Source organism: Saccopteryx leptura, chromosome 11 (assembly GCF_036850995.1).
Source record: "Saccopteryx leptura isolate mSacLep1 chromosome 11, mSacLep1_pri_phased_curated, whole genome shotgun sequence".
NCBI classification, from domain to species: Eukaryota; Metazoa; Chordata; class Mammalia; order Chiroptera; family Emballonuridae; genus Saccopteryx; species Saccopteryx leptura.
Window position 1 is genome coordinate 45,693,351 of NC_089513.1, and position 72,089 is coordinate 45,765,439.

Here is a 72,089-nt window from a genome sequence, read left to right on the forward strand (position 1 = left end):
ATTTGGTCCCTGCTCCCCCCCAAACCCCAACCCCCCCACACACACACACGCCTACTATTTCCTTCTCAGAGTAAAGGGACCCAAAGGCCTCGTGGACAATGCAGAGACAGAGACCGAACCGCGAGGAAGCCACACTGTTCCAACGTGAAAACAGCCCAGACCTGGGCAGCCACCGAGACTGCTGTATTGCCTTTCCAGCAGTTTAACCTATCTATAATCTGAAATTACATCAATTTTCCAAGGACTGAGGAAAACATTTCCCATGAGCAAGAAGTTAATTTATTTGCAGGGGGAAATGAATGGCTCCCTTTGCTTTCCTGACCCTCCCATAGGCACCAGGAAGCAACACAAAGTGACCCTGAAGAGATACCCCAGACAGAGTCTTTGGTTATGTAAGGTGACCTAAAATCCGCCGAGGATGACAGAAGACATGGATCTGCAGCCCGCGGGAATGGGTACCAGGACTGGAAGCTGAGGTGCAGCATCTATGTAAATACACTCCTTTTTGAGAAATGACTTTTTGGTACACCATCCTCTAGGGAAAAGGTGCCGAGATTATGTTTGGAAGAAATGCTGAAACTTCCACTCTAGACAGGCACAGATGGGAGCGAGTTGCCATGGAAACAGCGCAGATCAGTGGAGTTCACTGTGTCGGGACAGAGTCCCTTCCCTCTCTTTCTGCCCTTGGGCATTTATTTCATAAAAGCTGTAATTCTTTCCTCTGTGTTCAAAAGGAAGAGGAGCTTTAAGCAACTTAACGGCACTTTAGGATGGGAAGTAGCAGCAATTGAGACCATCCCCAGAAAAAAAGATCATTTGGAAGCCCCAGTAAATTCTTAAGCATATTAACTCTAACAACTGCCAACACAGCAGAAAGAACTCAAAATAATGAAAACCGTAAGAGAAAGGAGGGAGAAAAAAATAAGGGAATAGCCTGACCAGACGATGGCGCAGTGAATAGAGCGTCAGACTGGGATGCAGAAGGACCCAGGTTCGAGACCCCGAGGTTGCCAGCTTGAGCACAGGCTCATCTGGTTTGAGCCAAAAGCTCACCAGCCTTGGACCCAAAGTCACTGGCTCGAGCAAGGGGTTATTCATTCAGCTGAAGGCCCACGGTCAAGGCACATATGAGAAAGCAATCGAACAACTAAGGTGTCGTAATGCACAACGAAAAACTAATGATTGATGCTTCTCATCTCTCCGTTTCTGTCTATCCCTCTCTCTGACTCTGTCTCTGTTAAAAAAAATATATAATAATAAGGGAATAATAATTTTCCTTTGCTATCAGACCAGCCCTGTTCAAACCATCAGCTGAACTCACACTGGTATCTCTCAAGCATCTTCCCCATCCATCTCAGCCAGCTCCTGGGCTGGGTGAAGGGGAGTCCCTCCTATCACTCTCCCTGGTATTGTTGAAGTGCAGGTGAGCCAAGGGACATCAGACTCTCATAGACCATAAACTTCTGATTCAGCACAGGGACTACAAACACCCATGTAGTAAGAATTCCTGCCACTCTCCTTCAAAGTCAAGTTCACACTCAATGCTTACTATGTGCCAGGCCCTGTCCTAAGCACTTTATATGGACTCTCTCCTACAAGTTACTGGCATTTTACAGATGAGGAAAATGAGTTGGATAACTTGCCCTCAGGGAGCTCATGAATGCAGAACAGGACTTGAAGCCTAGTGGTCTGACTCCAGACCCAGCACTCACAACCATTGTTCTAGCCCACCATATGGTTTCAGGGTGCAAGTGGGCTTCAGTGACTTCCCCAGACACACACATACCCCAGCTAAGTCTGACTTCTAGCATGACCCCGTAAGAGACTTCTCTTCTAAGAATCAAACTGGACCCCATAAAATGGCTGTTAATTAGTATATGAAAAGAAGTCAAAAATGCCTCACACCCCAGAGTCAAAAGGAAATTACACTATTCTGTTTTGTGGAATAGTTTCTTGATTTCCTGATATCCACCCAACAGTGAAGAAAAGGCAGGGTCTGTTCAGATCATTTTATATCTTCTGGTGAGTATAAGGACTTACTTCAACCTCAGATAAGCTATAAGCTTAGCAGCACTTTGCAAAAGGGAGGTTCCAGAAGGAAGACCATTTCTGGATTATAAAATATATTTCTTTCAGAGGGAAAGAAACTCTGGACTTTTTCAATGTTTTTAAGGATTGATCCTAAAGAGAATGCTTATAATCGCAGATAATGTGATATAATACTGAGTCCCTTCCACTTATAAAAATTGTCCCAAATGCAAATTGAAAGTAGTAACTAACTCCATCTGCCAACTTCAGATACACCAAGTTATAAAACAGGCCCCAAAGGACAATTCATTGAAAAGAAGGCCGTAGGGCAATTTGCAAACATCATATGCGCTTGTTTTATATGACTATCTCTAGCCACACACAGTATCAAAATGAAACTGAAAGGGAAGGAATTCACTGTACAGAAGACAAAACAATACCCTTTTTATTTTTAAAACTCTGGTGAAATAGGTTTCCATATGACATCCCATTAAAAAATAATAATAATGTAAACCAACCAGCCTGTGGGTTAGTCACAACTGTCAAGACTTCATCTTAGCGTGTACAGATGCCTCGAGTTATTTACAAATGTTGTCTGTTAGGTAGTAAAGTTTTGTTGCAATTTTTCCAGCACGTATTTCCACAGTAAAATAAGGGGGGGGGATACCGGTGTTCTCATATAAGAATTCTTAACAAATGAATAAAGGCAATTTTCCTGAGAGAAGATTTGTTCTTGAAATATTTCTCTTTTAACAATTGGAAATATAGAAATGGGATGTAGTTGTAAAAGAAGCATAAGAATGTCTAAGTTAACATTTTTTCTTTTAAATTATTTAAGTACCATTAAGTTAAAATGTTTACATTCATTATAAAAAATGTTGTTAAATCTTATGCAAATGATTTAACACTGATTGCTGCAACGCAAATTGCACTTTTTTAAAAAAAAAAAATTATTGTATACATGGAAGAAAAATATCTTGTTTGCTACCCTGTTTACAAATTCCGACTGACTTCAGATCAGCCACACAATATGAACTTTTGAGAAACGTAAGTCACAGTGTACATTATCGTTATAATGCAGTCTTGTAAAGCTGAGTAATATTTTTGACAAGTGACCTCATGACCCAACTCAGCTTCCAGAGGTGTGTACCAAATGGCCTCAAACGGTCTTCTCCATGAAACGCATGTGAAATCTGGGTGTGGAAAAGTATTACAAAATTCTGGAATAACCAAAACCGATCAGAAGAAGCACATGATTTGGGGCAATACACATAAACCCTTTTTTTTTTTCTTCAAAAAACATATCAATATTCCTTAGCAAGCAAGGCCCCGTCCTAGTCCAGGTTTCTGGAAGTGGCACAGCGGGCAGCCCGGCAGGCCCAGCGGCATGCGCTGGCCTTCCCAGGAAGCTCCATCTTCTCCCTGGCTCTTCACTGGCGGGCCAGCTGGTAAGGCAGAGCCAACCTCTGGGGAAATGCATCTCTTTCAAAATAAAGGCACGGAAATCACGCGTCAGAGGAATGTTCGGTCAGCATACTCGCCCCCGGTCTGCACACGGGCGTGGTCTGCACGGGCGTGGCACAGTCGCCGTAGGTCCCCGAGGGTCCTCCCGCTCCCGGAGGCGGGCTCAGGCCAGGGCCAGCGCGCACCACGAATCCTGTCTCACCGAGGAAGACGTGACTTCGGCGGGCGAGGCTAGGCTGACACCTATGTACAGCCCATCTTGACCTGAGTACTTGAGCTCGCTGTTCTCGGGGTTAGTGCTTTCTCCCGTGCCAGACATCACCGGGGCACCCGCCTGGTGGAAGATGGACACAAACGAAGAGAAAGAGAAGGGGAGAGAATTAATGATAATGGTAGGTATAACACGAGGGAACCGGCGAGAAGGGCAGTGCAGCCAGGCACAGCTGTCTGTGTGCCCACGGTACCCTTGACCTGAACCTGGAGATTTAAGCTTTCAGAAGCATTCTCCTGTTATCCTGAGAACTCATGGCGGTAACCACACAGCAACGTGGGCAGCTGAACAAAAGCAGAAAGGGAACTGGAGGAAGACGATTTGTAAAAAGTGCCAAACCCTAAGATCTCTGACAGTGAAACAAGCCATACCATGCAGGTAAACACACCCTAATGATGCCCACACAATTAAATCATTGAGAAAATGCAGAACCTTGGACACACATACACACACACACACACACACACACACACACACAGAGCAGAGCCACATGGCTAAGCAGTTACGTCAAAGTCTAAAAGAGAAAGCTACCCACTTCAGCAAAGCATGATAAATGAAATTTTAGAGCACTGACTTCATGGAAAATTAACCCATGCCTATACAGGTTTTAATATCTATCTTACTTACCTTAAATCTTTCCAAGAAGAATGGGCTATGTTTGAAGCAGACTACATAATAATGAAAATGCTAACATCCTGTATCTGTAAAGATTGTGACAATTGTTCCTCCAAGCAAACAGTTACCTTTGTATTGTTTCATTCAGTCCTTCCACCCAACGAGAAAGGCCATATAAAAACATAGGATAGGCCTGACCGGACGGTGGCGCAGTGGATAGAGTGTTGGACTGGGATGCAGAAGGCCCAGGTTCGAGACCCCGAGCTCGCCAGCTCACCAGCTTGGGCCCAAGGTCGCTGGCTCGAGCAAAGGGTTACTCGGTCTGCTGAAGGCCTGCAGTCAAGGCACGTATGAGAAGGCAATCAATGAACAATTAAGGCGTTGCAATGCGCAACGAAAAAAACTAATGATTGATGCTTCTCATCTCTTTGTTCCTATCTGTCTGTCCCTGTCTATCCCTCTCTCTGACTCTCTCTCTGTCTCTGTAAAAAGTAAAAATTAAAAAATAAATAAATAAATTCACTAAAAAAAATAAAAGTTAAAAATAAAAAATAGAAAAAATAAAAACAAAAGAAAACATAGGATATAATCTAGTAAAATCAAACCAAAATAACTTAAATAACGTTTAGACTCTGGTTTGAGAAAGCAGCTGCATTTGACTTTTTAAAAAAATCTAGCTATAACTAGAGAACTTTAAAATCCTGCCTTTTTCCTTCTCAAAGCTCAGAAGGCTGTTACTCATTCTGTGCTTTCAGAGCTCTATCCCATAAACTACTAGATACTTGCTTTTTGACACAGGTAGACCTATTTTGTACTTCTCAAAGCATTCCTTTTTTTTTTTTTAAATACACAATCCCATCAAATCCTTAAAACATGTGTCTGGCTGAATTGATGTTGTATGCACTTCAGAGAAACATGGGGCGCAAAATACAGGCTGAGATGAACAAAGGTCTGCCTGGGGTCTACAAGTGAACGTGGCCCTTCTCTTCCTGGGTAAAATCTGGTTTTGTCTCTAATCCTCACAATAAGCACAGGATGCTGGGAGGCGGGGCTTCAGGAGGTCCGACCACGTGACTGCAATGTCTCTGCCTATTCCAACTTTTACAGCTGGATAGACTGCATCCAGCCCCTCCCCATACCCAATCCTTCCTCTTACTAGCAAAAATGATGAGTGTTTATAAAAATCCAGCAACAACAGTACCCCATATCCAAACTTCTTTTTAAGTAACACAAACTTAAAGATTTACACTGAGGGCTTTAGATGGAAAAAAAAAAAAAAAAAAGCAAATTTCAAAGCCATTGATATGCCTAAAATTTTTAATATATTGTTGCGAAAACTTTTAAATAGCTGAAATAATCCTGTCAAAGACACTAAAGATATGGATTTGGTTACACATATAAATATGGTGATTAATATCAGCCCTTAAAATCCAAAACCTCTACAATGAGCAGTGCCAATGTGAATCCAGCTTTAATCCCCAAAGATAAACAGAAGGGTGATATTCCCCAAAAGAGCACACCTGCATTTATCTAACTAAATTTGACTTTAGTATAGCACGTGCTGTTCTCTGACATGAAGAAGGAGCCAGGACTGGCCCAGGAAGCAGCCCACCTCAAATGGCCAGATGTGCAGGTAGCAGAATGGTCTATTGTCACCACAAGTCAGTAGCAAAGTAGCCACAGGAGCCAGGCACTGAGACTACGAGCCCCAAAAAGACAATCACTCCCTGGACGAGCTCTCGGGCCATATGAGGAGCCAGGACACATACACACTTGAAAGTAAGTCTGCTCAACTGCCTACCATAAATGATAAATGAGTGGCTGAGACAGTGAGGTGGGGCAAGGGGTCATAAAAGGAATCAAAGAGCAGAGAGATCCTTGCAGATGAGCCTCAGGCAGCCTGCAGAGAGAACCACCATGGGCTTTCCAGTCCTGTCCTGGTTCTGCCACCCACTGAGTGCAGTCGCCTCTCTGGGCCTCCTGCTCCCTAACTGGCCCTTGTCTTACCTACCTCAATACGGTTGTGACAATTAATTGAGATGTTTGTAAAAGCATCAGCATGATATGATGCCTTGCCATGTTAAACATTCCAGGAAAAGAAGCGACAGCCAGTAGACATATGAAAAGATTCTCAATTAATCACTAATCATCAGAGAAGTGCAAATTAAAACCACAATGAGATACCACCCCACACCTGTCAGATGATGCTGGCAAGAATGTGGAGAAAGCCTGACCAGGCGGTGGCACAGTGGATAGAGCGTCGGACTGGGATGCGGAAGGACCCAGGTTCGAGACCCCGAGGTCGCCAGCTTGACATGGGTTCATCTGGTTTGAGCAAAAGCTCACCAGCTTGGACCCAAGGTTGCTGGCTCGAGCAAGGGGTTACTCGGTCTGCTAAAGGCCCGTGGTCAAGGCACATATGAGAAAACAATCAATGAACAACTAAGGTGTCACAACGAAAAACTGATGATTGATGCTTCTCATCTCTCTCCATTCCTGTCTGTCCCTATCTATCCCTCTCTTTGACTCTCTCTGTAAAAAAAACAAAAACGTGCACTGTTGGTGGGAATGCAGATTGGTGCAACCACTGTGGAAAGCAGCGTGCAATTATCTAAAAAAAATTAAGAATAGAACTTCCTTATGATTCCACTTCTAGGAATTTATCCGAAGAATTCCAAAACACTAATTTGAAAGATAAATGCACCCTTATGTTCCGTGCAGCATTATTTCCGATAGCTAAAACTTGGAAGCAGCCCAAGTATCCACCAGTAAATTAGGGTTAAAAACAAAACAAGGCCCTGTCTGGTTGGCTCAGTGGTAGAGCGTCGGCCTGGTGTGCAAGAGTCCCGGGTTCGATTCCCAGCCAGGGCACACAGGAGAAGTGCCCATCTGCTTCTTCACCCCTTCCCCTTCTTCTTCTCTGTCTCTCTCTTCCCCTCCCGCAGCCAAGGCTCCATTGGAGCAAAGTTGGCCCAGGCGCTGAGGATGGCTCCATGGCCTCTGCCTCAGGCGCTAGAATGGCTCTGGTTGCAACAGAGCGATGCCCCAGATGGGCAGAGCATCGCCCCCTGGTGGGCGTGCCAGGTGGATCCCGGTAGGGCACATGCGGGAGTCTGTCTGACTGCCTCCCTGTTTCCAGCTTTGGAAAAAATGCAAAACAAAACAAAACTGTGGTACATTTACACAATTGGAATACTACTCAGCTGTAAAAAAGAAGAAAAGCTTAACTTCTGCGACAGCATGGATAAACCTGGAGATCATTATGCTGTGAAATCAGCCAGTCAGAGAAAGATAACTACCATATGATTTCACTCAGAATCTAATGAACAAAATAAACAAACAAAATAGAAACAGCCTCATAGACACAGAAAACAGACTGACAACTGTTAGCAGGAGGGAGGTTGGGAGGCTGGGTGAAAAAGGTGAATGGATCAAACAAAACAAAAACAGAAACAAAAATCTCAGGCATAGATAATAGTATGGTGTTTACCAGAGGAGAAGGAAGGTGGAATGGTGAGAGTATGGGGGGATGAATGAAGATGGAAGGAGACTTGACTTGGGGTGAACACCCAATACAGCATATAGATGATATATTATAGAATTATACACTGATACCTATATAATTTTATTAACCAATGGAACCCCAATAAAGTCAATAAAAGTAAAACATACATATATCAGCTCATCTGAAATCAAAAGCAACATCTGAGTCTCTCAGAAAAAAAAAATGGAACAAGTATTTGTTCCCAAAGCTTGAGAACCACTTTGTAAATGGGGATTTACTATTTAAACACAGAGTATGGCAATGTAAAAGTTTTATGTATGTTGCCTGACCAGGTGGTGGCGCAGTGGATAGAGCGTCGAACTGGGATGCGGAGGACCCAAGTTCGAGACCCTGAGGTCACCAGCTTGAGCACAGGCTCATCTGGCTTGAGCAAAAAAAAAAAAAAAAAAAAGCTCACCAGCTTGGACCCAAGGTCGCTGGCTCGAGCAAGGGGTTACTCAGTCTGCTGAAGGCCCCCGGTCAAGGCACATATGAGAAAGCAATCAATGAACAACTAAGGTGTCACAACGAAAAACTGATAATTGATGCTTCTTATCTCTCTCCGTTCCTGTCTGTCTGTCCCTATCTATCCCTCTCTCTGACTCTCTCTGTCCCTGTAGGAAAAAAAAAAAAGTTTTATATATGTCAATCATAACAAAAAAAAACTACTACTTTTTTTCTAAAGATACAAAATGAGATCATAAGGGTGAGAGCTGATGACATTATGATAATCCCAGTACCCTCATCAGTGACCAGTGGGGCTGTATTCTGGTACACACCTTAGAAGGCATTTGAAGAGACAGAGAATTTTATAACTTACTTAGCTCTGTAATTTCACTTCTGAACATGTATTATTAAAGGAAAGAATGGAAAGGAAGGGAAAGGCTCCACATGGGAAGACATCCATTGCAGGTTTACTTGTAATAGTGGAAACCATGGAAATAATCTAATGTCTAATAATATGGGAACAATTTGGAAAAGCAAAGCACATCCGCTCAATGAACTATTAAGCAATTATTAAAAATAATAAGATCATGTAGCAAAATGGAAAAAATCCCGTAATGCAATGTTAGATGAAAAACATCAGGACATAAAAAAAATTCTGTCACCATTACAACTTGTCCATGCACACGCAAGAGTATTTCACGGGAACCTAGGAGGGCTTGGAGGACAGGGGACCATTTGAGAGGGCCCAAGCTGTTAGCCATCTATGCCTTTCTTTGACTATTTTAATTGAATGGCATAGTACAGCCTAAGTTTTAGAGAAGAGTAGAAGACACTACTAGCACCAGCGACGTGGGGCACAAGCACTTGAGTGTTGAGCCAGGCTGGATAGTCATAAAGTAGCATGAAAAAATAGGGAGTAATCAGAGCAGAGCACTAACATGGGGGGAGGGGGGGGGTGGAAGGCGCCTCATTCACTCCTGGAGTCACCTCCACGCCACATGACCATCACGCCCAGGCGAAACACGGTTCCACATAAAGTCAAAGCACCAAACACACTACGTGAGTTCCCCAGTGGAACCTGAGCCCTCAAAACTGGTATTCTAACTGCAGAAGTCTAAAATTGGCAAAACTCTCCTTAAGAAACCTGGCTTGTCCAAGTGCCTTTTCTTCATTGGTGATATTTAAGAGGTACCTATTGAGAATCAGTACGGTACGCGGAGAAAATCAGAGAAAACATATTGTGACCCTGGACCTAATACACGTGTACATAAGTACAAGTAAAAAATTTCCACTGGTACTATGTCTTCCCACATCTAGTTAAACCCCTGAAGGACTTTCGTTCAGATTGCAGATATCTCAACATAGCAAAAGCAGACATCTCACTAAGCGAAACCAACCTACTCCACCAAATATTTCTGAACAACAGTAGAGAACCGCGCACGGGAATGCCCATAGCTGAAATATCCTTCCTCCTTTCTGCGGGCAAACTCACAGCTAGCTCGGGCAGGCGGAGGTCCTGGCCCTTTCTCTGATCAAAGTGCAATGAGGGTGGAGCAGAAATCTGTTCAGTGTTTCCATTCACAGCTTATCTGCCCTCCACCCTCCCACAGACAACTGAAAATGGAGGCACTTCCTGTTGAAAAAAAAAAAAAAATGTGTTATCAGCACCAGACCCAGCCTGGGCTTAGCACTGAGTGCAAGACAAGTTAGGTGGGAGACAACTGATGGCAGAGCAGCTGGGCTGGAAAACTCCCTCCTAAAGGAATAAATGACTTCAGGGACAACTTGGCTGTGGCAGACTATGACATGGAAAATATCCCCTAGCCTGTGACATAGATACAGTTCATCTTTAGATCACTAGATATTTTTCCCTGTGAGAATAAGTCTTTGTTCATTTTCAGACATACAAAAGTAGGCAAAGTAGGTTTATAGTTGTAATACAAATAAATAATACGAGAACAAACTCTCTGTTTTGTGTATGTAAACATAGTTTTGCCTACCCCTGCACATCTGAAAAGTCAAGGATTTCTGAATTGGTACACTATAGTCCAGGGGTCCCCAAACTTTTTACACAGGGGGCCAGTTCACTGTCCCTCAGACTGTTGGAGGGCCAGACTATAAAAAAAATATGAACAAATCCCTGTGCACACTGCACGTATCTTATTTTAAAGTAAAAAAACAAAACGGGAACAAATACAATATTTAAAATAAAGAACAAGTAAATTTAAATCAACAAACTGACCAGTATTTCAATGGGAACTATGCTCCTCTCACTGACCACCAATGAAAGAGGTGCCCCTTCTGGAAGTGTGGCGGGGGCCAGATAAATGGCCTCAGGGGGCCACATGCGGCCCGTGGGGCCGTAGTTTGGGGACCCCTGCTATAGTCCATACCCCGCAATATCTGACTCACAGTGGGCTTGTCAACATGTCGGTTCCCTCTCCTTCCCTTCACTCCACATATCCCACCACAGGCAGGCCCAGAGACAGCCTCCAGCGGGGAAGCCCAGGGAGGCAGCTCTGGAAGGCTACACATCTGAGCAAAGAAAACCCTTAAAGCACACAGCCTTTCTAGAACAGCACAGGTTCTCCGGCTTGGGCATTCTAAACATACATTTCATTTTTGAGGAAGAAAACCAATGAGGAGTCGACAGGGATGTGCTGTAACCTCTTAACGCAGCCTCGATCGGAAGAAACAAAACACTGCACCCTGGGCAGGTTGAGGGTGAGTGTGTGATCATTTCCAGAGCATGAGACTTTGATGATGATCACAACTGCCTCCTTAGCTCGAAGTCAGACTGTCGGCTTCCATGGCCTCTGATCTGTCCTTCCTACAAATCTAAGTAAGTTTGTGTTTGCGGCTTTTTCTTGTGTGAGGGGAAGCCAGCCATCCCTTATTGCCAGAGCTCCCTTCTCTGCTTTTATAACCTTTAGGTTAGTCTCTCGCAGTGCTTTATAGCGGCTTTCCTCAAAAGAAAAGGAAAAACTACGTGTAAGTTCCAACAAAGAAACACTTTTCAGATAAATCTAAACTTCCACCCTAAAAAAATACAACGCTCATTTCAGTTTGAATGTACCAGACCAAAAAGAAAAAAGAACAGTTGGTTCAATAATTTAGGGGGCAACACAGGAAGATTCACAGATACACAAAGGTCTGTCTCCATCAGGACATGTGAAAATCGTCAATCACAGCAACACCCCTAATTCTTCGATAACGGCTCAAATAAAGCAAGAGAACACAGCACCTTCTGTCCCAAGGAGAGAGAGAGAGAGTCATGGCCACTTCGGCTGGTGACCTAACTCAGTTTTTAGCAGAATGGTCATTTATTTATTTTTGCTGCTCCCTTGCTTGACCCTCTTCCCCCTTCTGGGCCTGAGTAAACGAGGTGACATCCACAGGCTCGGATGCCGCCTGCTCAAGGACAGGGGAACAATTCTACAATCTACTCTGGGAAGAGGAGCAAAGTGTTTTATGCATCTATACACACTTAAACAGAAAGCATGTTGTGGTGAAGAAAGGCATGGCCCCAAATGTGTAAGTATTCTGGGGCTGTCAGTAAAGTCCTGATGTACAAATACAAATGGCAAAAGGGAGGGTTTGTTCTACAACTTGAAGTCATTAGCGCACTAAAGAAAGTTTTTCTTCTTAAATGAGTCAAAAGAAAACAGATGACTTTATTATCATCTTCAGATTAACTAGTAAAGAATCCTGAGGCAAGATTTAAAACCTGGTGAATTATGATCTTTTATACCACAGCTGGCTTTTCAGGAGATTGGGTGAGCATCCTTATCTCACCATCTCAATTAGAGAAAGCGTGTCATGGTCTAAGAACCAAGCAGCATTTACAAGAAAGCTGTATGAAATACCAAAGATCATAAGGAATGAAAAATTGCTATCAGAGAAATAAAAGCAGTATTTAAAATATTGGTTACTTTGTTAACAAAGTAACAAAGCTCTGCATCACAAAATTTCCCCCATTTTGAAAGTAAGGATTTATTTCTAATGTCTCTGGATGGAAAACACTGCCATGCAAATAAAGCGCATCTCTATTAACTTCCAAGATTAAATTTAAATAGTACTATTCCTCTTGAGCTTCAAAGAAGTCCACAGCCATCTCCCACTTATGCTACACAATCCTCCTAAAAACCAGATGGTAGGAATTACTTTTCCCCTTTAGTAGAGGAAAACAGAGGCTTTACAAAACCTTGGCAGCTCACTCTATAGTCACACACAGAGCTGCAGCTCAGCGCCTGGCTGCCTGCAACTGTTTCCTCCCAGCTGCTAATCTGTGAACCCCCAGAATAAACTTCAGACCGTATCCAGGCTTCACCATCAATCAAGCAACTAAACTTAATGAGAACTTTAAATTAAAAGTATTTGTGCTTAATAAGATAAAAGTGATGCTGGAGTGCGTGCCCCAGCTCTGGGGAAACCGCACCACGCTACCAACGACCAAAGGGCCACACAGCAAGTAAATCAGCGTTTGAACACGAGCAGATACTGACTTGGAACTGTTGACTCACGAGACTCCAACAGGACGTCAAAACTGATACCTGTTATTTATTTGTTTAAATCTTTCTTAAAATCTGAAGTCAATAAAATAATCCCTTTGTGCCTAGTCTTACAAATGCCAATGGCTGGGCCAGGTATAATAAACAGCATCATTATGAATTATCACATATGCCAACACCTGTCTTTGGAGATGCTTTTTGTAATTAAATCATTAAAATTTTAGAGAAAAATCAACAGGTAGGTCTCCACATAAACAGAGCTAACACCACGTGTTTAATTCATATTCATTAGCTCTTCATATAGCTAGTAACTCTTTGGCAGACACCCATGAAATGCATAATAAATTACTTTTGTTCCAGTAAAGGAATTCATTTTCTTCAAAGATTCATTTAGCAATAATATTTCAGAGCCTTCTCAGCCAAATTTCTTAAATTTGGCCATGTTTTCCCGTAACATTAGTTCAAGTTTTGTGACAATTTTGTATATTCTTATAGAGGTGGGGGCCGGGGGCAAAGGATTGTAACGAATCTGTCATCTACAGAGGAAAGTTGTGTTCTGAAATGAAGCCTTCTAACCTGGAGGCCATATGAAAAGACAAATGACATTCTGCCTACACTTAATTCTTTACCTAGTATTCTACTTTTTCAGGCTGTGATAAGGAGTCACTTATTAAATAATTCACAGTCCTGTGATAAACTGGGTGAGCGCATACATTATAAACTATCGAAAGAGCACTACAGTTGTACTGTTTCCTAATACACATAAAGAACCATCGGATGTTAACGTAGTGCCCTGTATTTCTCACTACTCCTTTCTATTGTCCTCCCTGCGACATGCGTGCGCACGCGCACATGAAAGAAAGGAGGAAGTCCACAAAAGGCCTTGAGATCAAAAGGAATGTATGCAAACTCCACATACTTCAAGGTTCCTGGCCAGGGTGACGTGTGACTTTCACAGTGAAGGCCAATGTGGTCAGACAGGAACGTGAGTTATTAGAAGGGGCTGTGAGAGAAGAAAGAAAGGGAGCCTGGCACCTAGGGAGCCTGAAGATAAAATGCCAACAAAATATTTATGTTCATGGCTTGTAGCAAGTGGCAAGTAGGATATTAATAACTACGATGATTGGTCAACTCCTGGGAGTGGTAACAGCCCTGGCCTGAGAGGCAGGAGACTTTGGTTCCAGTCCCGGCTTCTACGTGGGCTTGTTTTGTGACCTTACAGAGTCACTCTGGGCCCTGGTTTATAAATGAAGCAATAAGAAGACCTAACCACAACTCTCTCAGAGCCTTGTGGGAGATTAATGACTTTGTAACTCTTTTTTTTTTATTATTCATTTAGAAAAGAGTTATCTTGGGCTATAAACTTGGGGGGCGGGAATATGAACAGTTACTTAAAAATGCTTTTATGATGATTTTGTAAAAATTAACTGAAGGCAATTTGAACATTCTGAAAAGTTCCAATTAAGTTAGCATTCACTGTGTATGAATTTAAATCACATCATTTAGAAGTATTTTAGTACTGTAGTTATACTTAGTATTTTAGGAGAATCTTTTTCTAATCACATTAAGTACATTAACAATAGTAAATCTTACTATTTTTTCTTATTACCCAACTAACAAGAGCCTTAGTACTATAATGCATCTTATTAATAAGTATAATCTTAACAAGAACTTTGTACAACGTGCCCTGTATGTTTGGTCACGAGCAAATCACTTCTCTGGCACTATTTTCCCACCTGTGTCAGTGAAACCATATTTAATGCTGAAAATTACTAACCAAAATCAGTCAAATTTCATTAAGACAATATGACTCCTTCTCTTCAAAAAGTTTCATATCATATATACTATCTATCACATATTAATCTAGTATACGCCATAGAGATAACAACCTGGGTCCACATCCCAGCCCATAATATATATACCCTTAGGCCTGTTAGTTACCTCCTGAGTCTCACTCCTTCCTGCAAATAGGAAATGGCGGTAAAAGTACCACCTTAGTAGATTAATAGTTAGGAATAAAAGAGAAGATGTCCATAAAACATGTGAGGTATTGACAGAAGCTAGTTTGCTGCCTTCCGTATGCCCACTACCTTATAAATGAGAAAGTATGGGAAAGGGGGGAACCTTCCAAAAAGCAAGAGTATGACTGATAAAATGCAAGACTGATATTGCTAACGTCCGGCTTTCAAGTACTCTAAAGTCTCTTGTGGAACGGTCAAGTTAGGGGCTCAGCAGTCATTTTTCTGTCTCCGTGTTAACAGTCTCTTGATTCAGATCCTCTCTTCACGGCCAAGTTCCTCTATGTGAAAGCAGCACGTACTGTACAGATGACCTTTCAGCTATTTAATTATTATAGGAATGGTTAATAACAATAGGAACTATTATTTTGTGGCCAACCATAATGACACTGTAAATCCACAGTAAATTCAATTACTTGGAGAAAAAAAAGGCAATGGAGTATAAATTTGCTAAAAAAGAAGCTACGTGACATCCCAATTTTTACCACAGGATGCAAATATTAATAAGTGAAAAAAAATCTGGATAAAGAACTTTAAGTTTTTAACCTGCAAAGTGCCAAACCTTATTTAGAAGGCCATAAAAAGACACCCAGATATCCTAACAAGCGTCAGCCCCTAAATCACTGGCCGTTGGCTAGGAGCACTTACGGCTATGCCTTAACTCTTTCAAACAGCTCTGAGCACAAGATTTACACCAGGCAGCTCAGAAGTATTTGACAAGGTCGTTGAATAACATTATCATCAAGGGGTGACTGCAGTAAGAAAACAGTTCTGGATAGGAACATAGCATCCCAGAAGAATAAAGGAGACAGGAATAAAGACACCTATTTAACAGAGAGAAACTGACCACGAAGTGGATAAGGTCCACCCACCCAAAGGCACAGAACCAGCCAGTGCGGAACCTGAGATGAGGTTCTCGTCACAGTCCATTCGCCCCTCTTTGTGGAAGTTAATTACCAACAATGAACCGCAAGGTGTACAAACTTTTTCCTATCACTCACACACCATGCCTAATACATTTCCACTCGGCAGAGACACACAGCAGCCGCCTAAACCATCTCTCCCCGAGGAGCCCTGGGGACTGGGAAACTAAACATTATAAGCTGTGAGGTCAGGGCATGTCACTAGCTCTAAGGAAGGATTATTTTCTTCCTATTTATGAGGGGAAACCTTACTTGTAAAATGGGACAGGTAGGAGCATGCTAGCATCTGTTTACACCAATTATCAAAATACTCCCAGCTAAGAATGTTTTAATTGTCGGGCTTTAACACAGAAATGCATTTGTGACCGCAGTGGGGGTTAGAGGAAGTCCATCATTTAGAAATGAATGTGGTTTTGGCCCTTCCCAGGGCAGACTGCATATCCATTTGAAACCGTTTCAAAGATCTCCCTTCTGCCTATTGTACCAGCAGCATCTGCCTTGGGCTTCTCACACCCTGCACTCCAGCCACACCAAACTCCTAAAACTACGTCCCTGAAGTACCACACACCCCACACTCCGCTTCTTCCTGGAAACCTTTATCCCATTGTTTTCCCCACAAAAACCCTACCTAACTAAATCGCATTGCCTCTACTCTAAAAAGCCATTTCCAACCGTGCAGTCAGAATCCACCACTCCCTGTTTCCACCGCCTGCTGTACTTTGTTGCTCATTTCAAGAACCCCCAAACCTAACCAGCAGTAAGTTCTCTACACCGGCCTCCACCACTGCCACCACCTTATGAACACTTTGAGGGCAGGGACCTTATTTTAATCATTAGTACACAGCACCCCCCCCCCATAGTGCAATACTTTGTAAATGGCTCAACAACTGTAAAGCAAGGACTAGTCACATACAGGATAGGGCAAAAGTAGGTTTACAGTTGTTTGTATGAAAATAAAAAAATAATAATTAACTGAAAAAGAAAAAAAATAAACTGTGTTTCGCATACTCACAACTGTAAACCTACTTTTGCCCCATCCTGTATGTTCAATGATTTCTTATTCTCAGACATTGCCTTATTGTTCATTTCATCCCCAAATTAATCATTCCTATCCCAAAGGAAATTTTGTTCTTGTTTTTTTTTTTTGTTTTTTTTTTTCAGTTTTTTCCTTTTTGTTTTTGCATCCCAAAGGAAATTAAAAAATATTTTTTATCTAACAAAACTTGAAGATGAAGATATAAAGTTCATGTATTACACGTTGCATCATGTTATATACATCTTATATATAAAAAATACACATACATGTTGCCTGCCTAAAAGTAGTTCTATAAATAATTTTTAAAAATTAAGAACTACTTAATCATTAAACATATAATGATGAGATAAGATAAACTATACGAAGTAGGCAAAAACAGGTTTACAGAGCACAAATAATACAATAATAAATAAATAATACAAGAATAAAATGTTTCACACACTCACCATTGTCAACTTACTTTTGCCCACCCCTGTATATATAACATATCATCTAATTTTACAAATTTTTACGTTAAAGTCATAAGAAGGATAGCAAAATTTATAAACTACTAAATTTGGTAACTACTGAAATAGAACATGTTAGTATATCTCCCTTCTAAATAACAATAACAAAAGAACCTATAAAACATAAACTCAGTCAATAAATGGAAATCAATGAAAGATTTAATTAGTCCTACAATCCACAGAGAATATACATGCCAAAGAAAATCTGCTGTCTATTGAGAGGTCAAATGAATGCACATTTTTCAGTACAACTACATGTATAAGAAAATTTTAGACACAACAAAAGTTTATTTTTGGAGAAACTTTAACTGCAAAAGTCATAAAAATTAATCAACTGTCTATCAAAAATTAAGTTTAACACATTTTTTAATAAACATCAAGACTCCAAAGTAACAAGACTGGCTATTTTAGTCCTGAGCTATATAGTGGCGGGTCTTCCTGATCTCAGAAAACAAACTACCCTCTCCACCTCCAAAATACACACACACATCATGCACAGCCTACAACAAAGAGAAACTGAGTTACAAGGTAGTCAGGTCACTGGCTTGATCACCATCAGAAGGAATGTCTCCTTTTTTTCCCAGGCACAGGTCTAGTTAAAACACAAAGTAGCAACAAGTACACAAAGCTAAGACATGCAAATAAATCAAAGAATTGAGGCTTCAGAGTAGCACAAAAATTATTTTCATGGCGTTTGTCCTGAAAGAATGCAATGTTGTACTTTAGGAATCCTGCCCGCACCTTCACCCTGCTGGGGAGGGAACCCTGGAGCCCCCTCTCACGGCAGCAGACAACTAGAGTGCCTCCCTCCAGAATACTCAGCCCCTGCCAGGTGAGCTCAGGAACCAGGCCATGATGTGACCTGGTGTCATCATCGCCTGAATATGTCCACATGTAGGGCAGGGCAGGGCAGGGCAGGGCAGGGACATCGGGACTGAGAAGAAGCCTGCTGGGAATGCATACTGGTGATCTCCTAGACCTGATTTCTCAGGAGGAATGGAAACAGCAACCAGTTTGATTAAGACCTCTGCAATAGTCTGACATCCTTGCTGTAACTCACAGCCATTAAGGAAAGGTCAGGCAGTTATGTTGCCATTTACATTTCTCAACGGAAGAACATGGGGCCCTGGTTCCTGTCTTCCCCTGGGAGTATGCCTCAAACTGCCCTTGGCTTTGTAGCTCACTTATCCCTATTAAACCAGGATAACCCTAATTTCCACCAAAGGGACACTGGAAATCAATGAGATGCACCCATCATCAAAGGACACTTAAACAAAGAAGCCAACGAAGGTGCCACGTACTACATACCAGATACAATCTTGCTAGGTGGATATAGTATTTCCCTCACCTACGGCCCTTCACAAAATCCTATAAGCGGTCAGTACCAGCACCAACTGTCCTCCAACATCATAAATCATGACCAAAATGGGAAAATGACACATCTTTATCAACATAGCTCCCTTTCACAAAGGCTTCTACCAGCGGCTCACAGATAACTCCTCCAGCATGTTCTTTACAGCTTCAGCTGCCACGCTGGCCACGCACACCCGGAGAAGGCTCTGAGACCTGCTAAGGGACCAAAGAGCACACACTGGCACTCCTGGGTAGTGACCTGGGGAGACCACCAGAGTCGACAATTATTCTTGGAGGGACACAAGTTTCCAAAGGCAACCAGTCGACTGGCTTCTGCCAAGCAGGCCCAGTTCCCCACAACAGGCACTGATGGAGACATCTGCGATTGGCTCACTATCCGGAGAAAATCCACAACCCAGGTGCCAGCCAGTGCTGGTGGAGCCAGGAACAAGCGGGTCCCCGGGGTGAAGGGAAGAGGGCAGGCAATCCCCCTCCCACCCTCCCGGGGGGAAGCTGTCAGGAAGCATTTCTGAGGACGCCTGCAGCTCACACACCCAGTTCCTCCTTGGTCCTTCACAGGCTACCCAGGCTACAGGAAGGATGGAGCTTCCAGCAAGAGATCTTGTGTGGAACTGCTCTCAAGCCCCGCAATCTCTAAAATCCTGCTGCTTGGCCTCCAGTCCTCTAGGGAGGAACTGAGCGTTCCTCCGAAGGGTGCTGGCTGGCAAACCACCTTCTGCATGCTGGTTCCCAGGGGAGAGAGATGCTCTGAAGGCAGGACTCCCATGGTGCTTCTTCCAGACCGGCCAGGGCCAGACCCTTAACTGCCTTTTCACTGTTGCTCCCCTGGGAGGGCCACTGATTGGTCTTGCAAAGAGCTGATTTTGAAATTTTACATCACAAAACCACGAGGTCAAAATGGATTCCACCCATTATGGTTCCAAGTCCCCAAAGCCCATTGTTGGGCAAATATCTATTGCTCTACCATTTATCATTTAAATTTGGCTTTCTCCAAGCTTAAACTGGGCTGTATCATCAAGAAAAGTGACTTGGAGCTGGCAGAAAGCCCCATTTCTGCTAAAACAGACAGGCTCTGAAGGCAAAAGGCCTGGCTGCTCCCTCAAGCTTTGGAAAACCGGAACATTGTTTTTGCCTCATTTAGCCACATAATTGCTTCTGAGGACTTAGGGCATAATGAAAATATTTTAAAATAATTTTGATCTTTTCATTTCCCCACAAGGAACTGTTCTATTTACCACTTCAGAACCTTAAAATTACATGTAACCCTCCTGTAAAAACAGCATACACCAGAGTCCCACCTTTATAACGACTAGAAACATTCTTTAACCTGCCTGCAAAAAACCAAAAATGAATAAAAGGCTCTTTTCCTTGTGAAACTCTGATCAAACTTCTTGGTTCATTACAGAAAAAGCCCAAAAGAATTTGGGTCAGAGAACAAACGGAAATAAATATAATTTAAAAGCACAGTTTAAAAATGGTTTTAAGTATTTAATTTTTACTTGGTTAAGCCTGTAAAAACACGATGAAAGAAAAGAAACCAGCTCTGTGGTTCCCAAACGCTGGTTGGAAGACAGACACCTCAAGGGCAGGGTTTCAATTTCACCTGGGGCACTTAAAAACACAAATTTCCAAGCCCCAGCCCCAGAGACTTTTGACTCAGAAAAACTAGGGTGGGGCCCAAGAATCTGTAGTATTTCAAAGTACCTCGAATAAGGCAAAACTAAATGTAGAAAACAATTACTAAGTAAATAGGGACTTTAAAGCTGGGTGTTCCATCCTAAACTAGTCTCAGTATAATCCTTCCATCCCCTGGGATGGGCTTCCCAGGTCCCACCCTGGGTTTCGGTGACATCTAAGGTGAGGCCTGGCTGTTTTTAAAGAGCATTCCAGATAAATTTAGGAAACGCCAGGGTGCGAAAACGCTCTTCACTTGAGAAAAACTGAGTTCTGATCACGGCTTTACATATACTAACTCTGTGTGTGATTGAACAAAAGACCCTCACTCACAAACCAAATTGCTCACAGGTTTGTAGCAAAGCTGAAAAAAAAAAAAAAGCCTGGGTACAATTAAGGTGCATTTAAAGACTTCTAGCTTTTACTTGGATTAATTTAACCATAAAAATATGATATGATTTTAATTAAGAGGTTTGTAAAGTACTTAAGGTTTGTCATTTTGTTGACATTCAAATGTCATTTTCCTTAAAAACTATTCTTAGGTATCAGCTAACTAAACTGAACTGTTGGTTTAGATTACTGTACTACCAGATAAGATAAAATTTGAGATAATAAGCTAGAGAGCTACTCACTAGTTCAGCAAGAGTCTACATCATTTCAACACTTACCCCTGAGGCTGTCGGTTGTGTTGTAGGAGAAGTATTTTTGCTGCAATCATCTGAGTTAGAAGAGGTGGAAGATGGAGTCATAGGAACAGGATTATTGCTATTGCCTACAACAGCAAAAATTAACCTCATAAATATAAATATACTCTACTGTTAAGGTTGGCAAATACTTTACAATCAAATTGCATTTTATTATATTCACCAGAACAAGCCTTTGACTTGTTTATGTTCTTAGGTTTTCGTTTCCTGGTTTGAATTCCCTCTTTTTTCATAGCAAGCGGTCGAGGTACCTAAAGAAATGTTTTTCACATAGGCCATACAGTTAATAAATATTATATTGAAGAAAACCCAAACTTTAGCTGAAGACCCAGCATCAGTACTGAAAGCCCTCATTTACAAGAACTTGGCATAAATCTCAATCCAATTTTTATATACACTCAATAGATTTCAACTGCACAAAGACTGCTCTTACCCCATCACATACAGATTCCTTCAGGAAAAATGAGGTGGTTTGCCAGGGAGATATTATTCCCTCAATTAATATTTATTGTTTTAAACAACTTCAATTATAGAGTAAAACCACAGAATGCAGATTTTTATTTCAAAGAGCTTATGTATTCTCTTTCTCCTACATACACAAAAGGTTATTTTCTTTTAAAAGATAGATATACTTATAATATTTTGTGCTATCATTGAAATGAAGTATAGACTCTTTCTAACTATCAATTGTAGGGTGTGACAAAAGTAGGTTTACAGTTATAAGTACACGAGTTTATTCTTGTATTATCATTATTGTATTATTATTTGTATATTATTATTGTATTATTATTGTATTATTTTCTGTACAAAGAACTGTAAACCTACTTTTGCCCCATCCTATAGGTTACTTCTTTGTATAAATATTATTTGATTGCATTCAAAAATTAATACTAAAACTAGTAATAGTGCATTTTTGGTTGGTTCCATGCTTTTTTCTCTCTGTGCAGTTTTTTTAAGGGTTACAACCATTTTATCAATTCTAATACACACTTTCCACATTTTTAATATTTCTAATATTGAGCTGTCTTACACTGGAAGTGTGTGACAGTTTAATTGGTAGCATTTTGTTTCTTACTGCTAAGTAAGACAACAGTATAATTCATATCCTAGAGTCAATAACATGCATATAAGACCACATTTTCACTTTCATCCCCTCCTCTTCTGCTTTTTCCCTTAACTGCAGTCACATGCGAACTATACTAAACATATAGACACATGAGCAGCACACGTGGCGCACCCCATGGAGTTTCATGTAGAGTCCACAAGCATTGCACACAGGTTCGCCCTCGGCGTTCCTACGCCACAAAGTGGTGGTTGTGGTGTGACAGTTGGCACAGGACAATCCAAGCCGCCGGGATGAAGGCTAGAAAGCAGCACAAGAAAGTTAAGTGTATCATTATAAGTGATTTCTTTTTTTTTATGTATATGCTATATATACATTAATGTACCATGTCCCTGTCGTCAACAAGTAGGTACCTCATTATTATAAATAAGAGATCCCTGGAGAAAATTTAAATTGTGATTAGATTGACCTTGCTGGACCAAGAAACTTAAGTTTTACATAGTGTGCTCGATCCTAATCAGACATTTGATTTGCTCCAGCGTATTAGCGCAGATTATAGAATAACCGGGAACCAGTCACAACGTTGGCCAATAGCTGCACCTAGTATATCGCCAGAGGTCTCAGCTATAAGAGGACTGAAATGGATCACAGCTGCCTGACAATGTTAAGTGCCTTCAGGCAGTCTCCACTTCCCCTGAAAACTAAAGACAATCAGGTCTAGTTCTCAGACATGTGCAGAGGGACAAACCAGAAACTTCAGAAGAACCTATACATTAATAGACATTTATTTTGGAAAATGTACAAAAATGTTTGCAAAGAAGTATATTTTTAATATATTCAATAGTTATCATGATCAAATGCTGCCTGAAGTTTTGTATTATTCATTTTTTGCAAGGGATAAGCCAATTTTATGGCATTGTTTTAATGCTGGAATTGTCTTATCTACAATAATATTAAGATACTGTATTTACCTTGCCAGTATAATAACGAACTTTTGTTCACACAGAGTTAAATACTATTATCAGAAAGTCAACCCTGTTACTGTCATTCTGATCTTCATGTTCCCTTTATGCCCATAACATCCTTAAAAAGGGACTTTATTTCCCCTAAGTTATGTGTGAATTATAACAAATGAGAATTTAAACTAGTATAAATTCCTCCCTAGAATGGCAAAAAATTTAAATTTGTTTTTAAATTACCTAAGTAAGCAACTAAAAAACAGTGCTGTAACTTCTGTGAAAAAAAAGAAAAGAAAAGAAAAAAAAAGCTACAGGGAAAGTCCAGGAACAAAAGCAAGTTGAAAGTTACAGATTTGGGGAAGTGAGCTACACCAATTAATTTTTAAAAAAGGAAGTTGTAAAGAAGAATGGACAACAAAAATAAAAATTGAGCATGTTACTGAAATGCACAGATTAAAGGAAAGACATTCCCAAATCCTTTGGTGGCAAATTTAAAAGATAGGACTGAATTTCTCATTTACAAGCCACATCCTGCGGTGCTACCTCAGCATTACTCTCCATAGACAAGTTATAAAAAACAGAGACACCAGTCAGTCTCTTAGCACTACAACATTTTCAAAAGTCAGGGCTAAGAAAAAAATCAATTTGACTTTTGATTGTAATGAACATGCTTGGCTGAGAGGATTACTATTTGGGGCACTGCTTTGCTAAAATGATGAAAACATGAAACTTTATGCATCAGAGTTTCTTTCTTCCTTCCCTCCTTCCTTCCTTCCTTCCTTTCTTTCATTCTGGTTAAAAGAAAATAATTTCCTAGGAGAACACTCCTTTCTCTTCATAAATGTGAAATCAGAAAACTAAGGACAGGAAAGTTCGTTTTATAAACAGGTCATTTATGACAGTTTCCAGTGGAATTTGGAGCCAATGTGAAGCAAACGTGTTATCAGAATTTGCCATTATAACAAAGAACTTTATGACTGTCAACTGCAGATCGTAAGTGAAGCCAGTCCTCATAAACATATGAAATGAAGGTGAGTGGGTTATAAAACTTCCTTGTAACAAGTGATCTCAGTTATGTTCATCACTGACAAGGAATTCAAGTTACACCATAAATCTCTTATTTTGCAATGTATTACAAGTTCAAATTCACAGTGATTGGTCCTGTACTGCTGGCTAAACAAACTTGGGTTCAACATTCTACTTCTGATAACTAAGGTAGGTCCATCAAAACCATAAATAAGAAGCCCACAACGAGAACTAATTGATAGACACACCCTTCAATAGGTATCATTTATAACCCATTTACAAAGCATATTGGCTGACCTTGGTTACTGCCGAAACAGCTGCTACACAGAAGGAAAACTAATTGATACAGAGATGTTAAAAAATGTCTTCCTGGTAAGCTATTTTTACTTGTAAAAACACAACACGGCACTATCTAAATATGGATGTTAATAGATTAAATTTATAATGTAACTAGTAACCAAAATGGCTACTATGCTACCAATTTTTTGCTGTCTCAAAAAAATGATACCTTTCTCAGCTCAGCTAGTTCTCAGCTCAGTGCTCCTTCCCAAAAATAATAATAATCATTTTCACTGTTAATATATAGGCCAATACATGAAAAACGAAACTTCCTTGGAATATTTTCCAACTACTACTTATTATTTTTAATATTATGCATGTAAGAAAAATGAAAACCATAGGGAGTCAAACACTTAAGGAAATTTTAAGCTGTGGGAGGTTGTAACAAGTTTAAGAAACATACACTCATTAAATTAACCTTGGCCACTTTATTTTAAATGCATTTAAAACAAAACAGCCATAAAACTAATTGCTTCTCCTTAAGGTGTCAGACTTATATTGTGATGCAATTTTACTCTAATCTGTTTAACACGAACAACATGCGTAGCATTTGTTCCTGCTAATTAGAGTATAACAAATAAATTATGTGGATATTTAAGATGTCTGGCATCTAACTGTAAAATATCTTACTTTAAAAGGTATTATTAGAGTATGGGTGCTTGACTAAACAAATGTTAGCCTTACAGTGAGGCTTGTGAAAGCTTTATTTTCCCTAATCACTACAGTAGTAAATACTCTCTCCCCTAAAACACACCTATACACACAACAATGACAATAAGAGATTGGTCCCTGAAGAAAATCAGAATCTCCATACTTTAAAACATTGTGAAATGTGTTCTTATTGGCGAAAAATCCTCAACTTGAGAAGAACACACAGACTGCATTTTTCTTCAAGTTCTACTTAGTTCTCTGAAAAGCCAGATTTCAAAGTAACAAAGGTTAGAGAGTAAATAAATTTTCACCAGCCTCAAGGGCAATCCAAAAGACGGATGGAATTTGCGGCTAAAACCTGTCTCTCCAAGAAGCGGTCGAGGGACCGAGAGAAGCGGTAGAAGGACAGAAGCAAAGAAACCCGCAATGAGGCTGCAGGAAGAAAGGGGCTGTGGTTCCGTTGTCATGTTCTGTGGGAGTTGGGGAGGGGTGCTGTAAACGAGCTTGGTTTTTCAATAATAAAACGCAAACCAGACCAGAGAGTGCCACGGGGGAAAAAAATCTTCCCTCCACTTGTCCTGGGTGGGCATACTCAGTCTTTCTCGTGGTGGGGGGCGGGAGGAGGTGTTGACGTAAATACAGAATTTTGTATTTAAAAAAATGTTACTACCCTACACCTTTCTTTTTTCCGCTTTCACAGGAGATGTCATTCCCTATGTTAAATGTGGGGGAAAGGCTGTTTTCGTTCCCCAGATGTCAATTACGGGATAACCTCCCGGTAAGGCGCCAGCAAATGGGGGGATGCAGGGTGCACTCCATCCCTGCGCTCGGGTCCGACCCCGGGGACCCGCGCCCGCCGCACCTGTCCCCGCGGCGCCTGGGGAGGGCCGGGCCGGCACTCACCACGCGCTTCTGCGGCTTGATGAGGGGCCGGCTGAGGCCGTTCATCTTGCTGTAGAGGCCGCAGGCGTTGCACAAGTAGTGGCCGGTGCCGTCCCGCCGCCAGAGCGGCGTCTGGATGGAGCCGCAGTTCACGCACTCGCGACTCTCGGGCAGGTCCTCCAGCAGGTCTGCGGTGAGAGCGGGGACGAAAGGCCGGGTGAGGCCGCGCGCGTCCCTCCCCGAGGCTCCCCCCGAAGACCCTCAGCTCCCCAAGGTCCCAGGATTGAGGACGCGCTGCCCACTCTCCTGCCCGGGTCCTTCCCCACCGATATTTCTTCTCAAGAGCGCACCCGGGAGCCGTCTGCTCCCCATCATTCTGCGGACCACTGTCTGCTCCCTTGGGCGCGCCCAGGAAAAACCTAGGAAAGGAGGAGGCAAGGCTGGAAGCCGAGTCGTTTGCCTTCGACCACAAAGGACCTCAGGGTGGGGATGAGCTGTGGGGAGATCGATTTGGGTCCCCGACCCCTCCTTTCCGGCTGTTCACAAGCTTTTCAAAACTGAAATCCATCATAATTACAGTATGCCACTTGCCAAACTCGAGCAAACTCTGCAATGTTGACACCAATCACTGACCCCCATTCCAGCCTACAAACATCGCAGGAAACGAGGAGGCTGCCTTTTTTATCTTCCTTTTTTTCTTTTATTCTCCTTTTCTATTTTAAAAAGTAATCACTGCAACTGCCACTCTTCCTTTTCCCCATTGAAAAAATATATATAACATTATATATATATATATATACACACACACACACACACACACACACACACACACAAGAGAAATTAGCAATGCTGTTTGTTCTTGAGCATTTATACCAATTAATTAGAAAATGACTAATATCTCCTGGGGCTGGGGGGGGGGGGGATGCACTAATATGAATAAGGAGAGATAAATGTTAAGGTTTATTTTCATGGCACAAGGACCAAACACTAAAATATTGTTTTTAAAGTGGATCTCATTGTTTCTATCTGCAAAATTTCTACAAACGGTTAATATTTTATTGATTCAGAAAATTACTAAGTCCATCCCAGTGCTAAATAAAACTATTTTCCCCACACTAAAATTTCAACTTATGTGGCCTTTCTAAATTGTGTATATGTCATTTCAACTTGGTTAGTTTTTGGAGTTCACAACTAATCTAAATCTGTTATTTAAAACAATCTTAAGAATTAATTAATGTAAGATTTATTACTTACCCTCAATCAGTTAAATATGAAGGAATAAATACTAACTAAAATGATAGGTACTTATTAAACACGTACTTTTTAAGCAGACTTTATAGAAATTAAGTATCTCCTATTTAGGGTTATTAATACCATAGATGTTTTAAATGTTTCAATTTGGCTATCTTTAAGGAGCATTTCTGAATAAAATTTTAAAGTAAATAAACTTCACACTTTCGAGTTTCATTTGAAGATTATGTGGGCTAGTGAGCCTTTTTATTCCTTTTCATTCCTGTGCAGTTTACTGCTTCATTCTGCCATTAACTGTTTGTTGTAAAGATATTTAAAAGTGTCTTTGGCATAAATACTTTAATTTCATTAATACTATATATTTACCCTACAAAACAAGTCTCCTTCCTCAAGAAATAAGTTTAAAAGAAACCAGCATCCTATAATAACTTGGGTTCAAAGTTGTCATGGGGATACTGCAGCTTACAACACATCACAAAGATTTATTCTTCTCTGCCCTAAAAGCTACTATTGACTATGGTAATCAGTAAAATGCTCAGGACTTCAAGGACACCAAAGTTAAACAAGGTATTTGTCTTTGTTGTTGACTTTAAAATGTTACCTATCAGAGCCTCTCTCAATAGAGGAGTGGGGCATTCCCTGGAGAACCCAGGCCTGTGCCTGGCCTCCTTCCCCGAGATGGGAGAAGGAAGGAGAAGACAGTAGGAACTCTCCAGGTAAATTTCTTTAGTCATCTGAAAACCCAAAGACAAAACTTAAAAGTCCTCCCTGGATAAATAAAATTTAGAAAGTTTGCTTACTTTTTAGTTCAGTACATTCAAAGCTCCCATTTCCTCCCAACTTCTTCCCATTCCTCACCCAGCAGCTACATGCCTATAAATCCTATATATGATTAAAATAAGAAAAATGTTTTAAAATAAAAATGATAAAATCTGATGATGCTGGAGGTCTCTTCATCAGTTTCCCCCCTGCTCATCATCTCTCCTAACATGGCTGCCTTGAGAGCCCCCCAGAGAATGACAAGACTCAGGGGACAAGTACTCAGTCAGCAAGTGTCCCAGGACCCAAGGAATGGAACAGTTATTGGGAGCTAAAGAGAAGGCTGGGCTTGGGGACTGAAGGGCTGTGAGGACCCTGAGCTCACCCCAGATTCCCCACCACCCACCCATTACCAGAATGAGAGAGAGAGAGAGACAGACAGACAGACAGACAGAGAGATGGAGCAGGTTCCCAGAAGCCTCCACACTGGGCAGACTGCAAAAGCTCAGCATTCAAGCTTTAGCCCTACCACACCTATGAGGACAAGTCAGGGTTATGCGCCTCCCCCACCCCCACGCTGGTTTATTCTCACTCAGTAGTTTCCCACCCTCTAATAGAGGACGCAAATGCCTGGGTCTTCCCAAACCCCTTCCCATTTTTGGTTGGTTGTTTTTTAAAATACAATTCTGGGATCCAGAGAAGATTTTTCTAATTTTGCAGTGTCCTATTCAGAAAGTGAGAAGAACCTGGGTGAAAGGATAAGCTAAGTTTAAAATGAAAAGAAACATAACTTGCCTGCAATCACACCCTTACTGCATCTCAAAGGATTTTCCACACAGAACCAGTTACTCTAAACACCCAAAAAAAAAACTCCAGTTATATCTGTTGGACTACGTCTTTTTTTCAGTGCTGTGAAATGCTGGAAGACTAGGAGAAAGAAACATGGAGGTGATGCTAAGGTGTGTTATGGGACAGGCAGAGAGCTACGCGATCTTGTTCCAACTGCTGCTGTCCCTGTACCCAACTCCCGTGCCCTTTCACATTCCTTGCTAGACTCCGGTCTGACAAGTCTCGCACCCGTTATAACAGCCACCCCCTTCCTATCCTTTGAAGACCCCTGATCTCCCTCAACTCTGTTCCTGAGAGCCAGACCAGACGTCAGTCCGTAGGCAACAGGACCAGTACAGTGCTCTGTTCTCTCAAGTTTCTACTCTAAAAAACAAACCTGCAGGCCCTCACCCCACTCTGCCAGCTTTGCAAGGGAAAGAAGAGGGAATTTTGAGGCCAAAATCTTAAGACTTTAAGGAAGTCTCAAAAGAAAAGAATGCTGCTCCCAGTTACTAGTGCTTTTCATATCAGATCCTTCATTTTCAGGCCACCAGAGTTTTCAGCGTGTCTTTTGAACACAAGTTTGGCAATGCCTCACTTTATTCTAACTAATCAGGGCCCATAAAAGACTACTTGTCCCTAAATGGAAGGCCGAGGCTCTCAGACCTGGGGTGCAAAAGCATTAGGTAAAATCATTTAGGCTGACGCTCCTCCTTCGTCATTGCCACCTCTGACTCCCACAGATCCCCTTAAACAAACAACAGCCGAAAAAGAAAAAGTTTTGTCTTAGGAGTCTGTCACGTTATCAACAGGTTAAATAGAAAGAGAGTCCTGTGAAAGCACCAGAATGCTGGGGCTAAGAAGCCCAAGTGCCTCTGTCTCTGTCAGGCCAGACAACATGGTTCACACCCTCCCCTGCTGCAGTGAACAAAACACTTCAAAACCGGCTGCTTCCAGGTATTCTCTTGCGTTTTTCCAGTTCACCAAAAACTGTCCCCACACTGAAATGATAGTATGAGTGAGATTTTAAAAAAAAAAAAACCTGAAAAGTTGGTAGACTGAACTCTAGAGATGTGAGAGCCACAGACACCCCACACAGCTGATGCCAAGCCAAAGCCCCGGCCTGGACCAGCTCTCCTTCAGGCTGGTCACAGGATTGACCAATCCAAGGGTCCTGTCTTTCCCTCTCTCACTGAGGGGGTGCCAATGACCGATCCAAGGGTCCTGTCTTTCCCTTTCTCACTGAGGGGGTGCCAATGACCAGTCCAAGGGTCCTGTCTTTCTCTCTCACCGAGGGGGTGCCAACTAGCTTCTTGGGTCCTTTTCTACTCTGGAGCTCTTTTAAATGCTCTCCTTGAGGAAAACACACACAACTCCTCACCTATGGAGAGTGAATTGAGCGAGGCTGTGTGTGTATTTGAGGAAAGGGTGAACCGAGACCCCAATACTCTCCAAAACTTATTCCCAAAAGGAATCTCACTCTTCCACTCACGAAAACTGGTCTTCCACGGGGCCCAGGCCCTGTCGGTTCCTTCCCGGCGCATTCCTCCCTACTGCCCACTCAACGAGTCTCTCGAGTGTCTCCTAGGCACTGGTGTACATATGCGTGTTAAGTCTCTTTCGTGGAAAAGAACTGAGTCCGCAAAATAAAAGTACCACAGAAACTGTGTCAGACCCTCGGTCGCCCGAGGCCCGAGGCTGGGCTGACCTCTGGGCGGCCCGGTGAGAAGGCCGTGAAGACGAGGCCCAGGGCGAGCAGCGGCTCCACACCCGCTCTCACCCTAGCGCCTCCGACCCGACCCCCACGCGGCGGCGCGGCCCTTACCTGCGCTGGGGCCCCGCGGCACGGGGAGCGGGGCTCCGGCGCGACTCTGCAGGCTGTGCAGCACCGGGGTCTCGAAGGGGCCGGCGGGCCACGCGGGCGTCAGCGGCGCGCCCACGTAGGGCGAGTAGGGGCCCGGGTGGTGGTGGTGGTGGTGGTGGTACGAGCCGTTCAGCGGCCGCGCGGCCGCCAGCGAGCCGTACTGGTGCTCGCGGCCGCCCATGGCCGCCAGGCCGGCCCCGCCGCCGCCCACGCCGCCCGCGCCCCCGCCGCCCGCGGCCGCGTAGCCCGCGGGGTCCCGCGCCGCGCCGTTGGCCACCGGCGGGCTGGCCGAGTAGGGGAAGCGCGCCGTGACGTGCGCCGCGGCCGAGCCGGCGCCGCCGGGCCCCGCGGCCCCCGCGCCGCCCGCGCCGCCCCCGCCGCCGTACGGGGGGCTGTCGGCCGAGGCCTGGGCCCAGCCCGGGGGCGCCCCCGCGCCGCCCGCGTGGCTGGCGGGCCCGCTGCCCGCGCCCTGCAGGTACGGCAGGCCGGGCAGCATGGAGCCCACGCGGGTGGTGGGCACGTAGACCGGGGAGCCCGCCGAGTGCACGAAGCCGCCGGGCGCGCCGTCGTAGGCGGCCGGGCCCTGGCCGGAGAGCGCGGCGAGGGTCTGGTACATCTCCTCGGGCTGCTCGGCGGCGAAGGGACTCAGCTTGGCGCCGCGGCCGGACCACAGCAGCTTGCTGGCGGTCGCGGCCTGGTCGAGGTCGGTGAAGAGCAGCAAGTCCTCCCAGCTCGACAGGGCGCCCCCGGGGCCGGCGACCCCGGGCGCCGCAGGTCCGTGCGGAGCCCCGAAGGGATGCGAGGCGTAGGGGCCGAGCAGCAGCGAGCGAGCCGGGGGTCCCGCCGCCGCCTCCGTGTCGAGCTGCGGCGTCCTGCAGCTGCTGGCGCCGCCGGGCCCGCGCTCCGCACCGCGCGAGCAGCAGGAGGAGGAGGAGGAGGAGATGGGGGACGGCGGCGGGGACGGCTCCCGCGCCGGCAAGTCTCTGGCGTCGCCGGCCTCCGCAGCCGCGGCCCCGAAGCGCTTCGGCAGGCACCAGCCGCCGTCAGTCAAGGCCATCCACGGTCCGGCGCCTCTGCCAGCGGTTCTAGCTCCTGCGTGGGGAGACGGGCAGGGGAGTAAAAACAACAAGGAGTTACCCAAAGCGCAGGCTGTACGACAGCTCGCTTCCACTCCCTTTCCTAGCTACTGAGCTATCTCCAGGATCTCGCTTCTGCCCTGGGCGTGGGAGTTGGTGAGTGAGAGGGAACTTTAGCCCGCGCAGAGGCCACGAGATCCTCCGAGGACCGGGATCAGCCGTCCTCCCTCCCCCCCAAATCTCCGCGGTCCCCTCGCCCTCCGCAGCATCCTTCATCCGTGCGCGCGCCCGGTCCCGGGGGCGGCTGCGAGGCTGGCCGAGGCTTTCCTTCTCAAAGCATCTCCCTCCGACACGTTCACACACAAAGTAACTTTTTAGGTAGCTCTGCGTGTCGGCGCTGCCTTATCTCGCCTTCCCGCGGGCGCCCCTCGCCCAAGATGTCTCCGTAGGAAGGCTGCCCGCGTGAAAAGCACTGGCTCAAGGAAGGCAACTTGTCCCGAAAACGAAACCGCCGCGCTCTCTCGCACTGGCTCTCCCCGAGCTTCCCGGACTGCGCTGTCAAGACGGAACGCGAACCCCAGAGGAAAAGGCGACTCAGCCCCGGGAAGGTGGGGCGCCGGGGCGGGGACGGCCGTCTCAGACCTTCCGGGCACGGGCTGTGCGGGATGCCCGCGGGGCCAAGTCTCACGCCCAGCTCGCGTCCCCGCGGCGGCGGCGCCGCACACCTTCGCTGAGGCTCGAGTGGCAGCCACCAGCGCGTGCGCTCTCGCGGGCCGGGCCGCCCGGCCCACCCCGTGGTCATCCCCGCCGGTGGAAAGGCCAGAGCGTTCCGGAATCGGACGTAGCGGGGTGGAGCGCAGGGCAGAGAAAAAGAGGGGGGACGTGAGACCGCCCTGGAGTAGAAGTCACCCCCAAGGAGAGAGCAGGAAGAATGACTGGGAGGCTGGGAGGGGGTGGAGGAGAAAGGCCAACGCAGCCGGGCAGGCCTCCTCCGGGCTGTCTTACCGAATAGCTCGGGCTCATCTGAGATAAAACCACACTGCAATGAATGCTCACACAGACCCGGCCTAGAGAGCCAGGGAGAAGTCTCCCTGCCCGCCGAGCTGCGGCTCCCGCCCCTTAGCGCGAGATAACTCGGAGATAAGGCAGCGCGCAGATAAGCGCTTCGGGGACAGGAAAAGACACCAGAAGTTGGTACACGGTTTTCCCGGGAACCTGGGAGCCGCTACAGCCTGCCGGGAGTGGAGAAGGGAGCCACCCTCGGCCCGGAGGCCGAAGCCGGGGGCCCGCGACGGGCAGTGCAGAGAGAAGGAAAGAGCGGAGCACGAGCGAGAGAGGAAGCAGCCGAACCTCGGGTAGGCGCTGCGCATGGAGAACGACCACGGCTGAAGGTGCTCCCGAGCGCGGAGGAAGGCCGAGGGCGCCGGCAGGCGAGCGCGAGTCCGGGGTCTTCGCGGCGCTGCTGGTGAATAAAAAGGAGAGAGGAGGCGCCTCTTACTGCTCTGCCGGAAAATTGCAGCCTGCGCTCCTGATTGGACTCACCGAGCCCTAAACAAACAGCACTCGCTGAAGGGTGCCAGGCTGTGGGTCGGAACTGCACTCTGCGAGCAGCTGGGCGCTGGAGGTGAAGAGGAGGAGGAGGAGGAGGAAGAGGAGAAGGAGGAGGGAGCTAGGGGAGGAGAAAAAGTAGGGTGGGGAAAAGACGGCGAGCGGCAGGGGGAGGGGAGCGCGCCGCGGCGGCAGACAATGAGCTTTGCTCTGCCTGCGGGTGTGAGCTGAGCGGCGAGCACTGTCCCGGGAGTGCGGGCGAGTGCATCCAGGGGGCGCCGAGTCCGGGGACGCCGGGGGAGGGGCAGAGGGGCCCGAACTGCAGACCTCGCTGGCGACCCACACCCAGCCTTCCGCAGAGCGCTTTCCTCCGCCCCTAGTTACACACGCACTCGCGCAGGGAGGAGGGAGGTGTTGGCAAGGAAATAACTGACTGTGCGCAGCCGGAGCTGCCAAGGCTGTGGGAGAGACGCACCGGCTCCCGGGTCCACGCACCCTCCAAACGGGGTGCGGGAATGCTCTGCTCCGCTGCCCTTCCCCGCTGCTCCCTCCACATTCAAGGAGCTTTTGGCTCCGCATTTGTGTGTGATCGACCTTAAACTTTCCCCGACCTCTTCCGAGGACCCTGAAACTCAGAGGGTCGTGGTGGCCGTCAGGGTTGAGACTTCCACGATGTGGAAAAGAAGGAACTCCGGTGCCCAGCTCCTTACTTGTGCCCTACTTTTCAGAAATGTACTAAATCCCTCGGAAGTTTCAGGCAGTTCACATCGGCACTCCTCAGCTAACTTTAGGGGCTTTTAATTCGGGGTGCGGGGTACTTACGTTAGTTAGTCAATGGTGTACTAAATCAGTCCCTGAGGCGCACAGGCTGTAAAAGGGCTTCCACTCCGGTAGCGCTTGCAGATGCTCTCCGAATTTGGGGGGGGGGTCCCGTTTGCTCAGAGGTGTCCCTGGGGAACTTCAGGTGAGTCCCAGAGGAGTCGTTGGAAAGAGGGGGGTCAGCTTCCCCGGACCCAGCCCAGCACACCTCTCCCCCCCCCACCCCCACATCCACACCTCTCCTTCACTCCCTCCAAATGGTTATCACAACTGTGTACAAACTGATACGGTCCTTAGCCAGCAAAGGGACTGGAAATAAACGTCGCAGGGTTATCAGCGCCGATCTGTCATCAGCGAGTCGCGCGGCCGCGAGTTCGTCCGCGGCAGGAGCCTATTAGATCTCACTCCCTTTCGCTCACAAAAAAAAAGAATTTCTTCCGACAGACGTGACCCCAGAAGGTTTGCGAGAATTTTAAGCAGGGCAGGAGGAGTTGTGTGGGAATGGATTTTTACACTTTTTTTTTTTTTTCAGGTAAATTGAAGTAAATGATTTTCTAAAGGTCAGCCTCCTCTGAAAGCATTTGAACTCTTGTTTTTATTTGTTTGTTTTTGTGTTTTTCGGTTGGGAAAGGGAGAGGAACCTAAGCGTAGTCGAACCGGGATAGGCAGGGGCGCTGTAAAATAGGGTTTCAAGAGATGGTGAGACTTCGTCCCGAGTATATGTTCGTTCTCGATAGAACTGTGAGCTGTGAACCTGTGCGTCCTGGCGGAAGACGTGGACAGGGCCTGACCGCCGGGGAGGAGAGCGCAGAATAGACGGCGTTAGAGATCATTCTTTTCTTCTTCTTCTTCTTCTTCTTCTTCTTATTCTTCGTTGTAAATTGTTGCTCAACACTTCTTAATTTTAAATTGATACCGAACAGGTCCATAAACCGTTCTCATCTAATTTAGTGGCTTTTATTCCATTCCTCTCTGCCTCCCCCAGTCACGGCGGCGGCTCCCAGCTCCAGTGGTGGCTGCGTTTCGCAAAGACTGAAGGTAAAAACTCTGGAACGGAGACCGGCGACAGGAGCAGGATCCAGGGGCTTTAAATTTTAACCCGAGTTCGATCGAATGCAACCGCCAGAGACCAGGCCGGCGTCCGCCGCGCACTTAACTCGGGCCAGGGCTTTCCGTGTGCTTCTTTCGGTTTTTCCATGAGTTCCGACCAAATTTTTTTAAATAGACTGAATTTTGTAGAAGCTCCTTGGCCAGCAGTTACAGAAATGCTATGGGCATTTGATTTCCTTTGTGTCCAACTTTCCTTTTTTACATGTTTCTCAGCTTTGCTCTTAAAAACAAAGTTGTTTTGTTTTGTTTTGTTTTTAATTCAGATGTGGGTGAGCTGATTTCTAATGAAGACAGGTTAACAAATCTTTTTGGCTAATGAGAGTCCAGGCTGTGACGGGCCTCCGAGCCTGAGCCCGGAGTAGATCCGGCCCTGCGCGAACCTCATTCCTGCTGTGTGTGTTTCTTTATATTTGCAAGTGCGGGGGTGTCCGTGTGAATTTCCTTAGACAGTAATTCCTCCCCGAGGAACCTGCTTTTCCCGCAGCCCCACAGATGAGACGAGACGGTGCGTTTGCTCCGGCACCGCCGAGACTTGGATGAGCGGCGGGACAGACGCGGACAGAGTCCCCAACGTGAGGGTTCTAAGGGCTCGAGAAAGGGCCAGGCATTTTTTTACCCTCCAGATCACCAATCTCTTTTTAACATTGTTTAAAACAAAAGGGTGTGGGGAGGTCATTTTTTCTTTGCTGGGTCACACATTGGTTTTTGGGTTTTCTTATTCTTGTTCATATATATATTTTTTAAATTAGTTTCAAAGGAGGGAATGGGTAGTGAAATGTTTTTCTTATCAGTTCATTTTAAAATAAAACAAAACTGTTTAACCGTAGAGTTGATTCAGACTGAAAGCCAGGTTGCCTGACCCTTCCAGTTTGCAGTTTTCCCAACACATCGACTTTGGCCCTAGAGACAACCCCCGCGCTCCGGGCTGCGTCCCCAGAGCCACCCCGCCGGCCTCAGGCCCCGCGCTCCGGGCCGCGTCCGAGCGCCCAGCGGGTCTCGAAAGGTGGGAGCATAGGGGATGCGGGAAAGAAGTGCACCCCAAACTCGAGAGAAACCCAGGCGTTGTAGGAGGTCCCCGTCGTGTTCCAGGTAGACAGGCAGGCTTTTAGGAGTTCTGTTTTCTTCATGATTTCTTTTCACTTTTTCCCCCCCGTCCTTTCTTTTTTCCTTTTCTTTTCTTTCCGCCTCTTTTTTTGGGGGGGGGGGGGTTTCTCATCTGAAACGAAAACGTTTCTCTCCAGACTCTTTAGATCCGAGGGGTGGCCTCTCCGGAGTGAGCCGTCCCTCCCCAGCCGCCCTCCCAGCCCTCGGAGAGGGGCTGGCCCCGGGGCGCGGCCTGTCCCCCCGGCTGATTTATTTGGGCCGCGCCACACCACTATTCGCGATTCGAATTCAGCCAGAAAACAGCAGCCAATGGGGCAGGGGGCGGGGGCTTCGCTGCCAGCGGAGCGCGGTGCTCGGGGACTCCGTCTGGCGCTGCTTCCGGAGGAGCGGCGAGACCCCGGGGACCTCAGCGTCGTACAGACGCCTTCACGCCCGCAAACTCATGCTCATTGTACTGTCATTTTACAAAGCTCCTGGCCACTCCAGCGACGTTTCTGAAAGAAAAAGAACACAACGTCTGGCTTAAAACCTATTTTTTTAATTTAGAGTGTTTTTAAACCAGATTTATGGGGCCTTCTCGCGTATACCATATTTCTTCCTGTCCCGGGGACACTTTCGCCGAAGGACGCGGGGTCACCTCGGCGCCCCCACCCCCTGCCCGTGTTCTGACCCACTCGCTGGATCCGGGCGGCGTGTTCCCTCCAGCTCAGCGGCAGTCGGTTCAACGGAAGGCCGTCGCCCGGAATCTTGCCGGTGGTTTCTTGGGTGGTGTTGTTGCTTTATTTGTTTCATTCTCGAAAACCCCTAAAATACTCTTTAGAAATGTCAGGTGGTGGCAGCGGAAGTGCGAACACTGCGCAGCCTGGAGGTCGCCCCCGGTCACTTTGGGTAAGGGACGTGCCGCGCCACGCGGGGCCGGGCGGCTGGAATCGAGCCCCTGGAGCACGGCGGCCGCGCGCGCCCCGCAGCCCGAGGGCGCCCCCCGCGCGCCGCAGCCCGAGGGCGCCCCCCGCGCCCCACAGCCCGAGGTCGCGCCCCGCAGCCCGAGGGCGCCCCCCGCGCGCCGCAGCCCGAGGTCGCGCGCCGCAGCCCGAGGTCGCGCCCCCGCAGCCGGAGGGCGCGCCCCGCAGCCCGAGGGCGCCCCCCGCGCGCCGCCGGACACCGCCAGCGCGGCGCGGAGGTGGGCTCGCGGCGGCGGCGCACGAAAGGTCACCCCGGTGGCATTCCTCTCCGCGCGCTGTTTACGTGACTTAATGTACTTCATACGCGGCGGGTAAGTTAAGGGCCGCGATAAGGGGCGGCCGGGGGAAGGTCGCTGTAAAAGCCCCACGCTGGGCGCCTTCGAGCCCTCCCCTCATCCATTAACCTTTTTACTTTCTTCTCCCCTCTCTCTTCTAAAGCTCGTTATCTGGGCCACCCAATGACCGACGAAAGATATTCCCTCCCTGCTTCTCCCAAGGCCGCTTTAAACCAAATAAATTTAGCTATTAAAGGGCCAAGATGTCTGACAAAAGATCGAAAGGTGTCTTTCCGTGATCGCTCAAAGAAGCCCAGGAGAAGCGGTGCCTCTGTATCCCGATAAAGACAATCCACGCCGGCGCCGGCCTCCCTCCCGCGGCCTGGGTGCTCCGGGACACCCTGAAACCTCCGCTTCCGCGGCCCGAGGTCTCGGGTGGGACGGCGGGGCCTGGGGCCGCAGCGCTGGGAATGCGGAGGTGCCCTGGCTGCGGGCCGGGAAGTGACAGACCCTGGGGTCCCGGGTCCGGGGAGCTCCAGGCTGGGGCTGGCCTCCCAAAGCAGTCCCCCGCACTTCGTAGAAAAACTAAACCGAGCTCAGTGGGGCCTAAAATACCATCCCATTTTGATTATTGTCTGATGCTGAATAATACTACAAAGCCAAACCACCCCTACCTTCCCGCCCGCGACTCCTGCGGTTTTGCTGAGGGGCATTGTTGTTACTCCACATCTCTGGTAGTGGGGGCAGACCTTCTTATGACCCCCAGTCAGGATTTGGTGGCTGGAACCCGGCAGCTGGATTAGACCTAAACTAACGGGAGGGTGTGGGGTCCCAGACTAACAGCGTCCAGGTAGATGGGAAGCAGAGGTCCATTCAGTCATCCTCAGGTTGGCTTTGGTTGTGAAGTGTAGTATTTGTTATCACTATTAATTACTACTGGCATCACTATATAAAACCTAGGGCACCAGCTGGGCCCGGGCCCTGCCCCTGGTTGATCCCCTTCCCTTTCACCGAAGGTGAAGCCAAGAAGATTCAGTTTCCTGATCCAGGACCGGAAAGTGGGCTTGCAGAGTATGTTGCCATGTTTTCGAGTTTTCCCCAAGATCAGAATAACCTCTTTATACCACTTTGAATATGGCAAAATGAAAAGCTGGGCCTGGCAGGAGACCTCTTGGTTCCCTATAGTGGGGCTTCTTCCCCTGTCTCCTGCTTTCCCCTATCTGTTCTCTGTCAAAGATGGAGACAGGGCTCTGAATTCCAGAAGCCAATCCAGCATCTTTAGCTTCTGTCTGTCACCTCATGCTGGGCCCCAGAAGTTAAAGATGCCTCCTTTTCTCCTCTCCATCCAAATAAGGTGAACTCCAAAATCCAAACCTTTCTTCTCACCCAGCCTCTGGGAGAAGGAAAAATCAGATCGGAGAGAAAAGGATTGTTTCTGTTCCCAAGACGGTACAAGAGATGCAGAAAGTTCCAAAGCCCCAAATCCTGGGCTTTCCCTGGATTTTGCTGATATCATTAAGCATCCAGGCAATGCCAATTCTAGATTCAGGGTCCAGATACCGCTGCACCAGAGCTGTTTCAGATCAGAGACCTTTCTGACTGGGGTGGTTTGTTTGTTTGTTTGTTTGTTTGTTTGTTTGTTTTTTCCTGGGAGGGGGAGGATGTTAAGGGACAGCATGAAAAGGAGATTTGCTAAGTAACTAATGTTCCTCCTTGAATCAATTAAAGAAAAAAAAAATTCCTGCATTTGCCACCCAGAAATATGACCTCTCCATTTAGCTATGTTGCAAATATGCAGAGAATTAGGAGCAAAGAGCTATCTACCCACATGCAGTCCTCCAGTGTCCTGCGGTCACCCAGCAGTACTGAGTATGCGCTGCACAAGGAAGAACTAGAAGGGTTGGCCTCCAGGTTTGAAGTGTTTACAGTCTAGAAGGTTGGCACTTTAGAGCTGGTCAGGCACAGTACCACAGATAACTTTCAAGATGGAGGGAGATGTCTGAGCCTTTGTTCTTTTCTAGTGAAATGCCCAGGCTCAGATTTTCCTTTAGGCTACACCATTAATTTGAAAAGAAGGGAATCACCCTAGCTCATCCACTGAGAGGCTTTCTAGAAGCCCAGACTCTGGGCCAGGTTGCCTGGGTTTGAGTCCTATCTCCACCACTTACTAGCTGTGTGAGCAAGACAAGTTGCCTAACATCTCTGTGCCTCAGTTTCCTCATCTGTAAAATGAGGATGATAAACGGACTTCCATTACAAGATTGTTAAAAGGATTAAAAGATTTCTTATTTGGCCTGACCAGGCGGTAGTGCAGTGGATGGAGCGTCAGACTGGGATGCAGAGGACCCAGGTTCGAGACCCCAAGATCGCCAGCTTGAGCGCGGGTTCATCTGGTTTGAGCAGAGCTCACCAGCTTGGACCCAAGGTCGCTGGCTCGAGCAAGGGGTTACTCGGTCTACTGAAGGCCCATGGTCAAGGCACATATGAGAAAGCAATCAATGAACAACTAAGGTGTCACAACGAAAAACTGATGATTGATGCTTCTCATCTCTCTCCATTCCTGTCTGTCTATCCTTCTCTCTGTCTCTGTAAAAAAAAAAAAAAAAAAAAAAAGATTTCTTATTTGTAAAGTGCTAATAGCACTTGGCACATAGTAAGCACTATATAGGAGTGAACTATTATTACTAACATCTATATTGTAATAGATTCACATATGCTACACCAGATTTTAATTTATTGTGTGACCTAACTGTCCCCTAAAGCGAATTCATTCCCAGGAAAGAGCTTCTTTGAGACTGCTTCTCCAGTGATCTCAGGCTCTTCCTATACACCAGCAGTGCAGACTTTATTTATTGCATTATGGTAGGAAAGGGGGGAGGTGGTGAAACAAAAAAGGTCCTTTACTTGCTTTTGATTCCTTTGAAGAGGAAACGTTCCTTGTTGCTCCCCTTGCAAATGCCAGCAGCAGACCCACATCTTCTACAGGACAAAGATAGGGATCTGGAGGCTTGTCCTTTTCTCCTGGAAAAGAATCCCAGCCTTAGCAGCGCTCTCTCTTTGAAACTCCTTTTTGGCAGTAGATAGGAGTGAAGGAACAGATGCGGCCACAAAGGAGGGCAGTTGTGAGGACTGGCATCAGCTATCAGGGAGAAAAAAGAACTAATTAAATTGACCTAGTGAGCTAACTACACTTCTCTCATGCTTTTTACCTTTCAACTTGCTATTGCTGTGTATATGCTAGACACTTAGTCTACTTTAATCACATTTTTGTTATGAAATAAAAATATATATCTCTGAGGAGCTGGGGAACACTGTATTTTCCCAGTTGCACTGAAAAATGGAATATACTATTGACAAAGGAGAGCGTAGGCCATCCCAGACATTTTCCAACAGATTTTCTTTCAGGGTTGTTGTTTTTTTTTCTTGTAGTACCCTGTCTTCTAAAACAAGATCTAAACCTCAATCAGAAAAACTGAAAGAAAAAAAAAAAAAGAAATCCATAGAACCTAAAGAATACTGTTTTCTAGATAAAATGACAGGAAAAGAGATTTGTTTTTCAAAAGTCAGAAGTCTGTAGAGGACATAAAAGTCTTTCCTTCCCCACAGGTTTGCAGCCAGGTTTGTGCCCAGAGCCTGTTTTTCTCTTGTCTCTGACAGTCCTGATCTTCTCTGCATGTGATTTACTGAGTGCTGTCATTTCTCTGCTCTTTACTTTCACAATCACACATTTAAACCTGATAAAGTTCAAGACCCTGAATACTCGCAGCTTTCCCAGATTTACAGTTCTCTTGCCCCCACCCCAGCCAGTGGTCTGGGGCTGATTGAATCCTCATGGACTAAAGCCATGGAAGATCAGCAGAGAGCCCTTGGGTCCGAGAGGGTTGGGTCCACGGGGAACCTTAGCCCCTATGTCAGCTCTTTTAACTAAAGCAAACCTTCGTGGCTTCCTTCCCCTAGAAAGCTATGTCAACAACATCCTCTCATTTTAGACCCAACTTCCAGTTAGTAACCTACCTGTGGGCAGGTGCAGGAACTATAACTTGAAAAATTTAGAATTGGTGGGAACTGAATGCAAAACCATGGTTAGCTGGCTTGATTGCCTGATTTCCTTGGCTCTACTAAAGTGCCTTGTGATCGAGGGCAAGCCCCTTAACCTCTCAGTGCCTCAGTTGCTCCATCTGTAAAATAGTAGAAATATTACTTTCCACAAACATTAATCGTAGACTAATGACTTAGGTCCTTCTCCTTGTGTGTAGCTCTGTCAGGGCTCCAAGAAGACTACTCTCCTATGTCTTATCTGGCTTTTTGGACTCTGTCAGGTTAAACAGAAACCTATAAGTTAATATAAATACTATACCAATGGGCTAATGAAAAGGAATGATCTATCTCCAAAGACTGAACAGTTAGTTAGCTTAGGCTCAAGTTTTCAAACTTCTCAAATGTCTTCTGATGAAAGATGCTATCTAAATAGTCTATTCTTTATTTATAAATACATAGTAAATCAACTAAATCACAGAGCACAGATGAAAAGCAGTCACTGACAATGGATGCCCTTATTTCAAATATGGTTACTATCTAAGGACTTCATATTTACTAAGTAAGTAATTATTTTACATGATTTAATATTTTTATTTATCATGACCTATCAAGAATTGTCTAATCAAAGGTCAACATTTTAGATAGCAGTGGTTTAAATATGTCTTTAAAAAATATTACTATTCCAAGTCCATGAACTAAAAGAGGTGTGATTTTATTTTTCCCTTTAAAATTCACATTGTAAACAAAGCTAAACTGTCAAAATAACTAAGGAGAAAATTGTATTTCCCTGTTCTGTTAGGGAAGGAAGTGGAAGAAAGCCTACCTTCCTTAGAAGGCTATTTTTTAAAAAATCTATCCAGTCAGGTGACACCCACTAGAATATATATATATATATATTCCATGATGTTGCTTTTTTTCTAACCATAATAATATTCACCTTTATAGAGGTAAATAAAAATAGAAACTTGACTTAATGGATATCAAATAACTCTCTGGCTACTCCTGAGCCAGATTACTGCTCTGTTTATAATACCACAAATTAAAGACATGCAATTATCCAACGCAAACAGGGTGAATGTTATACCATTTTTAAAGACAACCACAAAGCCAGTGACCAATAGACTCTAGCCAAAAAACACAGTGTGGATCCACAGTTAAAGCTGCCAACCTTTGCATTTCAAAGATATCTTTCTATAGAGAGCTCAGCATGCTTTGGGCAGCAGCTAAAAAAGGCTCGGTGAACAGTGAGCAAGGAAGAGTTACCAAGATTTGAGCAGGCAGGTCTGCAGCAGAATCTGTTTACATCTCAACACTGCAGCTAGATTAAGTACTGTATGGAAGTCTGGGCTCAAATGCCAGCTCTGCATCTTTCTGTCTGTATATCCTTATCCAATTCCTTAATATCTCTACTTGTCATTTCCTCATCTGTAAAAAGGGAGTGATAATAACACTAGACACCTCAAAGAATAGTTATGAAGACTAAACGAGTTAATATTTACAAAGTGCTTAGAAGACTGCCTGGCTCAACAAACAGGCTGTTTAAACAGTTTGATAAATAAGTAAAAACATACACTTTTATTTCAGGCCACCTCTTAAGGGGAAGAGAGATGAGAGGGAAGAGAGAACATACCAAGGCTTCAAAAAAGTTTGGTAGGAAATGATCAAAGGCATTAAAAAAAAAGATATGGCAGCGGAGTGGGGGAAGCCGTTGAGAATGTCAGACATTTCCTACTGGGGATTGTTTAACAACAGAAACTTGCCCTTTCTGTATATAGTACCTTTTAATGTGTAGTCTTCACAGTGACAAATGTGCCAATAATTTGATCTGTGAATGGAGGCATAGGCTTTCACCCGGCATACCGTGTTTATATAGAGGTAAAAGTGAAGGTCGCAGAGGCAAACAAAAACTCTTCCAGGAAACAAATAGTTTAATATCTAATAAACATAAATGGTTCTTCTTTCTGACAGGGTCGGCACAGTTTCTCCTTTGAAGAAGCCCTGTGCGATGGCTAGGACTTGTTCTGGGTTTGCGACACTCGTTCTGTCTTCAGGAGTGCCCCAAGTTGTGTCCACAGTCACAACTGAAGTGACTAATCACCATGAAACCCACCACAAAATTAGTGAAGTCTGTCATATGTATCTCCATCACATAATGTCTCTCTTCTTTCTCCACCCACCCTACCGTACTCCTGCAGTTACGGCTGCCTTCCTTATGCACTGTGGTCATTATGACATTGCTGGATCACAGGTGGCTCATCTTTACTGTGTCCCTGTGCTCCTCTCGTCTCAGATCATGTCTCATTCACCTTTGTGTCCCCATTGAAGCACGCTGTGTCTAGCACATAACACTCACTAAATGCTTGTTGAGTGTGATAATATTGAAAAATTTAAGACACAATGTTCCAAGCCCAAAGCATGAATTCCAGACTGTCAATATCACACCGTTCTATAATAAGGACAATGATCTCTTTATATGACTTAAAAATTATTTTTATTTATTGATTGATTTTAGAGAGAGAAAGAGAGAGGGAGAGAAACATCTACTGTTGTTCCACTTATTTATGCATTCATTCTTGTATGCAACCTGATGAGGGATTGAATCCACAGCCTTGGTGGATGATGTTCTAACCAACTGAGAGCTACCTGGCCTAGGCTTTCTGTGACTTTTGAAAATTAAATTTCTTTTGTCCTGGCCAGATAGCTTGGTTGGTTAGAACATTGTCCTGGTACACAAAGTTTGCCGGTTCAATCCCCAGTCAGGGCATATAGAGAAACAGATGCATGTTTCTTCCTCCCTCCCCCCCCCCTCTTCCTCTTCCTCTTTCTCTAAAGTTAATAATTAAAATTTTTTAAATTAATTTTTTTTCTACATTCTCCTAAATAGAATCCTTAACCAAAAGGTTTAAACATCAACTTTGGAGGTGGTATTCTATATTGAATAGAGTTGATGAATGAAATGAAATGATATATTTACACTACATTTTGTGATCAATAATTCCAATACAAAATAAATCCTGACTGTAATCTGGGGTCCTTATACGCTTGGTCTTTAAAGGAGATATTGTGAGGCTGTTGTTGTAGCAGGTATTATTCCTTTACTTCCCAGACTTCGTCTCAGTTTTTATGGACTTGATATTTCACTACACTTCACTACTTCTAATTTCAAAATGCTTTCCACGTGTTTTTTTTGCCTAATTAAGCCACCTAAGAATATTACATATTGGCATTCAGAATTCTCTATTTGTCAATACTTTATTAAACCAAAAAGACCACTTTAAAAGAAGAATTAATACTAAATAGTACAAATTAACAAGAATTTATTAACTGTCAACAGCATCTCCAGCACCATGAACTTGAAGCAGAGGGGTAACTTCCATTTTCAGTGCTGGACGTAAGCACCTCTTTTGTTTTTATCATTCCGATATTAAGGAACAGATTTGAGCCTCAAGAGCAACTGCCTTTTGCCGTTAGGTATAACAAAAGAACAGATTTATGGCTGCCACCTACCAAAAATAAACTAGGATAAGGTCACATCAAAAATGGATAAAAAGGGTCACTTTTGAAGGAGTCATTCAAATAAAATGTCAAATTCCTTTCATTTTTACTGAACTCAGTTGAAGAATACTATCATTTTCCACTGTGTTTTTCAGAGTAGTACAAATTTCTTCTCATTGACGGGGACATGCCTACTCTGAGAACTGGTGCCCTATCTGAAGAAAGCCAGCCATCCCTCATACTTTGGGTCCTCCTTCCCCAGAAGCCCCCAAATATATAAGAAACAGGGTAAGAACTGCTAAGGAAATTAAGTTTAAGCACTCTCACACAACACCATACAACAATACTGTAAAGTTTCTGCCTTGCAGAATTCTTTTTCAAAGGTTTGTTACCATAAAATATCTTGCCTAATTAAATGCACTTTAAATAGATTTGTTACAGAGTCCCAGGCCCACATCAGTTCATCTGTACTTCTTTTCCACAACACCAAGAGCAGATGCCTGCATTGTATTTTCTCTTGATTGCTTCATCTCTCTCGCTGATACAAGGGCTGTGGGCTGGAGATGCGAAAGAGGTGAAATAATCATCTGTCACTTCTTTCCTCTGGGCACCAACTCAGGGCTCACTAAAAAGGCATTATTTCTGGACATAACCCTAAGTAAGTACTTCGAAGGAAAGAAGCAGCACCCACACAGCTTATCATTTCTTTACATAGCAACTGCCTGGCCACACCACAAGGGTCCCGGGGAGACTTCTTTGTGGGTGACCATACAATGAAGAAGAACAGGACAAAGAATGGGAGAGATATATGGATGGAAGCTCTATTCCAATTGGCACAAGACTCAATAAGGAGAAATGAGATTTGCTGACTTCTTTGGAATTAAGATATGTAGGGAAAGCCCAAGGCAACCAATTACATGATATTTGGTCTATTCTTCCCATACCCAGTGCTATGTAACCAACAAGCACTGTCCTCAGGTTATCCCACATTCAATCCTGCCCTTCTTTCCTCTCCCAGCCACCCATCCCAAACAGGCAGTCACAGGGGCTGGTCCAAACTAGTGTGTCCCTGGGAGTTAATGGGTGAATAACCAGCCCTTCAGGGTAACATATTATCGTTTCACTGGGGACTTTGTGTAGTACAGTTTCTTAAAGGAATGACTGGTGGACTCTTTAGACTCTTTAGCAGTCTAATGGGAAAGATTTGGCAAGAGGGGCTAGGGGGGTGGGTGTCTCCAAGCAACATTTAATTCTTACCAGAGAGATCATCTGCCACACCTATAGTTAAGGTAGGTTTTGCCTAATCATGATTCTAAGCACGAATCCTTTTATTTCAAGGCATTCTTCGTGCTTACTTGATCATTTGTTTTTCAATCTGTAACTTAAATGTTGAACCAAAAGTATTATGATCCATTACATCTTTTTGTGTTGAAATCATCTAAAGGTGGCAAATATCTCCACTCTTAGAAAAAGGCCCTGCTTTGACTAACCCATGGGTGGAGAAGGAAGAAATTACTATTTGCTTTTGGTTAGAAATCTGAACCTAGGTGCATCTCTCAAGTTTCCATAAAACTGACAAAGCAAAAAATGAGTTTGCTGAAGGAAATAAGGTATTCTGTGTATACATTTTTAAAGGCAAGATGTGAGCACTGTACTAGAATTTCAAAAATAGTTAAAATAATTATGTCAAATCTTCAGCTGCTGTGAAAACAAACAAGATACAGCTTGCTGAACATAAAATGAGCAGTCTTCAAATGCCATATTATTCAAAAATGCTGCCCTATTACAGGGATTCGCTTGTACTTACTTAAAATAGACTGGTAACAAAGACCCACAGAATGTTAAAACTAGAAGATGCCTTTAACTTCATCTAGTATTACACCCTCATGAGAAACCTGAGACTTAGAAAAGTCTTCAAGATTCATTTATAAATTACTTATTTGGCAGTTAGAGTAGATTTTCTTGTAGAAATATGTGATAAATGATGGGTAGATCTCAAAATATTGCCCTTCCTCTCCTTATTATACAGCATTGTATACTTTTACAGTTTTGTTTTCTAGTAGTGTTTACTGCAAGTGTATAATATTCAACCTATATTGTAGGTTAATATGAATAATTGACTACTCACAACATATCAGAAGGAAAACACAGCCCCTAGAGATGGGCCCCACGATACCTCTATATAAAACCTCCAAGATATAGAAACTCTTCTTTAACTGGGTTGAACAATAAAGACATTCATGTGTTTATGTAACTGGAAGTTCAGAGTCAGTGTAACACAGGAGCTCCTGCTCTGTTTTTCTACCACTCCTTTGTATGTGTTTCTCCCATTTGTTAACTTCATCTTTAGGTCTTTTTCTCAAGTGGCAAAAAGATCAGGGTGGTTCCTGCATATCCTGGCATCCAGAAAGAGAAAGAAAAAACATCAGTCACAGGATTTCAAACAGGAGTCCTGAGATTGGCCTTGATCTCATCCCAGAAGCAATGACCATAGCTTGGGAATGGAATGGGCTGATTGGATTAAGTCAACTAAGAATTAAGTTGTGATTGTCTCCCCTCAAAGGACACGAATGATGATGTAAACTAAAATGAAAATGTGGGTCCACTGAGAGGAGGGAAGGGAAAAATGGATAGATAACCAACAGTTTCTTCTAAATCATCTTTCCACGTTGACCCCAGCCTCAGATGCTGACATAGTGAAAATAAGGAAGGTAAAAGGGCGAGAGCTGGATGAGAGCAAGAAAATGAAAATGTTCTACTTCTATTCACTTCATCCTAGAGTACACGAGAGTACCCCCATCCTCTAGGTACCCCATAATCTCCACTCTGTCTCATTCCCATTATGTAGACCTTTACTCCAGCTTTGAACTTTCAGATCTACCACCACCACTAGAAAGGAAAATATCAATAGAAAAGAAAAGCACTTGCATCATCTAGAAGTGGCTACACACCTTACATCTTCCCCTCTGTCTAACTTCCTTGTCAAAGGAAAGTGTAAAGGCCTTAGAAATATGACTCATTCTTTATCCCCTGGAAACATGGCTTTGGTACCATTGGCTTGGCAGTATGCTTCGGGAAAAAAAATGTTGGCTTTGAATCCACTTTGGATGGTATGTCTTTTTAATTTAATTTTATTTTTTTGTATTTTTCGGAAGCGGGAAACGGGGAGGCAGTCAGACAGACTCCCGCATGCGACCGACCAGGATCCACCCAGCACGCCCACCAGGGGGCAATGCTCTGCTCATCTGGGGCTTTGCTCTGTGGTAACCAGAGCCATTCTAGCGCCTGAGGCAGAGGCCACAGAGCCATCCTCAGTGCCCGGGCAAACTTTGCTCCAATGGACCCTTGACTGCGGGAGGGGAAGAGAGAGACAGAGAGGATGGAGAGGGGGAGGGGTGGAGAAGCAGATGGGCGCTTCTCCTGTGTGCCCTGGCCGGGAATCGAACCCGGGACTCCTGCACGCCAGGCCGACGCTCTACCACTGAGCCAACCAGCCAGGGCCTGATGGTCTGTCTTTAATCATGCACTAAGAACTGCAAGGTTAGCCATGAGGCTAGCTAAAGAAATGTACAAAGATTTGGATTTGGATTATGGATCCACAACATAATCAATAGTTCAAATGCTATAATTTTAATACATTTACCCAAGGATAACTCTACAGAATATCCTTGTTTTTACTAATGGTGGTTACAATGTTCATTCATGAGCCATCAAGCTGTAAAATATAATAAATAGGCTTATGATTGGAAAATAAGCTGGAATTGGATTCATGACAATCAATAAAAACACAAAAGTAATATAAAGAAAGAGTCAATTACTCAAGGCTTTTCAGCAACATTGTCCCACATCAAGATTGATTTCATTCTCACTCCCATTGTACTCCAAAAATCCCGCTTTCTAAAATGGTGGTTTCCCACTAAAGGACTGGCTCGGAGCCCAGGACTCTATCTCTAGGGCTTTCCACAGAATTTCAAGTAGTGTAGCGTTTGCTTGACTGGAAACCTGGATATAAACTGTCCTATGAAGGGTTAAGTTTAAAATAGTTAAGCTATTCTGTCGCAATTATAATAATGCCTTAGATGTTCATAATGGCTCACGGTCATTTTAAACATTGACTTAATAAAGAGATTAGGTACATGCTGCTTTTAGGAGCTGATAGATACCTACAGTAGGTACCCAGCAAAGCTCCCAGTCTGACACCTGGTTCACCAGCCTCTGAGGTGGAATCCACACCGGCAGAGAAAACAAACATCAAAGTGGAATTGTACTGATGATAGTGACAAATAAATTTTGAAAGTTTGGGCTTTCATTATATATTGTTTTTGAAAATGTTGTTTTTGTTTCAGAATGAAACAAATATATTTCTCAGAGCAGAAGTGATTGTTAATTTTTTTTTAAAGTGCTCTCTCTTTTGACTGTTTCCTCTCCCCAATATTTCCCCCTTTTAATTAGCATGATTTTATCTTTTGTAAAGAGAAAATAGTTTTTAATTTAAGGCCATGAGTAAAGTGACAGCAATCAGCATAATGATATTAGTTGTTTTATGTTATTAGTCGCTCAATTTGGGGCATCATTTTTCCTTCACTTTGTCTTGCAAGCTTTTTTTTTCTTTTAAAGGCTAATGTTCTCTCCCCGATTTAGTTAGGCTGAGGTTTTCAGGCAGGCATGTTTTCCAAATTATCCATTCCCCTGTGGTTTACCCTACCCTTCACAGGGGCCCAGAGTTAAGTCTGGAGGAAAAACGTCAGTTCACCCTCATCATCCTGGAGGCTGTTTAAAAGGAAAGGAGTTGCTTTGAAACCCTCATTTCTCAATTGTCAGCCTTTAAAATATCTGAGGCATTAGCATGGGGTCTTAAATGGATATAATCCTTTTGGAAAGTAACTTGATAATCAGCTTTAATAGTTAGAGAGTTTAATGTATAACATTACAACATCATCTCCAATAGTGGCAAATTATAAAGAATTTATATAACCCTCAAGGAAATGGTTAGATATGGCACGTCCACACAATGGGTCATTTTATGGCCATTAAAAACATGCTTTTGAAGACTATTTCATAAATAGGAAAATGCTTATCATAGGACATAACCATCTCTATGACTGGTGAGATAAAGAGAGCTTCATTTTCTCCATTGTGTTTTTGTGAGTTTCTCTCTTTTACAAATTTCTATAGTAAGCATGTATTGTTTTCTGAAATAAGAAAAAAAAATTCCAGGAATTCAGGAAGGCCTAGACTGGGCCCTTGCCCTGGGTGTAAAGTCTGGCTGTCAGTAGGTCAGTGCATCAGTTAGCAAATATTTATACCGTGCTACTTTGTGCCAGCTATGGGAACAAACACAGGGATACAAATGACTTAAAAATAAAACAAAATGATAACCAGGAGTGCCTATGTTGAGGTACTCAGAGTTCATAGCGGGTCTTGAGTCTGTGCACAAGTGTAGGTGTTTGCCACCCCAAAGTCGAATCTAATTGCTGGTACCCTAACAAAAAGAAGTTAAATGACAGATATATTGGTAACTTTTTAAAATTTAAGAAACTGCTCACCGGAAAATCTAAAATTTCTTTCTCCTATATGCTATTTTTAGGAGAAAAAGTTAAAAGACAAAACAAACAAACAAACAACAAGGAAACATAGAAAATGATTTTTTAAAGAAATTATCCTGACCTGTGATGGTGCAGTGGATAAAAGCATCGACCTAGAATGCTGAGGTCACAGGTTTGAAACCCTGGGCTTGCCCGGTCAAGGCACATATGAGAAGCAACTACTCTGAGTTGATGTTTCCCTCTCCCCTCCCCTTCTCTCTCTAAAACCAATAAATAAAATCTAAAAAATAAATAAATAAATAATCAGCTCACCTTAAAACTCCTTTTTGTGTGTGAGAGAGACAGAAATAGAAAGACAGAGAGAGGGACAGACCGACAGGAAGGGAGAAAGATGAGAAACATCAATTCTTCTTTGCGGCACCTTAGTTGTTCATTGATTGCTTTCTCATATATGCCTTGACTGGGGGGCCCCAGCCAAGCCAGTGACCCCTTGCTAAAGCCAGTAACTTTGTGTTCAAGCCAGCAACTTTGGGTTCAAGCCAGCAACCATGGGATCATGTCTACAATCCCACACTCAAGCCAGCTACCACCGTGCACTCAAGCTGGTGAGCCTGCACTGGAGCTGGATGAACCTGTGCTCAAGCCAGTGACCGCAGGGTTTCAAACCTGGGTCCCCTGCGTCTCAGGCTGACATTCTATTCACTATGCCGCTGCCTGGTCTGCTCTACCTCCTTTTTTAATAGGACTATGTAATAAGAGTTGCTGTTAATGCTAATGTGAAATACTGTGTGATTTTAAAGAAGTAATTGTTTTTCCTTCATCTTTGTGCCTGGATTCTTTGAAGAGTAGGGACCCTACTACATACAGCAGGGGTCCTCAAACTTTTTACACAGGGGGCCAGTTCACTGTCCCTCAGACCGTTGGAGGGCCGGACTATAAAAAAAACTATAAACAAATCCCTATGCACACTGCACATATCTTATTTTAAAGTAAAAAAACAAAATGGGAACAAATACAATATTTAAAATAAAGAACAAGTAAATTTAAATCAACAAACTGACCAGTATTTCAATGGGAACTATGCTCCTCTCACTGACCACCAATGAAAGAGGTGCCCCTTCCAGAAGTGCAGCGGGGGCCGGATAAATGGCCTCAGGGGGCCGCATGCGGGCCGTAGTTTGGGGACCCCTGACAGACAGTAATGTTCAGTTAGCCAGCCCCTCTTAACCATTCCAGATAAATGAAAGGTTGGATAGTTAGAATTTAAGATCATCATCAAGAACTCAGCTCCAAGTTAAAAAAAAAATTTTAATTTATGTCTGCAAGAAGCAATAGTTTAACTATTACTGTTGTTGTTTGCAAATAATAGATTGGATTATAATGGGTGAAAAGTACATAGTAATTAGTCAAAAGCAGGATAGTCTTATTGAGAATGATTTTGTTCAAAAGCAACATCTTTTCTTGAAGAGATGTTATGTTATCCATATACAAATAGAAGTAATTTAATTTTTAAAGCAGTCTCCGATAGGAACTAAACGCCTCCAGGCACTAGAAACTAGTCCCAGTTGGGCCACTATCAGGTTTGAGGCAGGGTATCTACATTCTTGTATTTCATTTTTCTCATCTATGGAATGGAAATGACAATTATTACTTCCTTATTACTTTATAGGGATGATTTAAGAATAAATAATATTTAAAATTGCCTCTAATTCCTTGGCCGAATAAGCTATAATTAGCTGAGGAAGATTCAGAAGAACAAGAGTCAATGCAGACACATGAACAATGTTCCCTCATATCCCTGCCTCTGTCTGGGCACCTCCACCTTTGGTCTCCATGTATTTTGATAACAAAAACAACACAAAATAAGTGGTAAACATTCTCTTCTTTTGCTTTAACTAACAATGATCTAGGGCTGTTTGGTCAAGGAAATCTCTAAAGCATGTCCAAGATCAATTACAACTAATAACCATAGAAAAAATAATGAAAATAGAAAACTACCCTCTGGAAAATAACACAGTAATAATTGGTTCAAAGAAGAATCATCAACAAAAACTAAAATTAGTCAGTGAAAATATGATGAAAGCAAGATTTTTATATAGTCTCAAAGTATGTCCCTGCAACACCACTAAGGAAAAGGTAGTATAGTAGTCCCACCTTGTTCACAGTTTCATTTTCCACGGTTTTAATTACCTGCTGTCAACCACAGTCCAAAAATTTTACATGAAAAATTCCAGAAATAAACAATTCATAACTTTTCAATTGCACTACTATTCTCAGTAGCATGGTGAAAGCTTGAACCATCCCATTCTGTCCCACCCCAGGACATGACTCATTCCTTTGTCCATGTCTCCAAGCTGTATACACTAAGTGGCCATTAGTCAGCCATCTTGGTGATCAGATCAACTGTTGTGGTACCGTAGTGCTGTGTTCAAGTAACGTTTATTTTACCTAATAATGGCCCCGATGTGCAAAAGTAGTGATGCTGGCAATTTGGATATGCCTTAGAGAAGCTGAAAGTGCTTTCATTATGTGAAAAGGTAAAAGTTCTCAATTTAAGAAAGAAAAACAATCGTATGTTGAGGTTGCTAAGATCTATGGTAAGAACAAGTTTTCTAGCCCTGGCTGGTTGGCTAAGCGGTAGAGCATTGGCTCGGTGTGTGGAAGTCCCGAGTTCGATTCCTGGCCAGGGCACACAGGAGAAATGCCCATCTGCTTCTCTACCCTTTCCCCTCTCCTTCCTCTCTATCTTTCTCTTCCCCTCCCGCACCCAAGGCTCCATTGGAGCAAAGTTGGCCCGGTTGCTGAGGGTGGCTCCATGGCCTCCGTCTCAGGCATTAGAATGGCTCCGGCCACAAAAGAGCAATGCCCCAGATGGGCAGAGCATCGCCCCCTGGTGGGCGTGCCGGGTGGATCCTGGTTGGGCGCATGCGGTAGTCTGTCTGACTGCCTCTCTGTTTCTAACTTCTGAAAAAAAAAAAAAAAAAAGAACAAGTCTTCTATCCGTAAAATTGTCTATTTTATTTTATTTTTTTTATTTTTATTTTATTTATTCATTTTTAAATAGGAGAGAGAAAGGGAGAGAGAGAGACAGAGAGGGAGAGAGAGGAGAGAGAGACAGAGAGAGAGAAGGGGGGAGGAGCTGGAAGCATCAACTCGCATATGTGCCTTGACCAGGCAAGCCCAGGGTTTCGAACCAGCGACCTCAGCATTTCCAGGTCGACACTTTATCCACTGCGCCACCACAGGTCAGGCAAATTGTCTATTTTATAGAATGAACTTTATGATAGGTGAATATATAAATATATATAAAAAACATAGTATAGGGTTTGGTACTATTTATGGTTTCAGGCATCCACGGTGGTGGGGGGGGTGTGTCTTGGAACACAACCCCCACAAATGAGGGAGGACACGAGGATACCACCTTAATCGGTGGTTCAAGTCAGTATTACTTGTAACGGGACAGATATCTATCATGTGCCTTTTGACACAGGTGTTCTGGGACGGACCCAACAGCACTATAACGATACAAAATGTCCCTGAGGAAATACAAGATAACCCAAAATAAGTTATTCTACAAAATAACTGGCCAGTACCTTTCAAAAGTGTCAAGTTTGTGAAATATAAAGGAAGATTGAGGAACTGTTCTAGATTAAAGGAGACACAACAGCTAATTTCAACTTCACTGGATCTGGAACAATTGTTTCATCAGAGTGAAACAATTGATGACTTCTGAGTTAGGTTGATAAGAGTATTGTATCAAAGTCAATTCCCCAGTTTTGATCATTGTACTGTGGTTAGATAAAATTTTAACTTTGGGAGAATTTGGATGAACAGTATATAGGAATTCTTCATATTAATTTTACACTTTTTGGTACATCTGTAAAAACATTGTCCAAGCTAGACAACTAGATAGAAGTTTCTTAAAATCATTTGTTATAAAAGTTGATACTCAAAGCAAATAAACAGAAATCTGACAACATAACAGGTCAAGGTGTCTCTAAAGCCCTCTCTTAAGCGGAACTAGAAATGGAGAAAATAATTTGAGAAATGATATTCATTTCCCTTTGCTAAACATAGAATCAGAGAATCTCAGTACTGATAGGAATAGTATATATTGACAAGAAAAAAACAGCAACAACCTTAACATCCAACAACAGAGGAATCATACATTACGGTTCACTCACTCCAGGAACTTAGGCAATTATTATTCCTTATGGGAAATCATGTAGCAGAATGGGAACATGCTTGTATTATCATTTTATTTAAAAATCGGAATGCCAATCAAATATACAGTTTCTAAATACAACTACCTAAAATAAACATACGTGAAGAAAGACAAAGAAAATTCATGGTGAATTTGGTTAAGCTGGTGGGATTGTGGGGAGATATTTTTTCTTTTTGTATTTTTCAAGTTTACTATATTTTAAATTTTAAGTTTCTTTATTATAAAAAAAAAAGTTCTCATTTTGAGCAACAATTTATCCTATATGATAAATGCCAAACCTACTTTTATACAACTGCCTTGCCCATACCCTTTCAGTCATAGGCACTAAAGACTCCCACATAACGTTAACCAGCCACTTGGACACTCCCCATGGAGACACCCAGCCTTCCTGAGCTCTTGCTGCCTTACCTATGATGTACCGTATTTCCCTATGTATACATATAAGACGCTCCCATGAATAAGATGCACCTTAATTTTGGGGCCCAAAATTTGAAAAAAAAATTACATAAAGTTATTGAACTCAAGTTTTATTCACCATAAAATTCATACAACTCTTCTTCACTGTCAAAACTCCCATCCATTAGCTTGGCCTCATCTGTGTCTGGTGACAAATCTCTATCTTCAACAATGAGTGAGTGCAAAAACAAGCATGAAAAAGCGGGAAATGGAAGTAAAAGAATCTACAACCGCTATATAAGATGCACCCAGTTTTTAGACCCCAAAGTCTTCGTAAAAGGGTGCGTCTTATACATGGGGAAATAAGGTAAAATCTTTTCTGTTTGGGAGGTGAGTCCTGGAGTAGCCCTGAGTACAGCTTTAACTTCACGGAGTTTCCTCAAATTTCACTGGGAATTGTCTCGTTTCCTTTTTCATTTTAATTCTTCTCGTGGGGCTAAAGCTTCCCTCTGCTGCTAGCAGTTACTCTAATATACTGCCTGGTACTTGTCAATACCCCCTCCTCTTCTGGTAGCTGAACCTTATTCCCATATGGCTAAGGTTATCATAACAGAGCATCACAGACTGGGTGGCTTAAGTAATAGAAATGTATGGGCTCACAATGCTGGAGACCAGAAGTCCAACATCAAATTGTCAGGAGGGTTAGTCCCTAAGGTCTGTGAAAAGAAAATCACTTCTAGGCCTTTCTCCATAGCTTATAGATAGCCATATTTTTCTTTCCTTTTCTTTTTTGAGAGAGAAGAAGGTGGGGAAGGAGAGAGAGAGTGAAAGAGAAGCATCAAGTCGTTCTATTTAGTTATGCATTCATTGATTGCTTCTCATATATGCCCTGACTGGAGCTCAAACCAGAGAGCTTGGGGTTAAGCCCATGATCGCAGTGCTCCAGGACAACACTCTATCCACTGCCATCAGCCAGGGTACCCTGTCTCTTAATATTATCTTTCCTCCATGCATGTATCTATATCTAAATTTTCCTATTCTTATAAGGACATTAACCACTGGATTAGAGCCCACTCTAATCCAATATACCCCCATTTTAAAATTGATTACATCTACAAATCCTTTTTTCCAAATAAGGTCACATTCTGAGGTATTTGTGCTTAAGATGTGCACATTGGAATTTGAGAGGGAAGACACAGTTCAACCCATAGCAACCACATGTACAGGTACTGTGGCCCTGGCCGGTTGGCTCAGCGGTAGAGCGTCGGCCTGGCGTGCGGGGGACCCGGGTTCGATTCCCGGCCAGGGCACATAGGAGAAGCGCCCATTTGCTTCTCCACCCCTTCCCCCCTCCTTCCTCTCTGTCTCTCTCTTCCCTTCCCGCAGCCAAGGCTCCATTGGAGCAAAGATGGCCCGGGCGCTGGGGATGGCTCCTTGGCCTCTGCCCCAGGCACTAGAGTGACTCTGGTCGCGGCAGAGCGACCCCCCGGAGGGGCAGAGCATTGCCCCCTGGTGGGCAGAGCATCGCCCCTGGTGGGCGTGCCGGGTGGATCCCGGTCGGGCCCATGCGGGAGTCTGTCTGACTGTCTCTCCCCGTTTCCAGCTTCAGAAAAATACAAAAAAAAATTTATACCACCTGAGAACATCAACATGCCTTTGGCCAGACACTTTCTAGAGATTTCCACTGTTCAATTTTTGATCAAACCCCTTTGGGCAGACTCATGATCCTTGGCTACAGAGGATTATTAACATGGCTGGAGAGATGTCCCCATGGGTGGGAGACAAGTGTATCTGCTCATCTTAAAGAATCTGTTTACCTTAGTACGTGAATGTCAACATTACATTAAATTTTTTTGAGAGAGAGATAAGAAAGGAGAGAATGAAGGAGGAGAGAGATTAGAAGCATCAATCAACTCGTACTTGTGTCACTTTAGTTTTTCATTGATTGTTTCTCATATGTGCCTCGTCTGGGAGGCTGTAGTAGAGCGTGACTCCTTATTCAAGCCAGTAACCTTGGGATCATGTTGATGATCCTGAGCTTAAACTAGTGACCTCAGGTTTTGGAACTGAGGACCTTAGCATTCCAGGTCAACACTCTATTCATTGCACCATCACCAATTGGGCACATTTGTCAATTTTAATAAAAGAAGTATGGAGAGCAGCCCAAGATGGCTGACTTGGAGGATCAGGTGTCGGATGAGGAGAAGATGATTCTGGATCGCCTGTAGCTCCAAGAAGGTTGCTGAGGGCCAGTCAAAAGCGGTGACTCCCATTGGTCTTCGCCAGTTTCCGGCCTGTGAGTTCCAGGGCCAGTACATCCAGCGGCCAGATACAGAGCATCAGCTCAAGACCTAACAACCATAGTTAGAGTGGTATCTTAAGGAAAGGCTCCTCACACCTGACCCAGCTAAGGCAAAGAAAACGTTGTCATAGACAAGTAGCCTACAGCGGATTACAAACAGCTGAAGCCATCCCAGGAAGATTTAGAAATTACACAACTGAAAGCTGGAGTCAGACAACACCAACCCTATACTCAACTACACAAACAACATATTTGAAGAAGCAGTCTATATTGAGACAAAATGGGAAGACAGGGAAGTGCAATTCAAATGAATCAACTAGAGGAATTCCCAGAAAAAGAATTGAATGAAATGGAAATAACTAAAATGCCGGATGCAGAGTTTAGAATAATGATTGTGAGGATGCTCAAGGATCTTAGAGGAACCATAGATAGACAACATGAGCACCTAAACAATGAGATATCTGGCATTAAAAAGGACATTGAAATCATAAAAAAGGATCAGACAGAAATGATAAACACAATGGCAGAAATGAAGACTACACTACAAGGAATGAAAAGCAGGCGGGATGAAAAAGAGGATCGAATCAGCAATTTAGAGGACAAGATAAGCAAAAGCACGGAAGCAGAACAGCAAAAGAAAAAGAGGATCAAAATGTCTGAGAAAACTCGAAGAGAGTTCTGTTACAATAGGAAGAGAAACAACATCTGCATCATAGGGGTTCCTGAAGGAGAAGAGAAAGAACAAGGGATAGAGAACTTGATTGAAGAAATCATAGCTGAAAATGTCCCCGAATTGATGCAGGAAAAAGTCACACAAATTCAAGAAGCACAGAGAATCCCATTAAAAAGGAACCCAAATAAACCTAAACGAAGACACATCATAATTAAAAAACCAAAGCTAAGAAATAAAGAAAGAATACTAAAAGCTGCAAGAGAAAAGAAGTCAATCACCTACAAAGGAGACCCCAAAAGGATGACATCCAACTTGTCAACAAAAACACTTGAGGCAAGAAGGGAATGGCAAGAGATATTCAAATTAATGCAGAACAGTTTCCTACAACCAAGACTTCTTTATCCATCAAGGCTATCTTTTAAAATAGAAGGAGAAATAAAAAGCTTCCCATACAAAAATAAAAAAAAACCCTCAAGGAATTTATTACAACCAAAACAATGATGTAAGAAGTGTTAATGGTCCTGTTGTAAACAGAACAAGGGTAAAGAGGAATGTAAATTTAAGGTTTTAGAAATGCATCCAAATTGAAAAAGAAGAAGTAAAACTATCATTATTTGCTGATGATATGATATTGTACATAGAAAACCCTAAAGTCTCAGTAAAATAACTAGTGGACCTAATAAATGAATTCAGCAAGGTGGCAGGATATAAAATTAATATTCAAAAACCAGTGGCATTTTTATACACCAACAATGAACTGTCCAAAAGAGAAATTAAGAAAACAATCCCCTTCACTACTGCAACAACAACAAAGAAAGTACCTAGCTGTAAATTTATCCAAGGAGGTTAAAGACTTGTACTCAGAAAATTATAAAACATTGATAAGAGAAATCAAGGAACATAATCAAATAAAAAATGGGCAAAAGAAATGAATAGACACTTCAAAGAGGACATTCAGATGGCCAATAGGCAAAAGAAAAAATGTTCAACATCACTAATCATTAGAGAAATACAAATTAAAACCACAATGAGATATCACCTCACACCAGTCAGAATGACACATTAACAAAACAATAAGTGCTGGTGAGGATGTGGAGTAAAGGGAATCCTCCTGCACTGCTGGTGGGAATGCAGACTGGTGCAACCACTGTGGAAAATGGTATGGAGATTCCTCAAAAAATTAAAAATGGAACTGCCTTTTGACCCAGCCATCCACTTTTATTATAGGAATATATCCCAAGTACACCAAATCACTGGTTCAAAAGAAGAAATGCATCCCCATGTTTATGGCAGCATTGTTTACAATAATGAAGATCTGGATACAGCCCCAAGTGTCCTTCAGTGGACGAGTGGATTAAAAAGCTGTACTACATATACACATGGAGTACTATGGGGCCATGAAAAAGAAGAAAATACCTTTTGCAACAACAAGGATGGATCTGGAAACTATTATGTTAAGTGACATAAGCCAGACAAGAAATACAAATATTATGTGACTTCACTCATATGAGGAATCCAATGAACAGTGTGAACTGAGGAACAGAATAGAGGCAGAGGAGGGATCAAAGGGACCAGTGGGCAAGCGGACAGAGGGAAAGGGGATGAGAGGATGAGATCAGAGAAAGGAAAGAGCTTGGTGAAATTTACATATATATATATATATATATATATATATATATATATATATATAACAGCATTATAGAGAGCAGAAGAGCAAATCCTGGAGGAAAGCGGGGAGGGTTTTGGGGGAGGGGGCAAGAAGGATGTTGAGGGGAATTCGGGGGTGCGGGAGGATGTATTTGGTGGGACACTTGAATCTATGTAAACACAATAAATTTAAATCAATAAAAAAATAAGAAATCAAAAAAAAAAAAAGAATATGTACTTTTCGATCGTCTTAACTGTTGAACATTTTTAAATATTTTTAAAACATTAAAATATTTTTGTTACCCAATTATAAAATAATTATTTTTCTTGAAGGAGATTATTGAGAATTTCAAAATATCTTTTTTTTTTTTATTCTTTCACTGATTTGAGAGAGGGAGAAAGAGAAGCACCAACTAGTTATTCCAGTTAGTTGTTCCATTTTATTTATGCACTTATTGATAGCTTCTCATAAATGCTCTGACCACAGATCAAACCTGCAACCTTGGCACACAGGATCAATGATCTATCTCCTAGCAGTGAGGGCAAGAGTCTTGCTTAGAAACTACATGTAGCTATTTCAAGCATAAAAATAAATATAAAAATCTTATATTCATGAAATCAAGGTCAGATTTTCCATTACAAATTTTGAAAGTATTTTATTTGGTTGTTTTATATACATTTGATATTTAATATTTTCCCTATTCCCTTCTGGTCAATTAGTACACAGTAATTGCTTTAATGTTCTGATTCTTTCACCCTAAATATTCACCTTTATATTTTTCAATGGACTTCCACTTAGTTCCCTTACAACACACACCAATCTATCTTTGTCCCCTCCCATAGGTATGTTTCTTTTGAATAGGGCATAGATTCTATTTCATCATTTTATGTCACTATCAAGTCCCATCTGCAAGACATCAGTGAGATCATCGTGTTTACACCTGATGTTATGATCCCAAGTTTACTTTGCTTGTTATCTACGACCTGTGTGCTTGGACACAGACGTCTATGGCCCTAAGTATTGTTTCTGGCCTCCTTCCCAATGGTTTTCTCCTGTGAATCACCAGGCACCTCCTGCTCCTTGTTCGTTCTCTGTCGTGTCTATTACTCTTCCAAGTAACTAGAATCACAGGTGCTTTTCTCCCTTTCCTTCCCTATTCTCTTTTCAAGCTCCATGGATAAATTATTACTGATTTGGTAAACTCCTGAGTTAATTATTATTTTCCTATTTTGTGAGATGCCCTTCATCCAAACCAAAAAAACCATTATTTTCATAACATAATTACCTAGAATCAAGATCCATAAATCCCAATTCAATTAAACAAAACCATCGTCATGACCTGCTACTCATGTCTCAGACCTTCTTCTTTTCATACTTGCAACAAAGAAATAACCAACTGGGTGTCCAAGTGCTAAACTTTGTAGTCTCTTAAAAAATACTTCCTTTCTTTTTTGATGAAGTCATTCATTCCCACAAGAGACAGAATGATCATTTTTCAAAGTCATAGGTATTATCTTTAAGCAGCCAACCTCCTCCACTCACCTCAACCAATCCATTGTCTTGTCACTCCTTCCTCCCTTGGGTCTGCCTCAGTTTGATCTCTTTTGCAACTGCTTTCGTTGAAACCCTCATTAGATCCTGCTTAAAACATCACAATGGTCTCTTCTACCATCTAGTCTTCACAAGATCATCAGAATTATTGCCTGGTGCTTCATAAAAACTGTCAGTAGCCCTCATTTCTATAAAGTGAAATTTACTACCATTAACCTTCTCTTCTGGCCTCATCCTGTATTTTGTGTCAATCCTGAGCAAAGTGAGCAACTTGCAATTCCCTGTATGTATCATGTACTTACATGCTGTAGGGCTTTTTCCCCATTCTCTAATCACATAATTATGATCTCATCTCTCCAAGCTCATTCAGAGAACCTTCTCTGATTCTCCCTCTTCCCCACACTTTGCCAAAGTTAATCTCCCTTTCTTTAGTTTCTCTTTGAGCTCATCTATTATATTTGTTTCCTGGAAGAGAAGGACTGCATCATAATCTTTTCTCCACATCCCCCAGCACCTGACTCAGAACCTGGAACATAAATGTTTATTAAATTTCCAAGAACTTATGAGCTAGTTGATGTTATACTGGTTGCTTGGAATTAGCAATGGCGGGAGTATATGAAGCATGGAAATCAACAACACTGCATTAAAATTTTTTTCTACACAAGTGATGTATGAATCCAGTAAAAATCAACAGTCTTTTCAATACCATCCATACCCAGCCCCAGGTTCTTCCCCAGAACTAAACAACTTGGTGAGTATCTTCTAGACCCCTTTTCACATGTCTTAGGTGTTAATAATATTAGCTGAGGTTAAGCCTGCTAATTCATTGCTTCTAGTCCGTGATACTTTTCAGACTGCCCCTGCTGTCATCATTTTTTTTTCTTGCTGTCACTATTGTGACTTTCCTCTGACCTCCCTCAGCACCAGCTACATCATTTCTAACTTTTTTGTAATATTTTAAGCTGTTTGGAGAAAGGTATCATTCAGACCTTCAATGTCTGTATTTTCTATAGAACAGACCCTCCCAGAGATGAATACGTTCTGGGGGCCTAACATACAGCATGGTGACTATAGTTAATGATACTGTATTATATACTTGAAAGTTGCTAAGAGAGTAGGTCTTAAATGTTCTCACCACACCAAAAAAAAAAAAGTGGTAGTTATATGAGGTGATGGTGTTAATTAACCATGTGGTGATCATTTCACAATATATATGTGTATCAAACCATGTTGTACACCTTAAACATACACACTGTTATATGTCGATTATATCACAATAAATCTGGAAAAAGTAAATTCAAATAAAAAGAACAGGCTCTGAAAAATGTCAATTGTTTAATTCTTTGATCCCAAACCACTAGGAATCAGTGCTATCTGAATATATCATTATACATGAAAATAATAGGTAGGATTGGAGGTTCTTCTTTGTTTTTATTTTTTATTTTTTGGTTATTGATATTTCTTTTCTACAAACAACACCTTCATTTTTCTCAAGATAAGGCAGTGCCGTGGTCAGGGATAAAAGACAAGGGAGCATGGCTATGTTTTTATCTGTCAGCATGTCTGTAGGTAGGTGAGGACTCCATCTCCTCCTACTCTTCTCTGCCGCTGGAGCTGCACAGTGTAGGAGAAAACCTTTGTGCTGTCATTGGGCACGGATTCCAATGCGCAGCAGCCTCTCCTATGGGTGCAGAACTGCCGACTGACCAGTAAATCTACTGGTCAGGACACTGCGACAGCCTGAGGGCCCACCTTGAGTTGTAGACCTAAAGTTCAGATATGGAGAAGAGCTTGTATTTAACAAGTCTAATGCACTTATAATCCCCAGAGGCAGGAAGACTGGGGGTTCTTCCAGCAGCTTCACCCTCATTCTCTGCCACAACCTCTCCTAACGTGCGACCACCATGCCATCTTATCTGAGGGACACCAAGGAAAAGGTTGTAGTACATTTAAACAAGTTAAGTAAGCTAAACCAGCCTTTTCCACAATAAGATTATAAAACTTGGATATCTGAGGCTAAGTGATAGAGCTCACAGCTTTTGGTCCTTATGAGTTACTTTCTTTCTTTTATCTATTTATTATTTTACTTATTGATTTTAGAGAGAGAGAGAAAGCATCAATGCATAGTAGTTGCTTCCTGTACATGCTTTGACCAGGCAAGCCCAGGGTTTCCAACCAGCAACTTCAACATTCCAAGTCAACGCTTTATCTGCTGCACCATCACAGGCCAGGCATGAGTTGTTTTCTTAAGTGATAAATAGAAAGGTTAGAGGAAATATGGAAATGCATGGCAGAACTTAGTCCTCTTGGTTGCCATAGGAGAAAGGCAGTTAAATCTTGCCCAGAGACGAGGAATTACAGCTGTGGCTACCTTGTGCTGTCAGTAACTTCAGAGCCAGAGAGAAGAAATAGAAGATGCTATTCTCCTTAGAAGAAGAAATGGTTCCTGCATCCTTTTAAAAGTCTTCCTGACATTTCAAGTGTCTTTCTTTACTTCTTTTCAAATAAGCAAAGAGGGTCCACTCCTTTTTGTTCAAAACTTAGTTGTAACAACTTAGGGTAGTTATACTACAAGGCTCACTTCTGAGGAATTCCAGGACCTGGGAAATGGGAATCAGGTTCTTGCTAGAGGACAGGGGTCCCAAGAGCTCCCGAAGTCCGGGTGCCCCCAACATGTGAACTTCCAGTGCCAGATCTGACACACGAGCAGGACGATTTTGAGAAATTTAGCCACCCCGGAGTCACCAGCACGCTCTTCAGGCAGGATCCTTGACACTCACTATACCTGGGAGCCATTTTATTTTTCTTTCTTAAAGGAACTTGAGCAATTCCCTGACCAATTTTGAAAAACATTTTTGGCTTACAACTTTTGGGTTAATCTGCTTTAGTATCTTCCAGACCCAGCATGCATCAGGCTTCTCTCTTCTCGGAATAACTTACTTTATCGCTGATTTGCATTTCCGCAAATCTACCAGACCTTGTCAAATCCCCATGTCTTCATCCATGCTGCTCCCTTTGCTCAAATACACTTCCTTGGCATGTAATATTATCAGGCTGTGTTATTGTTTTTGTTATATGGTGCTCCTTTTCCAATAAGCCATGAGCAGCTTGAGTTCAGAAAGCAGGACACGCTCGTTTTATTAATCCAAAGGCTATCACAGGGTCCAGCACATAGTGAGTGCTCCGTAAATGCTCACTGATTTAATCAGTGAGGTCAGGTGAAAGATGTCACTATGTTCATTGTACTATTTTTTGCAACTTTTATTTAGGCTAGAAGTTTTTCAAGAAAAAAGGTTGGGAGAAAAAGATGAATTAAAGAAAGTTCATTAAATTTCAGCATAACAGTACCTAGGATGTTGAGTCTGATCAATTTAGTCCTTCCCTAAGAGCAGCAATCCTGTCAGGATCTAAAAGCCCTTTGAAATGTTTAAAGGTGGCTTTGTTTATATGTGGGTGCACCCTATAGGGGCAGGAAGGGTAGGCCGGAGCTACCAGGTAGGGACATGACTACAGGAATAAAATATCCCAGCTTCCATCAGGGAACAGGGGATCCTCTGGAGTCTCGGGTCTGCCCAAGGAAGCCATGAATAAGGACGTTGTAAGTGGAGTGAAAATTTGAGATGCAGAACTATACTCACTCCATACCCTAGCAGGGGTCCCCAAGCTTTTTACACAGGGGGGGGGTCAGTTCACTGTCCCTCAGACCATTGGAGGGCCGTCACATACAGTGCTCCTCTCACTGACCACCAATGAAAGAGGTGCCCCTTCCGGAAGTGCGGCAGGGGGTTGGATAAATGGCCTCAGGGGGCTGCACGCGGCCCGCGGGCCGTAGTTTGAGGACCCCTGCGCCTAGAGAAATGGCTCTATATACTGCTCACAGGTGCTGCAGACCTCACCCCTGGGAAGTGGCCATAGGGATATCAGTGCCTCACCTGGCTCCACAGGTCCAGATTTCTCCACCGCAGGGATCATTTCTCAGGTTCAGATCTTTCTGCTGCACCTGCTGATCCAAATGAGTCAAGATCTTTATCCCACGTCACCTATTTACCCTTGACCTGGCCATCGCCCCACTATACTCCTAAACTTCCACTCTGAAGACTTGGAGCACTTGAATTGTTTGTCATTTGAGAAATTAAGAATTCACAGTACATCTTTGCACACATTTCAGAAATATTTAGCCCTTGGATTCAACCTCCTCTTCTCTTTCACATGTCAAATGTCCCAGTAACCTGGCCCCCACCACATCCTCAAGCTCTTCCTTATGTAGTTCTATCCTCTGAATAGTGGCCTCTCTGTGGTCCATGTCAATAGTAGCCACAGAGGATCTCTTGAGGAATCAGAACACTTACCCCAAGAACTCTCACCTAATGAAATTATTAGCTAACACCTGTTGAGCTCTAATAGCCTGTCACTCTGCTAAGCACTAATAATAATAGTATTAGATAGTTATTGAACACTTCCTAGGTGCCAAGGATTGTTGTTAGTGATACCTCAATTTTCTCATTGAATCCTAACATAGATCCTTCCTGGCGAGTGTTACGTCCATTCTCCATATGAGAAAACAGACGCAGAGAAGCTAATAAATGATAGAGCCACAATGTGAAGCTGATCTCTATTTCCAAAACCTGTAGCCTTTAAAAATGTGTGCTAAAGTGTCTTTTCCTAAATAACTTAATTTGAAGTGGAATGAGTAACGTGACTTGCAAAATAGTTTTGTAAAGTAGGCAAAATGTAGTCACCCTAAAAGTGTGCCCTTTCTGTTTCCTTAAAAAATCCCGTATCTATTCATTTTCTTGAAATAGTAATACTGTCCTAAAAGCATGAGGCCAGCAATGCTGCCCCCCAAAACCTCCAGGACTACCAATATTGCAAGTGAGAGCTAGGGGTAATCCCAGCAGTTTTCCCCAAAGGCTATGGACATAATAATGGGACTTGTCAGTAATGGGGTGGAGAATAAGCTCATTCAGTCTCTCCTCAGCTCTGACATAACCTCTGTGTCCTCAGTTAAAGCATTCAGTTTTCTATTCCTTAGCTCCCAAAGTATAAAATGGCCATCATTATACTTGTATCATATACTTTTCTAATCATTTGGATTATTAAAGTCCAATACTAAATATACAAATATTGATCGATTTACAACCTATGCAAATTATGACCATTCGACTTTACGACCACAATTTTTTTAAATTTTTATTTATTTATTTATTTATTTATTTATTTATTTATTTATTTATTTATTTATTTTACAGAGACAGAGAGAGTCAGAGAGAAGGACAGACAGGGACAGACAGACAGGAATGGAGAGATGAGAAGCATCAATCATTAGTTTTTCGTTGCGCATTGCTACACCTTAGTTGTTCATTGATTGCTTTCTCACACATGCCTTGACTGCGGGCCTTCAGCGGACCGAATAACCCTTTGCTGGAGCCAGCGACCTTGGGTCCAAGCTGGTGAGCTTTTGCTCAAACCAGATGAATCTGCGCTCAAGCTGGCGACCTTGGGGTCTCGAACCTGGGTCCTTCTGCATCCTAGTCCAATGCTCCATCCACTGCGCCACCGCCTCGTCAGGCACGACTACAGTTGTTAGCCACGACTGCTCCGCATCTGGCAGCGCAAGCGTTGCCCAGCTGGGCATATGACAGTGCTGACCAGCTTCCCGCAGCACTACCATCTCCACGTGCACCATTGTGTCTTGGATATTTTTCATCAAACCCCTCCCAAGATGTCTACCAAGAGGAAATTGTCTTTGCAAATATTAAACCAGTTGTACTGGTAATGCAGTGTTTTACTTAAACCTGACGAATGTAAAAATAAGGAACAAAATGGTGTAGAGATGATGCAAATGGCATAAAATGAACAAAGAAAATTATGATAAAATATGACTTAAAGATTTTTATAACATCATTTCACAGTACTGTACATATAGCCTACTCAACTTACGACCAAATCCTGTTACGACCGGTCTGTTGGAACCAATCATGGTTGTAAATCGAGCACTAGCTGTAACAAGTATTTTAAGACTAAAGATAATTGTGTAGATTTTTAAATATGTTTGTAGACATTATTATAGAAATCACCGGCTATGTTAATGCAAAACCTAAACTATGTTTCTGGCGCATAGCTGGTCACCCAGATAGACTCCAAGAGCGAGTTCGTCTGTTTTGGGGAATGTAGGGGTTTGTTCCCCTTACTGTGCTTTCCTACATTATATAGTTCTTCTAAACTTATTTATTTTAACTCTAGAAGTCAAAGTGAATGAATATATTTCTTAAGTACTTACTAAGTGTCAAGCACTGTGCGAGAATTTTGTTCTCAGAATACAGTCTAGCAAGAGAAGCAGACACGTAAACTTTCTATGACTAATTACAAAAGAATGTACATGGCTTTAAAACACAGATGCTGGAACTTACAAATTGATGAGGGTTATATCATTCAAGCAATACCCTTTTACTTTCTGAAGGAAGGAGGAAGCTGCCATTGCTCAAAATATTTGGGGAGGGGCAGAGAAAGAAAAACATCATATGACCTCACTCATTTGAGGAATCCAAGGAACAATGAGAATTGAGGAACAGAACTGAGACAGAGGAGAGATCAAAGGGACCAGAGGAAAAGAGGACAGAGGGAAAGGGGATGATAGAATGGGATAAACCTGAAGGGAAGGGGGGAGGGCGCTGTAAGGAGGGGGGCAAGGGAGATGTTGAGGGGAATGGGGCAAGGGGAGATGCATTCCAGGTGACCCTAGAATCTATGTAAACACAATAAATTAAATTAAAAAATATATATTTGAAGGAATTTCCATTTGAGAATTGTACTCAGAGTTTAAGTTTCCCTTTCCGAATATTTTAAATGACCCGCAAATATTCATTCTTTAAGGATAAGTCAGTTTAAAACATCTTTAAAAAAAGAATCTGGAATATCCTGTCATATCAGAAAGCAAAAAAGCTATCAAAGGAATATTAGAGTCATGTCAATTGAACATAAGAGCCAATTTGGAGGGGTTCCTACTGGCCAAATATGTGACCATTTCTGCATCAGAAAGTATAACCACATTATATTGAAATACATCAACGTGTGTAAGTCATTGAAGTCTTAATGATACTAAAAAAACAAACTCATTTCCCCTGTGGAAAATAGCAGGGAACCAACTTATTATTTTCAAAAACCGATAGGCAAAACATTTAATCTGCCTTTCTTATATAAACTATATCTCAGGATAACTAAAGAGTTGAGGGAAAAATTGTCTTTATTGAGGTATTCCAACCAATAAATGAAGAAAAAAACAGAATTTGCCTGACAAGGCGGTGATGCAGTGGATAGAGCGTCGAACTGGGATGCAGAGGACCCAGGTTTGAGACCCCGAGGTTGCCAACTTGAGCATGGACTCATCTGGTTTGAGCAAAGCTCACCAGCTTGGACCCAAGGTCATTGGCTGGAGCAAGGGGTTACTCGGTCTGCTGTAGCCCCCGCACAGTCAAGGCACATATGAGAAAGCAATCAATGAACAACTAAGGTGTCACAACAAAAAACTAATGATTGATGCTTCTCATCTCTCTCTGTTCCTGTCTGTCTGTCCCTATCTATCTCTCTCTCTGACTCTCTCTCTCTGTCTCTGTAAAAAACAAAACAAAACAGAATTCATCACTATTTTGCAAGCCTCAATGACATCATTTTCCAGGCAATGACATTCAATGACTGCAAACATCATAAGAAGAGACAACTAGACATCATGCATCTCTTAAGGGAAGAATAAATGTGTATCCTGAAGTAATCTTGATTTTTTTTTTAATTCTGAATTTCATCAAGCTTCAAGAGCTAACTATCAATTTACAAAAATAGGAAACAAACATGTTAAAAAAAAATGAACACACCAGGATGCAATCAGTACAATTTAGGTTGTAAGAACTCTATAGGACTAACGACCTTTCTCTTCAATGTCATCCACAGCAATGAATCCAAGGTGAGAAAGGAATTACACAGAAAACTACAAATTAAAAGAGACATACGAAACATATTAACCAATCACAATGTATGAACTTATGTAGATCTAAATTTAAAAATAAACACATATATTTACAAGAAAAAGGGAAAATGTGAATATTGTGATAATTAATAAAATTAAAGAATTGTCTTTTAGTTATGATTATGATATTATGGTTATGTTTTTGAAGAAGAACTTATATTTTGGAGGATGCATGCTGGAATATTTACAAATAATATTTATTTCTAAGACACAACTGGAAACAAATATCTGGTTAACATAAGCATTTTTAAAGCTGGACAACATTACTTGGGTTTCAACAGTCTTATATGGCTAATAAATCTATTCTACAGACAAATTTAAAAGACATTTTCAGCAAGTGCAGTATTTTTGAAATAAGTGTTGATCTTTGCAATGAGATAGCATTTTCACAAATCAAATTAGCAAAGATTAAAGAAACAGAAAAAACAGTGAATTTTAGTGAAGAAAACACAATCACATGTTGCTGGTAGGAGTATATATTGGGGCAGCCCCTTTGGAGAGCAATTTGATAATATAAATTAACTGCTAAATTAATTTATATTTGTGCTTTCTAACCCAGTAATTTCACATCTGCAAATAATTTGAACTATCGAAAAAATTATGCACCAAGATATTCGTGGTAGCATTTTTAATCATAGCTCTAAATTTTAAATTACTGAGTTCTGCAGGAGGGAAAGGAGGACAATTTTGAGTCTAACATAGAGATCAGAACTAATATTTGTGATGTAATTTTAAGAACGTAAAACATACTTTTCTCATAAATAAAATAAGTTGGATACAATATTTTTACAAAGTTTACAATAATATAATTTTACTTGTACTTATAATATTTCATTTTAATTTGTTTTACATTTAAAATCACATTTTTTAAATTAATTAATTAATTTATTTATTTAATCTTTAGCAAGACAGAAGAGAGGGGAGACAGGAAGGGAGTGAGATGAGAAGCATCAACTCATAATTGCATCACTTTAGTTGTTCATTGATTACGTCTCATACGTGCCTTGACCCAGGGGCTCAAGGTGAGCCAGGGACCCTTTGCTCAAACCTGCAACCTTAAACTCAAGCCAGAGACTTTGGGCTTAAAGCCAGAAACCTTTGGGCTCGAGACAGAGACCACGGAGTCATGTCTATGATCCCATGATCAAACCGGCAACCTCATGCTCAACCTGGTGAGGCCACGCTCAAGCTGGCAACCTTGGGGTTTCAAACCTGGCACCTCAGTGTCCCAGGTCAACAACCTATCCATTGTGCCACCACTGGTCAGGATAAAAATCACATTTTATATAAAAGAATATGGCAATTTTGAAATGTTGCTTTTTCCTCACTCATTTTGGGAAAAAACTGTTCAGTTCACTAACATCTTGAAAATAGTTTCTTTTTCTTTTTTAAATAGTGTTTTGAAAAGTGGACCTTTCTTGATATTTGTACATACAAAAAAGAATAAAATCATGGGTTTATTGGTGAATAAATTTTCTCTACATGAACACAGACATGTACACACCACCTAGAACAAGAAATAAAACATTTCCTGTACCCCCAAATCCTTCTTATGTCCCCTCTCACATTACTCCATAAAAAGTAACCATTTTTAAACTTGTATTACCATATGTAAGTTTTGCCTAATTCTGAAGTCTGCAAATGGAATCATACAATATATTCTTCATTGTGTCTGTTATCGTTTGCTTAATTTACGTGTGAGATCTACCCCCATTGTTGCATTTAGCAGTAATTCTTTCTTACTGCTGTGTGTTATTCCCTTGTATAAATATAGTATTTTAATCTACTCTATTTTGATGGACATTTTATTGCTTCTAGTTTTTAGCTGTTACAAAAGGTGTTGCAATGAATATTCTTATATGTATGTTTTGTTGCACAAATGTACACATTTCTGTAGAGCATATACCAGGATAGGAATTAGTGATTGTAGAGTGTATGTGTGTTCATTTTTAGTAAATTCTGACTAAAAGTTTTCTGAAGAGTTAGCCAATTTACATTCTCATGAGAAGTATATAAGCATTCCAGTTGCTCCACATTCTTACTAATACCTTTTAATATCAGTCACTTAATTTTGTCTTTCTGGGAGCTGTTTCTCAGTGTGTTATTGCAGCTTTAGTTTGTGTTTACCTTATGACTAATGACGTTGGACACTTTCTCTTATGTTTTTGGCCATTTGAATATCTTTTTTAGCAATTTCTTTTGCCTATTTTTCTATTAAGTTATCCTTTTCTTATCAATTTGTAGAAACATTTTTATTAATTGAGAGAGATAAAGAGAGAGAGAGAACATCAACTCATTGTTCCAGTCAGTTATATGGTCCTTTGTCAGATACTTTTATTGCAAATATTTTTTCCCAAGAGTGTCTGTGTCTTGGCTTTTTATCCTGTGTTACATATTGAGTTTTTAAAATAATTATGTGGCAGAGGTGAAAGAATAAATAACCTCAAGATACCATTTCTGATGTTTTGAATGCTGAAAATATATGTGACGTTTTTTTCTTAATTTTACTTCTTAATATTTTCTTTAATTTTTATTTCACATCATAAAATAATAAAATTTATATT

At 42.8% G+C, this 72,089-nt stretch overlaps 1 protein-coding gene and 1 long non-coding RNA gene across 4 annotated transcripts; both read right to left on the reverse strand.

Moving 5' to 3' along the window:
- Window positions 1–2,450: 2,450 nt before the first annotated feature.
- Window positions 2,451–33,414, reverse strand: GATA6 (GATA binding protein 6). 3 transcript variants are annotated; one of them, XM_066352450.1, is made up of 7 exons: window positions 33,164–33,414; window positions 30,699–31,829; window positions 26,057–26,223; window positions 22,353–22,478; window positions 21,279–21,366; window positions 21,080–21,183; window positions 2,451–3,826 (listed from the first exon to the last, which is right to left on the reverse strand). In XM_066352450.1, exons 2-7 carry the CDS (start codon window positions 31,792–31,794, stop codon window positions 3,656–3,658), a joined length of 1,752 nt encoding a protein of 583 aa, XP_066208547.1. In that variant the 5' UTR covers window positions 31,795–31,829; window positions 33,164–33,414; the 3' UTR covers window positions 2,451–3,655. The 3 variants fall into 3 exon arrangements, with proteins under 3 accessions (XP_066208547.1, XP_066208549.1, XP_066208550.1); XM_066352452.1 differs by lacking the exon at window positions 33,164–33,414 and adding an exon at window positions 32,819–33,151; XM_066352453.1 differs by lacking the exon at window positions 33,164–33,414 and adding an exon at window positions 32,539–32,736.
- A 1,342-nt stretch (window positions 33,415–34,756) lies between these two features.
- Window positions 34,757–37,343, reverse strand: LOC136383003 (uncharacterized). Its single transcript, XR_010747362.1, has 2 exons — window positions 37,065–37,343; window positions 34,757–36,888 (listed from the first exon to the last, which is right to left on the reverse strand). It is a non-coding gene; the product is annotated as an uncharacterized lncRNA (long non-coding RNA).
- Window positions 37,344–72,089: the final 34,746 nt, after the last annotated feature.

Bases quoted from the DNA above. Each gene is read 5' to 3' on its own strand.
- GATA6 (XM_066352450.1), bottom strand. From the start codon at position 31,794: ATGGCCTTGACTGACGGCGGCTGGTGCCTGCCGAAGCGCTTCGGGGCC. The intron at 26,224-30,698 runs GTAAGGGCCGCG...CTCTCACCGCAG, and splicing joins GCCGCGGGGCCCCAGCGCAG to ACCTGCTGGAGGACCTGCCC. The intron at 21,367-22,352 runs GTGCGCCACGTG...ACATTTCTTTAG, and splicing joins TCTACATGAAACTCCATGGG to GTACCTCGACCGCTTGCTAT.